Below are 72,089 nucleotides of genomic sequence, written 5' to 3' on the forward strand. Positions count from 1 at the left end.
AGATTTCTTGTGAGGAGGAGTCCAACAAAGAGAGAGGTTCTGTGTCTGTGGTTGAGATCTAAGCTCATGCTTAGATGGATAATTTTATACAGATTGAGTTCTATCATGTCATGTGTAACTCTTTTTTTTTAATATAAGGGTAAGTTGATTAGTTCTTATTATATATATAAAAAAAAAAGCATGAGTTGGTCTGAAAGTATAAGCTCTATATATCAATAAACAAGGGTTTTAAAATAAGTTTTTAAAAAAATTGAATAGTTATCAGAACCTACGCATTATATTTAATTTAATTTCAATGCTTCCTGAAATATATATATATATATATATATAGGGGGGGGGGCTTTGGCAAAACATTTTTCAAAACATGAGTTAGAGATCATCCTCACCAAAAATCAGCCCATTCCAAAACTTCTAGCACCAGTTTACAAGTTAAAAAATCGTGGACCGCCCATTTTTTGTAAACCATTTTTGATGGGGTTGGAAGTTTTGAAATGGGCTGATTTTTGGTGATGATGATCTCCTCACCATAGAGATCATCCTCACCAAAAATCAGCCCATTCCAAGACCTCTAACCCATGTTTTGCCAAAATGTTTGTTGCTGAACATTTCCTTATATATATATATATGGGTCCCGTTCAGCAACAAACATTTTTCAAAACATGGGTTAGAGGTCTTGGAATGGGCTGATTTTTGATGAGGATGATCACTACGGTGAGGAGATTATCCTCACCAAAAATCAGCCCATTCAAAAATTTCTAGCCCCAGTTTACAAGTTGAAAATTCGTGGACCGTCCATTTTTTGTAAACCATTTTTGATGGGGTTAGAAGTTTTGGAATGGGCTGATTTTTGGTGATATCTCCTCACCGTAGAGATCATTCTCACAAAAAATCAGCCCATTCCAAGACCTCTAACCCATGTTTTGCCAAAATGTTTGTTGCTGAACGGAACCCTATAAATATATATAGAGAGCGGTTCGGCAGCCTTAAAGTTTGCCAAGTTAGGTGCCAAACATTTTTTGTAAATCACTTTTGATGGGGTTAGAAGTTTTAGAATAGGCTGATTTTTTGTGAGGATGATCTCTACGGTGAAGAGATCATCCTCACAAAAAATCAGCTCATTTTGAAACTTCTAAGCCTAGTTTACAAGTTGAAGAATCGTGGACTGTCCAATTTTTGTAAATCACTTTTGATGGGGTTAAAAGTTTTGGAATAGGCTGATTTTTGGTGAGGATGATCTCCTCATCATAGAGATCATCCTCACAAAAAATCAGCTCATTCCAAGGCTTCTAACCCATATTTTGAAAAATGTTTGGCACCAAACTTGGCAAACTTTAGGGTTGCTGAACCGTCCCCATATATATATAGGTAGCGATCAATGGCAAACTTTTTAGCAAACTTTTTGACAAAACATTTTTCAAAACATGAGTTAGAGGTTTTGGAATGGGCTGATTTTTGGTGAGGATGATCTTTACGGTGAGTAAATCATCCTCACCAAAAATCAGAACATTCCAAAACTTCTAACCCATGTTTACAAACTGAAAAATTGTGGACCGTCCATTTTTTGTAAATTATTTTTGATGGGGTTAGAAGTTTTGGAATGGGCTAATTTTTGGTGATGATGATCTCCTCACCGTAGGAATGGGCTGATTTTTGATGATGATGATCTCCTCACCGTAGGAGATCATCATCACCAAAAATCAGCCCTTTTCAAAACTTCTAACTCATGTTTTGAAAAATGTTTTGCCAAAAAGTTGGCCCTTCACTACGTCATAATGCAGTTTTTGCGACACCACAATTGCGGTAAAAACGACTGCTATAGGCTGTCGTTAAAGGCGACGGTTTGTGACAGCCGTTTATTCGTCGTTTCACTTAACAGATGGTGATAAGTAAAAGTTGGGGTGCCAATAGCCACTCAATAAAAAAAAAAAAATCAGAACCTTCGTTTAGAATTCGTCTTCGCCAGGGTCGAACTTATTCTCTCCTCTCCTTCACACACTCTACTCGTCTCTCACTCTCACTCGACTGATCTTCCCTTTATATTCCGTGGCTCTTCTCGCTCTCTCTCGATTCCGTCGCTCTTCTCGCTCTAGCTCTCTTTGTTTTTTTCAGAAACAAATCGATCAGATTTTTTTTTTTTTAGAAACAAATGGATCGGATTTTTTTTTTAGAAACAAATCGATCGGAGTTTGATAAATCGATCGGAGTTTGATCTATAGATCTTCGTTCGATCTCTCACTCAAAGAATCTGTGATTTTGAAGACGCAATCAGATTCGATTTACAAGTTTTAGGGCAGAATCGATCGGCGTTTGATCGAAGGTTTTAGGGCTTTGTTCGATCTCCCTCCCTTTGCTTGGTTTGTGATCGAATCTTCAGGTATGTTAAAGTTTTTTATTGAATCTTAGATTTTCCCTAATTAATTTAGGGTTTCAAATGTTTTTTTCATTGGTAAAACAGATTTTAGGATTTTGTTTGATCCCTCCTTCCCTAATCATTTTGAATTACCTTCTATTGCAGAGGAAATCCATATAAGATTGCATTTCAGCAGCTAAGTTTCGATTTCTCTTAAGATATGTTAAGGTTTTTTATCCGAACTCAGATTGTTCTCAATTATTTTAGGGTTTCAGATTCTAATTTTAATGTTATTTATCAAAATGCTATATATTCTTGGATGTTAGTTGTTTAATTGATCTAATTATAAAATCTTCATCTAATTTAGTTTTGTGAAGAAATCTTAATCTGAAGCTTTTTTCTTTGTTAGGTGCCCAACTATGAATCTATTTTGTTTTTGTGTAGTTGTGACTCTTTGTTAGGGATTGTAATGAGTAGTTTCTCAGTCATTTTAGAACTCCACGTATTTAATTCCTAGTTCATATGAAGGAAATCATCGAGAGAAAATATTATTAAGAATCCTTATGATTTTGGAGATTCTCTATCTCGAGTCAGACTATCAAAACATTGCTTTATTCCTTCTAAACTCCTGCTTTTGTCCCTGAAGGATGGCCTAGTGTCCCAAAAGTTATAGAAATAACTACTTGAGTAATCAAAAGAAGAGAAACCAAACCACTTCTTTGTTTAAGGTGTTTTAAAAATGAGGAGCAACTCTCCTTAATAGAAAAAGAAGATACAATATGAGTACCCAAGATGAATTCTTTACAATTCCAACTTTTTCTGTTTTATTAGGTGATTTTAAATATTTAATAGGAGTCACAATGGAATTTTGATCAGACAAAATGGAATTGATCTGAATTATTGGTAGTTGTTTATACCTCTTTTAATTGCTGTATTTGTGTTGTGTTCAATCATTACTAATCAGGGATAGAAGAACAAAGAAATGATGGCAGCATTTGTTTTTTATTTGTATATATGATTATGTGCAGTAGTTTATACCTCTTTTAATTGCTGTATTTGTGTGTGTGTGTGTGTGTGTGTTTGTGTAGTGTTGGAGGGTTAATTGCTGTATTTGTGTGCAGTAGTTTATACCTCTTTTAATTGCTGTATTTGTGTGCTGTATATGTGGTCCATTGAATGTTCAATCCAAAGTCTACTTCATAGATAGGGCACATCCCGAAAATCAGACTGAGTGAAGGATCTTAATAGTTGCAGCTCATGCTATTTGAAACTAAATCGTAATGGAACAGGATTAAAGTATATATATGATGAATCCTGTTCCATTATAAGGCATCAATTCAAACCTGGTTGAGAATAAGCTACTCTATATATCTTGTGCCCAAATAACATTTCACATCCAAATAAAGTTGTCACTGCAACCAAACAATCTCCCTCTGATTAGTGCATATAGATTGTGTTTGGTTCCAATTCTTGCGCCCTTAATTCGATGTTACTTTTGGTTTGGGCTATAAACGTGACCCTCTTATTATAATTAGAACTAGAAATCAACTACAACAAGAATCTAGTAATGGCCTGTTTATTGCAATTTAATTTGAAAATTGTTTCTTGCATTTTTTTAACGCTAAATTGATATTCATCATAATTCTAGAAACATGATTTGCAAAATGAGATCTTCTTCTTTCTAAAATCAATTACTAACTAAAACAATGCAGCCAAACCAGATTTTGAAAATCAGTTACTGACGATAGAGATTTTCCACAAAGTAACCTTCAATCTACTAAAATTATTTTATTAACAGTTTTCTTTTGCAAAGCGTTACGTTATCACTTAAAAAAGTAGGATTGAAAATAGGCTTCTTGTCTAGTTCTCATTTGAGCTATTTGTCAAGTAAGATCAAAAGTAGGCTTCCTGTCTAGTTCTCATTTGAATTATTTGTCAAGGGACGATGATAAGAAGAGAAGTACCAAAAGTTGATCTACACAACTTTTTAATATATTACTCTGTTGGTCTCCCTGCAACATTTTATATATTTTTAGTTCAATTCCACTTAGCATTTACCGCTATTGAAGTTATACAATATTGCATCAAGATTGTTTTGTTTAGTCTTTAATGGTTTGGTGTGTGGGCAGGCCAATGTGGGCAAGGGACACTCTGAATTCTTGGGACTCCACAACTCCTCTGCTTTTCTTCCTGCCTCCAGAAAAGTCTCCAGACCTCAGCGGTGAGTTTACTAATTTTCAGAGTTTTCTAATTGGGTTCAGTTAATTATGTGAACTTGTATTCTTTGCATCACACGTGGTTATTGCATATGTTTTGCTTAATAATGAGTAATGGTAGGTTACATTTGACAAGTAACCGTGTACTGTTGAAATAATGGATAGAATGTATCTTGATTCGCTGCCCTTGCTCGGTGAGCAATTCAAATGAATGCCAATAAATTTGACAAAATTGTTCATGACAGGTTGTCACTTATTTAGTTTCTTATGAAGTTTTATTACTTTTGTTTCTGTTTATTTATTCACTTAATGATACAAAACTCTGTTGATGACAATTAAAATTTTGGTATACTATACTGGTGGAGAAATTTACTCGATAAACCTGAGGCCTTTTAGGTGCAAAATAAACAAGTAAAAGCTTAGTCTAGATGAGATTTATAGCTGAGGTAATTTAGTTTCTGATGTTCATCTCAGACAGCGTTTCTGAACTCTGAGGTACTTAATCTATTTGTTTATATGACTGAAGGGGATCTATGGGGGTTTTATGGATGCTTTAGATAACTTCTCTCATTTTTAGGGACATCAATTCTAGTCTTGAATATATCTAAACAGTAGCCATGATTACTTTGAACTTGCTTCTTTTCCTACATCCTTATGTTCATCTACGTACCCTTTTTTGGTTGTGTTTATTGACTAATGTATTCTTAAACAACTTTCCGTCATTTTTTAGTGTCATTGAAAGTTCAGTGGCGACCATTCTATGACACTTTGGTGAATACTCAGTTCATGCGGTGAGTTTTCTGTTCTACCCTTTCGTTCAGATGCTTTATGTTCTTAAATAATTCAATGGGGATTGGAATTTTAGGATATATGCAATACTTGTCTTGGTACACATGCATGTCAGTAATTGTATATTTGTGATCTGATTAGATTACCATATTCATTGAAAAATATTTATTTATGACATTAAAGATTGTGATATTTGTTTATACTCTTCTGCAAAAACATTGCAATCTTCAAATGGCTCGCCCTATTGACACCAATCATTTTCTTAGTAACTAGATTGCTAAATAAGCTACCATTTGATGACGCTTGGGTTGTCCCGATGAAGTAGTCTGCCCATTTTTTTTTAACCATACAGTTGAGTTTTCTGGATACACCTTAGACTACTTGTCATGGTTGGCATGCCTTTCTTTGTAAATCAACATAAATGGTATATATTATCAAAAGGAGGGTGGAGGAGACGTACCTCCGACAAGGAGAAGGAAATTGAAGAACAAGCAAACAATGGAAGATGTGTTGGCACCAAACTGCTTGCATCAAAGAACACATGCCAAGATGTGTTGGCAAAACTTGCCAACACATCTTGATTTTGGGGTGGCCAAAATTAGACATTATCCTAGCTTGTCTTGAGGAGCTAATATCTTTAGTTTATATTGTAAAGGAAAAAATTTGATACAATCCTTCCTTCCCAAACGGAAAATGGACATTAATTAATCGTTGATACCACTGTTGTAGGGATATTTTTTCTGAAATATGTGGCAGCGATGATTGTACCCAATACTGACTCTATCACTTTATTGTAATTGCAGGAAGATGTGAAGTTGCTGAAGCAAATGAGAGTGGATGTGTATAGATTCTCCATCTCTTGGAGCAGGTTACTGCCTAGTATGTTCTTCAACTAGTATCTTGTGTGATAAAATTCTTAAATTGTCCTTTTTCCCTTAATTAAAATTCTTAAATTGCAAGATACATCATCATGTAATATTCTAACATAATCACTTGGCAAGGCATTACAATCGAGCAAAAGATAAAAAATCTTTTTCAATAGCATCTTAGACATGACATTATTCTCCATTAATGAATTTCTTTGACTTTTTGGTGCTTGCAGAAGGAAGGGGGGAGATAAATCCAAAGGGCAAAGAATTCTACAACAATCTCATAAATGAATTACTTGCAAATGGTGAAATTAATTGTCCTTCTTATCAATAGTAATTTTAAGTGTACTCCATTTTCTTAAAATTAAATCCATCTTGATTGAAGTTCATATCATACCATGATTGTTTACTTAGCAATTGGTGTAGCCATTTTTAAATACATGGTATTCTGTCTACCTCCGATGAGCTAGTATGCATTTGTTTTCACTTCCGCATGCTGTTTGATATGATTTATAATCTCATATGCTTACTAAACGTGTGGAACTAATTGTCATTATTATCATTTGAGTATGGGATTTAAGAATTGTTTTGTCAAAGTTAGCTGATTGTTTTTTGAAGTACACAGCCTTTCGAAATGATTGGCCACAGGGTTGGAGACACATGGCGGAATCAAGCATTTGATGTCCTTTAAGGTCAATCTGGTTGTCTTTTTTTATTCTAATGAAACTGTATGTTAGAGATTCTGCTCAGTTATAAGCTTCGTTTGGTTGCTTATGATGTACTTTGGTAATATTCTTCTTTCATCTCTTCTATTTTCTTAAATTTTTTTTGTTAAATGTCTTGTTCTTTATCTTTCTTTATTTTGATTGCTTTAGATCCAGATGCTGAAGTGGCTTTATCACCAAAGGATTACTTCCCACAAGTAGATTTATTTGTGAGATACGCATCAAAGGTTTTCAAAGAGATCAGAACTTACAGCTTCCCAGGAGAGGCCCTAACCTTCCATGGGAGCTGAAGCAGTGTGACAAGTGCTCCAAGAGATATGCAGTTCAATAAGACTGCAAGGCTCATTTAAGAACAAGAGAATATAGATGTGATTGTGCTACCCTTTTTTCAAGGTAATTTCTTTAATTTTTTTTTTTAATGAAAATTTTCTCTGAGGTTTGTATGTCTGTTTTTTCTTTCTCAAAGTCCCAACTTAGTTTCTACACCCAGTCCCAACGATTGCTAGGCCTGTGCCCGTGCGTGTGTGCGTGTTAGTAGGAACACATTGTTGGCATGGTGTGGGTCAAGCTAAAACTGTTTATGCGGTCCTCTTTTATCTTTATCATAGGCCAATCATCTTCTGTTTTCAGCTGGTTTGTACAGGTGGGAGATGCATAGGTAGATAAATGCACTGCTTATAAAGCTTTTGAGTTTTTTTTATCTATATATATATATGTGTGTGTGTGTGTGTGTGTGTGTGTGTGTGTGTGTGTGTGTGTACTTGGTAGGGTCACATGGAAATGGCATAGCTTAAGTAGTTTTATGAGTAATAATGTACCAACAATAGTGGCTCTTTATAATACTTGTAGACCAATTGAAGGTACATTTATAGACATGTTGGGTCAAGAGGCATTGCAAGGAAACAAGAAGCATTGGTATGTTGGACCATTCAATCCAGTATTCATCGACATCGATGATGAAGGGTCATTCTTGTTTTGGTTTCAATTGTGATTTTATTTGAGAAAAAAGTGGAGATTGGCCTTTTTGAGAATTGTGATTTGATATCATTATAATCTGCTTTTAACAATATTTATTTTTCTAGATAGAATATATTTTTTTGCTTTGCATGTTTGTCACCATATCGTACATCATTTTCTCATTCAAGTGGATCTCTGATGTTGGAGGCATGTTGCTTACTTTTGAAGCAATTTCATTGCTTTGCAGGATCAGGTTGTCCCTTTTTGAAGCAATTTCCATTATTCAAGTGGATTGCTAGTTAGATTTATGAAAGTTGAAGATGAGGGGCATTTGGGTCTTTTCATGTTGTTAGTGAGGGTCTAGGTCATTAATTTCAAAATATAAGGGTATTTCTAATATTCAGTAACATGTGAGGGTGGCAGGTGTAAAATAATATTTTTTTTTAAAAAAAAATACCCTATAGCGACGGTCGGTGACCGTCGCTATATATTTATTTGACTGTCGTTTTGTCCGACTGTCTTGGACAGTCGTTTTTTTCCGACTGTCTTGGACAGTCGTTTTTAAAAAACCACTCCTTTTAAAACGACTCTTTTTGCGACTGTAGGGGCAGTCGTTTTTGGCGCATTATGATGTAGTGCTTGAACGCCCCTATACATATATATAAAGTTGGTCTGAAAGTATAAGCTCTATTTTTGTTCCACTAAAAAAAAAAGAAAAAGAAAATAGCAATCTCATCCTTTTTGGATAATATAACATTAAAAACAAGTTTAATATTGTGGGTGTGAGTGTGTGATGTAAGATTGATTTGAATAAAAAAATTATTTATTTTCAAGAAGAAAAAGATTAAAATATTCATAATGGTAGTTCATAGTTGCCTTTTGTTGTTTTATATTTTTGCTGACATTTTTTTACAAAGTTTTTTATTTTTTATTTTTTGAAAACTTTTTCTTGGTTTCCAATTTTTCCTGCTCACAGATGTCATCGTGTGAAAACTAAGCGCAGTGGGGTCTGTGGGTAGAGAGAGGGATTCTGTACTTCTATCCGTTGGTTAACTAGTCAACTCCGGGTCTCTTTTGCATGATAGATGACGTACTCTCTTTTGTCCGCATTATCGTTGATAGGGGTGTCAATGAGTGGGTTCCGATTTGGTTCGTAAGGACCTTAGAATCATAATTATTATATTAATTCAATTCTGAGTCTACTTCCAAAATAAATAGAACTGGAACCGTAAAAAATAACGAGTACTTATCGATTTTGATTCTCAAGAATTGAATGAGAAAAAAAACATTTCAAATTATTATAATAAAAAAAATTTCTTTCAAAAAATTAACATATTATCAATAAAATTATTAATTTTGTTATAATTTGTTACATTTAATATATAAATTAATTATTATTTTTAAAATAAAATTTTATCTTTGTTAAAAGTAATAATTTTTTTAGAAGAATAACTTATTTAAGTTTCAATCGATAATTTAAATGAAAAATTGAAAAAATTTATATAATTATTTGTGAAATAAAAAATACCTTAAATCATCTATAATATGGAAAGAAATGACAAAATAAATCGGTTTCGGATATCAATTAGATAGAACCTTACGGTTTCAGGTTTATCTAACTATTCTGGTTCTTATCAGTTCGATTTCATTTTAGATCCGACTCTAATCGATTCCAATAAAAAGGGATTCGGAATCGGGATATTCGATTTTGAATCCGATTTAATGGATACCCATTGACACCCCTATTCATTGATTACAAGCCACGGAAAATCTAAGACCCCAGATGATGGTGCAAACCTTTAATGGCAAACACACTCTAAAATTTAAATATAAATAATTGGTTTTCTAGAGAGGAAACAATGGAAAAATAGATCAATTGTAGGTAATCAATCCAAACAGAAAAAAATCCTTAACCACTGATTTGGGATTGTGTACGAAGATTCTTGCTCCTTGATTCAGTTTATCCAAAGCCAAGGCCTTTATTATGGAGAGAATTCAATTTGCTCGTGTTTAGCGTAGGAAAACGCTGCAGTAACATTAAATTTGACATCGATCCACACATTCCTGATGTGGATGTACGTACGGAACCATATATGTTTTTTTTTAAATGCTCGAATGACACAGGGTTTTTACTGTGATTCTCACAAATCTGATGTAGGGTGTGCACATAATCATAGACGTATTTTCTCGTGATACGAGTAAAAACCTCTATGGTTATGCATGCATGTCCACGTTAGAATTGTGAGAATCACAGTAAATCCTGTATCACCCCAGCACGACTCTTTTTTTTTTTTTTTTTTTCTTTTGAAAAATACTGAAATGACATAGTACTTATCGCAATTCTCACAAGTCTGAAGTGCGATGTGCACGTAATCATGGATGTGTTTCCTCGTGATACGAGTAAAAATCATCTACGGTTATGTATGCATGTCCACGTCAAAATTGTGAGGATCGATTTCAATTCTAATGTTTCTCCAGCACGACTCATTAGAGAATCATTATCTCGATCAAAGTTATTTTGAGACTTTCACTCACTCTTTTGTGATCTTCAACTTGAATATTTTTTTAATTGAAATTTAATTGATTTTTGTTGAACATGCCCAAATCATCTTTGTAAACTTTTTTTTAATTTATCGCGTATTAGAACTACTACGACATTTTCCCTAATGCCTTTGATTAAAAAAGTAGTGTCGAAGTGAAATTTGTATTAAAAAATACTTAAAACAAAATAATTATTTTTATATGAGGAATGACACTATCATGTAATATAATATTTTTATTTTAACATATTATATCTGCTAGGGTACAACTTGGTTTGGTTTGAGATCAAATTAGAACAGAACCGACATAGGTCTGCTCTACTAAATAAGAATCAGAACCGAATCAAATTCCATTAGAACCAAATTGAACTAAAGTCAGTTTGATTCGGTTTGTTTCTACCGATTGTTAATATCCTATAAATTATAAGTAATATTTTTTAATGAAATATAATAAACATAAAATGATCACTAATCTATCCATAAAAAGTCATTAATTTATCCATAGAAATCACTACCAGTATACATCCTAACTCCTAAAATAATTCATAATTATATATATATATTTATTACATAGCGATCCGGTTCTATACAAGTTTTATTCAAGAACCAAACCAAATTTGATCGGTTCTCCATTTTCATAATCTGGAACCGAACCCCCACTTGTTCTAAACTGAATCAAACAACCCCAAAGCTATTGATTTGATTCGATTTTCGATTTGAACCAGACCAAGTTGTACCCCTAATATTTGCTAGAGAAAAGGGTTACTATTCCCACACCAACTCTTACTAACGCCTCACCAACTGTGCACCATTTTTTTTGGGTGATTTACATGGGAATTTGTGCGGCATTAGTAAAAGTTGTCGTGGCAATAGCAGCTCTCAAAGAAAATTAAAAAATGCTTGCACATGAGCCAGCCCCAATGTGGGTTCTTCACCCTTTTAGAAGAATCATCGTCTGACATAGGACATTAGGTTTAACAATCAACTAAACCAAGATCCCAGTCAAGTTCAGGAAAAACAACTGACATGCCCAAAAACAATAAGCATTTATAACACTATATTAACCTTAGATGATGTCTAGCATAGACCATTAGAGTGCAAAGCAATAGATGTCAATATTATACAAGAAGCAAATGAATGAGAATTTAATTAGATCTCAATCTGATGCCAAGTTTGACATGATTTCTCGCTTGATCCCAAAAAGAAGTCTATATGTAGAAGTTGCGATCATCTCATAAAAAATACTACAGTGCGGTATGTGATGGCTGACGGGTGGAACCATTAAATGATACTTATAATGAATTTCCCACATTTGGAAACTAAATGTATCTTGCAAATAAATAATAAATTAGATTTCTATCACTGGACCCAAAACAAAAATTCTGAGTTGATGTCCATGGGAGAGCATCACGCCCGTAAATAGAGAAAAATAGTCGAGACTTGCAACGGCACATGGCTCAATACAAAGCACAGAAGATGATGATGGTGTGTGGGGATGGAGTAGGTTTAGACCTTTTGTTTTCCTTTTCTCATTGTTTCTAGCTCTTCTTCAGCCTCCTTTAATTGCATCCTTAGTGTGGATACTCTCTGCTCAAGCTCTTCTATTGTGCCTTTCGATGTGGAGGGCTCGTATGGTGTTACAAAATTATGTGAAAACTCTTCCAGAGCTGCAACTCCACAAACCTGCGAAAACTCAGTTCCCATCAGTGCAAGACAACGGAAATTTTGAATGACAGAAAATAATTTCTAGATGGGGATGTAATTATTATACCTCTTCTGGAAGTAATGGTAACTTAGTAATGTTGAAGTCATCATACAACATGTAGAACTGATCGAGATATTTTTTTTGCATCCGCATACGTGCTTTTAGCAACTTGGATTCAACAGCTACAAGAATAATAGACCAATTAGTTAAGTGAACGTAGTTTCTAGATGGGGGTGTCCAAGTATGAGTACACCCCCTATACAAGGGCTTGAATGAACATGGAAAATGCACCTTCGTTGTAAAGAACTTGGTTAATGATGATATTGTGAGTGTCGATCTCAAACTTTGAGAGTTCTTGCACGAGCCTCTCTGTTTCATAGAGAGAAAGGAATTCGGGGATGCAAACACAGACAAAAGTAGTCAAGTCCTGTTAAGAAAAATAAACGTAAGTTATCAAGAAGGCTATTGATGTTGCCATAAATTTATATGGTGATGCCATATACATTGAAATGCTAGCATTAGTTCTATATAAATTCATAGTAGCCCAATGGGAGAGATTGAAGTTGAGATCTTACTGGATCCTTGAATTGCTTATTAACTTGTTCAATTACATCTTTCATGCCCTCAAGCTTTCCTACGATTGCATCCTCCCCAAATTCATCACCAACGCCAAACATACGAGTCACCTGTCGTGGAAAGCCATCAATACTTGTCAGTTGCCTAATTAGATACATAATAGATAGAACCAATTGCAAATGATCTCATCATTGTTAACGGTAACAGATAAACTGGTAAATTCAATATTTGAATGAGCATGCAACCAACTAATGTCAATTACTGCTAGAAAATAAAAGATAATTGAAAGTATTTGAAGTAGGTGATGTGTGCAGACTGACATCACAGTTGTATCAAATGAAAAAGTAAAAAAATGACACTAAGCAATAGCTTGATGTTTTCTTCTGGTATTTGCTCTTGGACATGGCTAGATAGAAGCAATATAAAATTTCAATGTTAATTTCCCACTCCCTTCCCCAACATACATATACATTCATCATCATAAACAGTTTCGCAATAAAATTATTTCCTGTTCACCACCACCATCATTTCACAATGACTTATCCCAAGTATTTGGTCAGGGGCGGAGCCAGAATTTTGCCTATGTGAGGGCAACTAAAAGTAGAAATTTTTTGTGGGGGCAACTACGAGTGGAATTTTTTTTTGTGGGGACAATAGTGGCAGATTTCTTTATCCGCCGCTAATATCTGTCACGATAACTCCTTAATCTATGAACTTAGAAAATTCTTGTGGGGGCAAGTGCCTCCATTGCCCTCCCTTTAAATCCGCCCCTGATTTGGTGGATCCTGTTATGCCATTCAGTTCTATCCAGATCCATATGGTATGTGGCTTCAAATATTTTCTACCTGTCACAATCAACAATATTTCAGCCCTCCTCACACCCTTTAGAACCTTCAACATGCACCAAAACTATCCTTCTCAAAGGTTCTCTCCTTAATATTCCGGGCTATTCCTTCTATCATTTGTCAGACCCTTCATGTAAACAGTGCAGTTAAGGGCGAAAGGTGCACTTAAGGCGCAAAGGCCTCTTGGTACCCGAGGCGAAAGGTGAGACGCATGCCTAAGTGAAGCAAGGCACAATAAAATTATAATATAATTCTGAAATTATAAAATTCAAAAAAAAAGAAAGTAGTGAAAGATAGGTTTTAGATATTTTTCGATTACAACATTATAAATATGAGTTTTATAAACAAGGTAAAGTATTCATCCAATACTTCGAAAAGAAGAAGAATGATCAACAGTAGCTACGAAATTAGTGAGGATGAATAAGAAAAAGGAAAGAAGTCTAAGCAGGCAAACAACATGTGTCGTTGCTGCTACAACACAACAACAATTAAGGCTGTCAATGGGCAGGTTTCAGGTTTCGTCTGGGCTTGGTTGAGCCCTAACCCAACCCTAATGGGCTCGGGCCGAATATAGAAATGACAATGTAAAATTAAACATTTTTAATGGTAAAAAATGTACTTTCCAAATAAATCTTTCGTGTCCATAGTATTAAATTTCGACGTATTTCCACGAAATATACTGAAATATCTCCATTTCCACAAGTTCCAACATGAAATTTAACCGACAATTTCTTTTTGTATATATTTCGGTGGAAATCACTATTCATTTAGTGAAATATTTCAATGAATAGTGAATTTCGGGCAAATTTATCATTTTATAGGTATAAATTGCAATATTTAGGTGGAAATATTTCGATCAATAGTAAATTTCAACCGAAAATTTTCTCTTTTGAAAAAAACATATAATTGCTTTTAGGAAGAACTTGTAAATTATACATAGTATTAACTAATAAAAATTGCATACAACATTCATCAATTAGTATAAATGAATTATGATTAGTTAGTTATATATATCATCTTATTTTAATGTATTCTAAGCATATTAGTACGTTTATATAAGCATGCATACAATCAACCATGTTTCAATTAGTTGGATACATTAGCAATTTATTCATACTTATTCAAAAAATAAAAGAAATATAATTACACATGAATGCAATACTTAATAGTTTCTTCATTTTAATGTCTCACATATTAAGTTGTGTAGTTGATGCAACATTATTATTGTTATTTCCACTATCAGCTTCTCAATACATGTGCTTATGTGTAGCAAAATGTTGTTGATATTCAATTTCTCACTCCATATGGTAGTTTATTGTATTTTGATGACTTAATGAGTGTGTTTTAATGCCTATTTTATCATTTCCTACAGGGTTAATAAAAATTTCATCAATATTTTTGTCATTTCCATCATTCCAAAAATTGTATTCATTTCCATATTCATCGAAATATTTCCATTTCCAGACTAACCGAAATAGACACCGAAATCGAAATTTAATACCTTGCTTGTGTGTAAAGACTATATAAATAAAATACATTTATTTTATCCAATCTTGAGCGAGGTGTGCACTTTGAACCCTAACTGAGGTGTAGTCAAGGCATGTACCTTGGCATGCCTCACTTACACTGTGCCCCTCCTCACATTTATTAAGGCACCTTCAGTCTGCTCTGCCTTGAGGCATGCCTGAGCTGCACCAAGATGCTCACCTTGACTACACTGCATGTAAAGAGTGCTTAATTACGAGTAGAAGCGTGATAATTGACACCTGTACTCATTCCTGGATAACCAAGTGGCTAGAGGAAACGTGTACTAGTCATTCTTAAGCTCGGGCTCTGACATTGACAACCAGAGGAATTAAATCAGATGCTTAACGACACATTCATGAGAGAATGGATACCCTTCATCATATAGAACCTCGTTAGCAGGATACAAGAGATTTTCATTAAAGCAACTTGATCCATTTACACATATCAAGAAACTAGATGATGGTCTAGTCTTTCTTTGAAGACCACGTGTGCAGCTTTAGGTCAAGTTGAAGTAATTCTGCACTCACTGCCTGAGGCAATCAATCAGATAACTTGCTCAAAGGATGCAACAGTCCAGCAACATGCTGAAAGATTTTCTAAGCCATTCTACCAAGATTTGATCTCTTCTCTATCAATTACAAATTGAAGAGGATAAACTATATGGCCTACAAAATCCAGAGAAGTGATAGAGTGAAGTTGTAATAAGTAGTCGACTGTGAACAAAACCTAACAAAGAAGATTTGATCTCTTCTCTATCAATTACAAATTGAAGAGGATAAACTATATGGCCTACAAAATCCAGAGAAGTGATAGAGTGAAGTTGTAATAAGTAGTCGACTGTGAACAAAACCTAACAGAGAAGGCATATTATTTATAATGGCAGATATCTTTTTTCCTTTTCACAAAGTGAAGAAAAGGAAAAAAAAAAAAAACTTGAAAGAAACAGAAGTGAAAAAACTAGAAAAGAATGAACAAATAGTGTGTGACAGGTAAGGAAAACCAAGTCGAAGAGTATCTCAATATGTAGGTCATATGGATCTGAACATACATCAACATAAAGATTTTAATCTTAAAAATGGACCTTAATATATATTAGCATCTACATCTAGAGCTATGTATTGAGCTAGAATGTTCATAACAACAGGGAATTAGATTAAAAACAACTATAGGCTGGAATAAGGATACGTATAATAATGTTGATGTAAATAGGAATCCAAAATGACCAATCTGAAAATGGCAACAAACAACTACAAGGAGAAATCATAAGGAAACTGAGAGAAAAGAGAAGAAATGGATATATATATATATTTATATGTAAAAAATTTATTGATAGAGATGGATAGATTGATGATGGAGATAGTTATAATAGATTATGGAGGGAACTCTTTGTTGACTGTACAGTGCAGAAAACTTGGTTTCTGGTGGACTGGTGATCCAGGGGCATCTCCACACTAGGTGGGGCCAATTGGTTGGGTGGTCCATGAGGTAGAACCCATAAGGGGGAGGGCTTTGATTGCTTACACTGGGCTGAGATAGAGGAATTAATCTTACACTCCTCAGCAATTCGTGGCTTTTATGGAGTATTGGTTAATATCCTGCATCAAATGAGCCGAGGAGGTCTCGTGTTTGAGTCTCCTCGACGTGGGTTGATGATGCATGGGCATCTTGTTGGGTGGGGCTCGTTGGTGAGTTGGGACCCATTAAGGGGGAGGGCTTAACCGAGTACTTTGAGCTATGAGATAAAAGAATTAATGCGGCCTTTGTGAAGTATTAGTTAATGTCCTGCATCACCTGACACAAAATTAAGTGCAACACAGGTGGTGGTTGATTCCAAAACTCAAGCCTGAAAGTCTAATCGATCTATTGAGATAAATGCATTGTAGGGGCGCCTGATGTTTCTTTACTTACAAAAGTAATAAAAAATGGAGAATATAGAAAATTCAACCCCTAGGGTCAATCCCAGACATTGGGCTTCCCAAAAACTCTAAACCATCAACTTAAATAAATAAAAAAATAAAAACCATCTCTAAAAGAAAATATATAAAAACAACCTTTCATTCTGTTTTATAGGTAAAGGGTGAGTGATTAGCAAGTGAAGTTGGGTTTTTTTTATTATTTTTGACAAGTGTAAGCCTTATTAAGAAAAGAAGAAAGATACAAAGGGTCGGTTGAGGTGACCAACCAAAAGAAAGCTAACTACCATACAACAAGTCCCATCTAAATACAAAATCCTCGAAGAACAACCCTTTAAATTCGAGGTTTAACTTGCTCCAAAAAAACAGCAACCCAGATCACAAGCTCATAAATGAGAGACCTTGTTTGTGTATATCAAATGTGGTCCAAGAAATCTTACTAAAAGAAAAAAAAGGTAAGCTGTAGAAGAATGAATAAGATTAGGAAGAAGGTGAAGATTAACCAAAGAAACACCGGTAGAAAAGCAGAAACAAATATGGAAAAATGATGTTATGAGCTTAGAATTCAAAAGCCAAAACTCAGTGATCTGTCATCCCTTGAGGATCCAAAGAGAGAACTTTACATCAAAAGCTACTCCCATACCATGGAAACCTATCAAGCTACTCCGCCTTGTTTTCATGTACTTTTTCCCCTGATTTAATGAATTTTATATGTATCAAAAAAACCTATACCAGAAAAAATGAAATAAAAATTTCAAAGTGAGAAGGTGGGTCACTTGACCCATCGCTACTATCCATTGAGATATCAGAACAACAATAATTGGAACAAAAAAATCCCTATAAATTTGTATTCCTTGTGTAAAAACACTAATAACATCAAAGTTACATTTCAGAATCAGCTATTACTCAACTCCCAGTAATATTAACTTAATATAGCTATAACCTGAGGGGTCATTAAGAGTGGGAAATATCAAATATTGCTCTTTATAAGAACTTGACAAGTACCTGATTAATTAGGCCACCAAATTTATTTTTCAAGGTCATCATTTTCCCGAGCCCCTTCTCAAGTGTTGATGGGAACTGCAAAAGTCGCAGTGTATGGCCAGTTGGAGCTGTATCGAACACTATAACAGAGTAATCCATTGTCTGCACTAACCTGCAGGATGAAAATAATGTCATAAACCATACTTTCCTTATGATGACAAGGCAGAGGTAGATGTTACCATGAACATCATATAGGCAACTAGACCATAAGTATTTAAAACAAAAAGTTCACCTAAAAGCATTTTCTTTGACGGTCATTGATAGCACAAGGAAATGAGACAAGGTAGTTTTAGAAATCAGTTTCACCAGATATCAGCCAATTTTGACATTTCTAGCCATATCAAAAATATATAATAAAGAAATATGGACCGCCCATTTAACATTAAATTGTATTGAGCAGCCCAATATACATATTTTTATTTTATTTTCTTGATAAGTATAAATCTACTGAGATTGAAAATAAAAATAAATAAATGTTACAACAAATATATTGTTGTTAAAAAATCTACATGCATTAATATATGCAACCTCTACCATCCCCTTCAACCCCTCTCCCCAAAAATCTATGCCAAGTTGCCAATAATCAGCAACCCTAGATTTTTCCCTCCAGGCTTCAATAATGTTCTACGTTATAAACTTAATTTGAACAAGCATTAATAATGTTCTACGTTCAATATTGTTGTTAAAAAATCTACATGCATTAATATATGCAACCTCTACCATCCCCTTCAACCCCTCTCCCCAAAAATCTATGCCAAGTTGCCAATGATCAGCAACCCTAGATTTTTCCCTCCAGGCTTCAATAATGTTCTACGTTATAAACTTAATTTGAACAAGACCCCCCCCCCCCCCCAAACCCCCCAAACCACACACACAAAACCCACAGTACCAAAACAAAATCTACAACTTAAGCTAAGTATGTGTGGATAATGATACCATCAATTTTGTGGGCTACGGAAATTCTCAATCCCCACAAATAGTAGTCAATATTGCAGGCTAGAAAAAATCACAATTCCTCCAAAAGATATGCCTCTTTGATTTTTTTCCTTCGACGATGATTAATATTTTCCTCACTTAGTTGGGCTCATTTTCAATGGTTGGAGAGTTCCTAGAAGATCCTTAGCTAAACAAGACCACCATCACTGAAGTTATTCTAATTTTGAAGTGTTATTCTCTCATAGCCTGGGTATACATTTGGTAGTTAGTTTTTTTTTTAAATTTAAATAAAGAGATTTTACTAAAGAAAGGTGGTCGAGAAATGCACTTGTTGTGAAGCCTATCTCAAGACACCATGGAAAAAATGCACTTGCAACTTTCATCCCACCAATATTCATTACTTAAAGTCCCTAATTAATTTAACCAAATAACAATTAGAAGTTTGCCAGTCTTGGAAACATCTTTTAGGAGCAAACGATGAAATAAATAATCACCAACATTTCTCAATCCAATCAAAGAAGAAACACCATATATATTGGTTCTGTATATGATAGAGGAGAAAAGGAGGGCATACTTGAGCATCTCAGCAAAGCTCATGGCCTCATCAATGCCAGGTATTGCATTTGCTAACTCAGAAAGAAAGCTATCCATCCCTTCCACGTTGGGCAATTCATCATTTTCAACATTGGGATCCACCTCCTGAAAAAAAAAAAGGATTAAAATTCTAACCCTACTTAATTATTAACAATAGTGCAAAAAAACAATCAAAATATTACTCCCAAGTAACTCGACAAACAGATAACGAGTAGAGAAATTTTAACTAAAATTCAAGAATCGGTCAGCATTTATTATTGCAAGTTCGTAAACATGAAAACTAAAACCACAAAAAACACATAAAAAACCCAAATTCAGGAAATGCAAATTGAACAAATACTTCCAAAAACACACACAACTTTGCCAATCAAATACACAAAAGATCCCAAATTTGCAAATTCAACATAAACAAAATACTAAGAGACGTGTCCAGCCCGAACCCATTAAAAAAAATCCAAAATTACAATAAAATATAAGTTAAAAACAACAAATTGGAGAAAGTTGTACAATTCCAACACATAGAAGACCTAAATTGAGAAAAATTGAATCTTTTTAAGGAGAGGAGACGACAATACCATGGCAAAGAGATTGGAGAAACCATTGACCAAAGTGGGTGTTTTGGTGAACCTCTGCTGAAACGCATCACTGAGATTGTGAGCTGGGTCGGTTGAGATGATAAGAACAGAGGATCGAACCCTAGAGAGAAGGATCGAAATTATCGAACTGCACGTAGTCTTGCCCACACCACCTTTCCCTCCAACGAAAACCCATTTGAGACTTTCTTGGTCCAATATGTTCTGCACTGTCGCTTCTGGTATTTCTTGATCTGTCGCCATTATTAAACAGAGTTCGAAAAACCAAAAAAACAGAGAGAAGTATCCGATCTTCTCTTAAGTTTTAAATTTTAATAGAATCGAATCTGAATTCTGAAAAGAAGTAGAAGTTAAAAGTAATGGAAATAATTACAGAAATCGTATGCAGAGAGACTATAGAGATTAGAGATGACTCGCAAGTCGCAGCGGAGGGCTGGAGGAGGCTTTCGTATTGGGATCGACTGTTTGCACACCACTCATTACCAATTGCACCCCATCACTTAAAAATTCCCCATTTCACTCCATTCTTCTTCCCAACCATGCCACATAAATTATTGTGATTTAATCATTCTTGTATAGTCTAATTTACTGGCAAATATCACAAATCTCTTGTAACCACCATACATTCGGGTTGGTAAACCAAGGAGGGCAAACTCATTGGAATCCATGTTGACACTTCGGATTAATTAGTAATCATAGAATTCCAAGAGATAGGATCTAAGCATAGACTCTTATCAATTTATAATCAAAGCCTAAATAGAGACTGGAAGATCAATACCTTCAATTGGTGCACGAGAGAACATGAGCAAAATCAATAACATGAAAAATAACGCACGAACATATATAGAAGCCATGGGAAGATGAATAAGCCCCTAGATCATAAGATTATCATAATGAAGTAGAATTAGTAGGTTGAAATCGAGGTTTTAAAACAAGTATTTTTTTTAATGATAGAGTGCAACCAACAACAAGTGGTGTGCAACTAGTCAATCCCTTTCGTATTTGTTTGTGTCTGCTAATGTGCTCAATGGGTGTACAGACAGAAGGTACACTATTGATTGTGTAAGACAATCAAAATGGGTGTGAATGGCTACCTATTTAGCTGAAAGTGAATTGGAGACGGTTGGTTCTACTTGTGGGTATTCGGAATCGATTTATTTTTTCATTTTTTTTAATATTATAGATGATTTAAGATATTCTTTTATTTCAAAACTAATGCATGTTTTATAAAACTCTTTAATTTTTTTATTTAAATTATAGATGGAAGGTTAAAATGAGCTTTCTCTTCTAAAAATTTATTATCTTTAAAGAAGATAAATTTATTACTTTTTTTGGGTTCCTTCTACTCTCCTTCCTTTTTAGGGTTGTGCTTTGCAAGCGTTGCCTTTTCTTAAAGGCAAATACATATTTTTTCATTATAAATATATATTTGTTCTTGAGAATCAAAACCAATGGATACCTGTATTTTTTTGGTGGTTCCGTTTCCATTTATTTTGAAATTGGAATTGGAATCCAAAAATAAAATAAAATTTATGGTTCTAAGCGCATTACCGAAAAAACATAATGTTTATGATTCTATGTGCCTTAGGAACCGAACTGGAACCAATCTATTGACACCACTAACTTGGTGGTTTCCTCATCTCTTAATATCTTAGCATGACTCTGCCAACCAAACACATTGATTAATTTAATTATTGTGTCAATAGTATATTGTATTGACTCACACATATAACTGGAGGGGGGGGGGGGGCAGTTTTGTGCGGTAACTTAACAAGACATTTAGTAAACTTTTCTTTCTAATTGGTCCCTCGTACTGTCGAGTTCACAAATTTTACTATCAAACTTGATGCTTTTGTATGTAGTGTTGAGTTCAAAAAATTTACTGTCGAGTTCAACCACTTTATATTTATTGTTGAACTATACACTTTTTAATTATTGTTGAGTTCATCACTTTTTAAATAAAAAGTGGTGAACTCAACATTGGTAAAACCCACCCATTTTCAAATTTTGAGTTTTTACGACTAAAATACATAGAAAAATCAACTAAAAACTTGAGATAACAATTTATGTATATTATTTCAACCCAAAAGAACCATTCTTGATCAATTTTCATCCAAAATCTAATAAAAAAAGTGAAAAAAAATCCTAGTGTTTTTACATATATTTTCAAATTGTTTGAAAAAACCTTTGAAAATTACTTTTTTCTTAAATCCTTTTTGAAGGAATGGAGTCTTTGAAACTCGATTGAGATGTCAAAAATCAAATTTTTGAGTGATAACGATGAATTCAAACGGTTAAGACATTCCATCGTAAGAAATGTGGGAAATGAGGTCTACGGACCGTTTAAAAAGAAAGAGTTTACTAAATGTCCTGCCAAGCAACAATTGAAAACTTAGGGACTATTTAGAAAGAAACCCATCCATGAGGGTCCTTTAAGTAATAATAACTGGTATCCCAGTCCATAGACCAGTCTTGTCCAAGGAGTAGTCTCGGGGCACATGCAACTCTCGCCCATTACACGCACCAGGTAAGTGAGGGTGCACCCTCGTGGGTGGCCCCTGAGAAATTAATGCTCATGCTGGGTATCAAACTCACGACCTACAGGCGTTAACCTCTTATCTCTCGATCCGAAATTGCTCATACTTAGTACAACCCAACTCTTATATGCAGGGGCGGAGCCAGGATTTTCCTGTAGAGAGGGCAAACTATAGTTAGTTGTATGGTGAAAATGAATGGTTTTAGGGGAGAAATTAAGAGGTTTTTAATTAGAAATTGAAGAAAATGATATTTAGGTCATTTTCAATTAATATTTGAGAAGTCCCGGTCAAGAGGCAATGTCATCAACAAAAAATTGAAGAGGTGAGGGAGTGGGGACAAATGGGCATGTAATTAGTTGAAAATATAGGGGTGTTTCAAAGTTTTGTGAGAACAAATGGGGCATGTTATTCATATTTTCAAATAAAAGTTTAGCCTCATGTTGAGACTTTCCATTAAACAGACGGTTGAGATGATATAGGTTTTCAAAAAAAAATGTACCCCTAGAAAAAAAAATTGTATTGGTTCCTATGACGATCAGTATTGATTTTTAAGAAATATTCGTTATTCCCCTTCTCTCAATTGTTTGTTTGATGGAAGAGTTGGAATCTAGTGTTTTCAAAAATAATAAAATAATAAAATGAAAGTGATGTAATTGTCCATAGGCAGATTAGTGGTTTAAAATCCAAGGCATTGGATGCATTTTTGGATGTGTGGTTCAATTCGAATTATCCAACTAATTAAAAGAGTATTCTAGTAAGCTTATGAAACATTAATAAGATAGAGATAGGGGTGAAACGAGGCTTTTCCTGTAGTGGGGGCAAATTATGGTTAGTTGTATAGTGAAGATGAATGATTTTAAGGAGAAATTAAGAGGCTTTTAGTTAGAAGTTGAATAAAATGATATTTAAGTCATTTCCAATTAATATTTGAGAACTCCAGGTCAAAGGGCAATGTCATCAACAAAAAATTGAGAGGTGAGGGAGTGGGGACAAATGGGGCATGTAATTAATTGAAAATATAAGGGTGTATCAAAGTTCTGTGGGGACAAAAATTGGAGGGAGGTGAGGGTGTGGGGGCAAATGGGGAGAGAGGTGAGGGAATGGGAACAAATGGGACATTTAATTAGTTGAAAATATAGGGGTGTCTCAAAGTTTTATGGGGGCAAAAATTGGAGGGAGGTGAGGGTGTGGGGGCAAATAGGGAGAGAGGTGAGGGAGTAGGGATAAATGGAACATGTAATTAATTGAAAATATAGGGGTGTCTCAAGGTTCTGTGGGAGCAATTGGCCCCACCAGCTGCTTATATGACCCATTTAGGTCATGAAACATAGGAGATAATATCTCAGAGATCAACAACTAATTAATGGTGGAAATAGAATCTATTTTTTCATTAAGATTACAAGTTTATAAATAAGTCGAGGAGGAGAATGTTGTGACGGTTTAGTGTTCACGGGTTATGCATGCGGACCTGATTATGACACAGCCCAACCTTACTTAACCTACTTATAAGGTTCCATGGGTCCTACCATGTTACTTGTTTAATAAACAGTAAGGTTTTAACAAGATTATTAGATGGATAATCTTATTAGGTAGAAACCCTTATCTCATGTTCTTAACAAGGGACCAACATGACCCAACTGTACCTATTGCCATCCTCAGGTGATTATTTTGAAAATACATTGGACATATTTGTATTTTCAAACTGATGATGACCTCATTTGACATGAGATACTAAAATAAAATGACCTAAATTCCTTATCTTTAAACCCTGCCAAAGGACCCATTGTCTTCAAGCTCGTCAACTTTTACAAGATAATTTTTCTAACCTTTGTCTTCAACCTTGGTTCTTGAATGTTTTGGATGTGTTCTTGTCTCGAGGATATGTTTGGTAATCCTTCTGAAGTCTGAAATCTGGAAACTAGAAATCAAACTTCAAAAGTTTCATCCAGCTTACCCGCATCGCTGGTTAAAAACTTCTGAATTTTGGTTTTGAGGTCTGAAATTTGAAATGAAACAAATGGAAATAAGCCTTCTAAAGTCTGAATTTTAAAGGTGGACTACCTCTATTCAGACTTCAGAAGTGTTACCAAACACACACTCAAACTATAAGCTCAAAGGCACAACATAGAAAGAGCACAGGGATGCCTTATATTTCAGCTCCAGTGGAATCTGTTTTACAGTTAAGATTCAAATTGAAACAGGCAGAGTAAGAGCACGCGCAAAACAGTGCAAGCATAACTCAATAAAGACCATATCAATTAATCAATAAATTATTTTTCTTCCACCGTACATCATTGATGCAGGAAAAAAATCATAAATTGGAAATTATTGATACAGGGGAAATGAATCAGAATTGGGAGTTGTAGATGCGGATGATAGAAACAATGGAGACTACACATATGAAGACTAATGGAAGTAAAGAGTGACATTCAAGAGTTCATTATAGATACAGAGGAAATAAATCAGAATAAGGTGTTGTAGGTTCGGATGGTGGCAATAATGGAGGCTACACATATGACAAGTGATGGAAGTAGAGTGACATTCAAGAGCCTGCTTTCACCCAAGTATCCCGCCAACGTAATCGTTCCATCTGCAACCACCCGAGCAAGGGTTCCTGCTTCTGTTGATAGCAATCCGCCATTGTAGGTCCCACGGGCAAGCCTCGACGACATCACCCGAGATAGGAGTGATAGATTGACACCTGGATTCATCGAGAAAATGGGCGTGGAAAAGATCAAAGAAAAAAATCTCAGCCAATAGATTGAAATAATTAAAAAAAGAAAAAATTATAATTAATTTGAGTGGATGTGTTACATTGTGAATTAATTCTTCATACAAATAAAATGACCATAGATTACCTTCAAGAACTTCAGCAGAAACGAATGTGATAAATGCTGAGCAGACGTATTGTGGGACAGAGTACGAGCCAATTATGTGGAAGCTTAGGACTATACCTATGCAAACCATAATTTCTGATACCAATAATATTTGCCTGCAACCAGTTAACAGAAACACTCATCAACAGGTTATGGTAGAAAATTATTTCCATACCAGAAGTTCACTTTGCATGCCATTACATATTATTTTTGATTGTAAATTGAGTTCATATATATAGCAGAATTCTGTTGTTTTTATCTGTTAAAATAACCAAGAAAAAATGCAAATATTCCGACAGTGAGGCCCTGCTTGGTACCATGCAAATAATTGGCAAATGCAAAAACTTTGCACCGCAAATGATTTGCAGCATTTTTGGGCTGCAAACAATTTGCTGAAATTTGTGATGGGTTTAAGAGGTTCATGCAAATAATTTGCAATGCAAAAAAATAATAGAATGTAACCAAGCATCTGTAAATTAGAGTCCAACAAATCATTTGCATTTGCAAATGATTTGCTTCGTACCAAGCAGGGCCTGAAGCCCAATAAACTACATGTATTATGAACCATTAAGCTAAGACTATTCTAAAGAAGCAAGCATAGGAGCACCTTTAAATTTAAACTTTTGTTATGTTGGGTGTAAATACTGTTATCTTAGTAAGTATTACTTATTAACATTACTGATAATAAGGGGAGTTTTGTAAAATTAACTGAATTAGGATGAAGATACATCAACCCTGAGAGGGTTCATATAGAGAATTGCATTATTCAATAAAAAGAAAGAAATTCGCAAATAATTTTTCCCACTCTGTTAACTCTCCAATGATGATGAGATAAACTAATAATAAAAGAGTATCTCATGCACCTTTATGCAATGCATCTGGTTTCCTAACAAGTTGGGCATTAAATAACAACGTAATAATAAAATAGAATATGTATGTAAAATAAACATTTGATACAACAAAGGAATTCAAATGATTAGTTGCTACTTATTTCTCTTTTTTTTTATATTATATTTTCTTATTGACTATTGCACTTATTAATTTTAATAACCTCTTAATATAATTGCACTGGAATGTCCTTACTGCCAAAAGTATTGTGCAGGAGTATTGGGTACCTGTGGCTGATGAAACCAGCTTTTTGAACATTGACTATTACTATTCGTAGTCCCTAACAGATTAAGATATTAAAAGTGGTATCCCTAACAAATATATACCGACATGTTTCCTTATCCAGGAACTTTACCTGTCTTCAAACATGTTGCTGATGTAGCTTCCAACGATAATGTTTACTGGAAGAACTGTTAACCCAAGACAAGCAAGGAAAATTGCTACAGCACTAGTTGACCAACCAAAGTAGGATGTGGTAACAACGCTTGATTCTGAAAGTAAAATCTCCATTGCATATTTAAGCATGAAATAAATCAATAACTGGACCTGAAAATATTAGAAACGATAGTGAGAAATCATGCACAACTCTGGTACAATTTTGGCTCCTATAAGAACCACTTCAAAACATATTTGGTATTCATATAGCATTTGGTGAATTGATATCATTATTGTCTTTTTAGCAAGTATGAAACAAATGAAATGCAAAGAAACATATTTAAAAATTCCAATTTATATTTTAACACATACAGATGTGAATTGATCTGAAAAACATTCTTCATTGTTGTGAAATTTCCAAGCCAAAGACTGAAGCTAAAGACTCCAGATATGACCGTTCCACTAGCCTATTTTGATGGATATTTTGACCCAATCTGCAAAACAGATAGGGAACACATCCATGCAATACTAAAACCAATTGGAACCATGAGACATGGTTGAAATATGGTAGAATGCAAGTCATATGAGCTAGATCAAGCTTAGTACAGATAGGGGTGTCAATGGATAGTCAAAAATTTGAATTCGAAAAATCGGATATCATCCAAAAATTTCAAATATTGGATTCAAATTCGGATAGTTTTATATATTTGAATCCTTATTGGATACAGATTCGGATATTAACATTTCGAATCTGATAATATCCAATTCGAAATAATAGATAATATATATTATTTTATTTGATTTATTTATTATATACATAGTATAATATAATAGGTTTTTTTAATAATGAAAAATCAATTGGATAAGGAAATTTTTTGTTTTTTTAATAAAAAAATTATTCGAATTCTATTCGGATATTATCCGATATCTGATAGGATAATCGAATTCGAATTCAGATATCAGATAAAAATTTTGGATTCAGATTCGGATATTGCTGTATCCGAACCGATGAGCATCCGTTGACAACCCTAAGTACAGACATTTGACCAAGAGTTTATCCCTTGGAAAATCAAACCACAAACTCTTTTAATAGCAGCTAAACTATATGAAAAGGAGAATCCATGTGGATACACGCAGATATGTCACGCTTCTTTGATCTTCTCTCACTTTTTTTTGCTAAAATATGAATTTCTATATAACATGAACCGCACATGTGAGTTTCCAAATGCAAGGAATGAAAGATGAGAACTACAGACAAGTAAACAAATAAGAAAATATGGATTTCATCTAGAAAACTTCAAGTGATGTATTTTAAGTATCCGAAGGAAACACTAAATTTCATAAGTCTAATTCCCTTCTGAAAAAAACAATTACATAAAAAAAGTTGCATTTAAAAGTGATAAACAATGTTGAAGCACCACATATTCTTTGAGATTAGGCATTTAATAGTTGCAATTTGTGGTATTCTTTTATTTCCAAACATAACCATAGTCATCAACTTGAAATGTATATACCATGGCTGCAATATGCAATTAAAATTTCAACCGCGTTTCTTGACCAAGCACACACCACTGCAACCACTCTACTTAAGCATTTTACCATGAACATTCACAACTTTATCTGAAATCCTGAAAGTATGGTCTCTTCCTACTAGAAGGATCTGCCATCAATTGTACTGGAATTTTTACACCATAAAAGGGATGTTGATTCATAGATTGGGTCAAGATTCAAGGAGAGGAAACCATAGAAGAAAGGAGAATTACTGTATTTACATGCCTATAAATCAATGTGTGTGTGTATATATATATAGTTTTGCACTGATATGAATGCCAATCACTTGTGAAATGTACAATGTAATGTAAATTCATATGAAACCTAGAATAAACTACACACCTTTACAGATGGCGTCAGTAATCTATATGCTGATCCAATTGAAGTAGCAGTTCTGTTGGGTTCAGAAGAAGAAGTTTCTTCACTACCGTCATATTCTTCATCACCATCTTCATCTTCATCTTCATCTTCTTTCCTCTCTTCTAAACCTAAGAGCAATGGTTGTGCAAGACCTTTTTCAAGCGCATCATTTTCGGTCGGTCCTGTCATAAACAGGAAAAAAAAATCTGCTAATGAAACCTCATGTTAATCAACACATGAAAACATTGGAAGTATTAATATTGTGAAATGAAATAAAAATTTCCAATGGAAGTGAGAAGATAAGGGAAATTAGGGTTTAGTGGCTTGTAAGACAACAACTACTTGTGCCAAAGCTTGCAAGCCAGACAAGGCAGGTCCTAGGCCAAGGACTGTGTGGTACCAGTAGAGATCTAGACACATCTGTCCAATCCAGGTCCAGGCTGATTTAGGCTTGTAATTATATTCATTTTCTCTGGTGCCAAAACTGAAGTGTTTGAATTTTCAACTGGGCAAGCCTGTTACTTGTGATAAGTATCCCACATTTAATACTATTTATATATTAATAAATGGAGAAATAGCTAATAAGACTTTATACTATTGTAAATAAAAAACTATTAATTCTCAGATACTGCCAAAAACTATATATAAAAAGGGGGAAAAAACAAGAGAAAACCTTTTAACCACATGAAGAAAAAATATGAGCTTTTAAATAGGCCTCGCAAATTTCATCCATGGTCTATGATGCCCCAATATAGATATGGACACACACACACACTGGGATGGAAAATAGTGATAGCATTATTCATTTCCCAAAATCTAGGAAATGGAAATAAATTCAAGCATCCTATCCAATGTATCGATCCATGATTTAATATTTTTTTTGTTTTGTGAGATGAGCTTCATTTATAATTTTTATTCTTAACCATATCACTATCATTTTTCTAACAGACAGGTGGGTGAAGGCGGGTCTGTGGAATTACCACTCACAAGCTTTACTGATCTAGTAAGCTAACACCTTCGATCCATATCATTTTATAATGTTTTACACCATGCCAAATATATTGAAGTTTCTAATATTTCTAATTTTTATAGTAAGATTTTTTTACTCTTAATTATATATTTTCGTTGACGAGACAAATGAAAATTTTGTCTTGAGTTAAGAAAAAAAGATAATCACATGTACAGGAGCGGATTTAAAGTGGGGGGGCACTTGCCCCCACAAGAGTTTTCAAATTCTATGGATTAATGTGCTATTGCAACAGATTTTAGCAGTGGATAAAGAAATTTGCCACTATTGCCCCCACAATTTTTTTTTTCCACTTTTAGTTGTCCCCACGACTATTTTTTCACTCTGAATTGTCCCCACAAATTTTTTTCTACTCTTGGTTGCCCCCACATGAGCAAAATCCTGGCTCTGCCCCTGCACATGTATCATGCAATATCAGACACCAGTTTCGGTATCATATAGTGTGCATACAGGTACACTGGGCATGTTGAAATATCTGGTATCATTGTCTATGACTATGATAGCTACATCTGTGTGTGCTTAAGAAACACAACCCCTTGTATGCACTTCAACCACATTCCACGAATTCTACTAAAAATAGGTAAAAAATCAATGGTTAAAACCACTGCAAATCATTTTTTCAAACAATTACATCAGCGAAAAGAAAACTCTAAAGAAATATTTCAAAAAGCTAATAACTAAAGAGATAATGACACCTAATGCTTGAGATTGTCGAATGATCAAAACTATCTGAATATGCAGTTTTTGTAGATATGAAAGAAGATTGACTGTTTCTCGGACACAACTAGTTTAGAAGTATTGAATAAACAGATTTATATCCATGTTGGACTTACCAGCATTAGCTTCCTGTGGAACATGGCTAACTTCAGTTTCATCACGAGCAGGTTCTTCAAATGAAATCCACAACCAGACTAAGTAGATTAACCATGCCACAGCCATAACCCAGCCTGGTAAAGTGTTTGCATTAAATGTTAACATGTAAATCTTAAAATTAGTCTGAAGTAAGCCCGCAAGGGCAGGACCAGATGCCATCCCAAGAGCACTGGCACTAACAAAACCCGCAGAAGCCTGCATTCGTAACCTAACAGGTACACAATCACTGATATACCGCCGATTAACAGCTCTTGAAGAACCAAATCTGAAATGAAGACAGGTGTTATCATGTCAAATCATATCAAATGATACAGATACAATTTAAAAAATCTATCCTTATAGATAGATATGGTCTATATCAACATTCACACTAGTAATATGTGCATAATACAGCTGATAGAAATGCAGCTTTTTACATTAAAGTCAGCAGTGTAGTACAATTAAATATATAGAACCCAATCAGTAGGAGAATCTTTTAATAATGTGTTTTGGTATTGAGCCTTTCTTGGGAATCTTGAACAGAAGAAAGACAAACGAATTCAATGCCCAACATATGATATAATCACCAAAATAAGAAAAAGGTTAGCAAAGGTGGATTTCCCAAATGTAGTTGCTGAAAAAACACCAAATAGTCTCCATAAGAACACAACTTGCAATGATTTACGAAGTCCCAATATTGACAGGGGTCCTAGTAACCCAGTGCTCCATTGATAATTGATTTTAAAATTTTAATAGTTTGTGGGGAACAGACTAACACCTTTTGCAATGAACATGGACTCGATCACTTGGGATAATAGTACACAAAATGTGTTTTCTGCAGTCAGGTATAAACGTGCAAACAAGTTGCAATTACTAACATAACATGTTATTGTATTGATAACCAACCCAATTCAATGACAGTCGGAGTCCCACTACTTCATTCAGCTTCTCAGTACCAAGTAACAAACATATGCTGTAGGTTCAACTAGATAAGATTTCATGGAAAACAAATTGACCAAAGGGAATAACAGCTATTTGTGCAGACTGCAGACAAATGTTTGTCCCACTTATCAGAAAAAAACAAAAAAAAAAAAGACAATGTTTGTCCTGTAAGTATAGAAGTTTCATACAAGAGCATAAGAAATACAAACGTACATATATAGCCTCATCATCTTTGAAGTGCTAATATATAAGATTAATGAAAAAAGAAAAAGAAAAAGAAAAAGAAAAAAAAACAGGAAGGGTACACTCGTTGAGTTAGAGGAGAATCACTTACCCACAGAGTAGACGACCAATTAGCAGAACCGCAATTGAATTGAGATCGTATGCCAATGCATATAAAGTATTCCCCACAAAAAGAACAATACTGCTAAATACGAGAGGTCTGAAGTATGATTTATTTGACCACGCACTAAAATACACTGAAGAAAACACCTGTGCAACAGCCATTGCCCCAATCACAACACCACAAACTGTTGCCGCTGCTCCAAGGCTCATGGAGTAGTCGTCTGCTGTTGGTACAATAATGTATGTGTTGACCATATACAGGAACGTATTCGCTAAGTTCAAGAGAAGAGACATAAAATGATATCTCTGCTCATCAACTTGATCCTCAGTCGGAGTTGGTAACTCCTCTTGCATAATAAGTGCATGTTGTCCTAAAAATTGGAGGAAATTTGTTGAATGAGTTAACCTGTCTACAGCTGCTTGTATTGAATCAACGACAGGATCCTGCAAATGACATCATAACATACCTTAATGTGAATCAAATCCTCAACCAAATGAAAGACAAAGAAGAAGAAATATGATTAAATGAAAAAGAGGTTAGAAGAAACCTGTAATGGAGCAGATGGTTGGTCATAGATTGATAAGTAGCTTCCTCTACGATCCTGAAGATCTGCAAGATTGCGAGATATGGCTCCCACAACAGCCCCAATGCCCTGTATGTTCCATTATAAATCAATAATGCCTCCATTCATGTGAAGAGAGCAATTTTCAGAGGCTAGTTCGTGCTTGATAAAGCTTTTATATACCTTAACAACTAAAACTTGCATTTAAGACTAAAAGGTGATAAAAACAAAGGTGTGGTAGGGTTCTAATTTATCTGGATCTTCTCGACAATTTAAGGACAAAAATAATCTTCTCTGAATTGAATGTATTACCACATGCTTGAACACTTGTTGTAGCTGGGAGTAAGGATGATTTGCACGAGAATTCACATAGTAGTCAGTGAATCTGTAGCCAAAGCGTTTATCAAACTTCTTCAGTATCTTACGCAGACCAATAGCATTCATCTCAACAAAAAAGAGAAGCTTTAAAAGCTCTTGTCCCACTTCTCTATATGCTTCTCGTAATTCAGAGATTTGGGACATTTCCGGTTGCTGTACAAGTACTGCATGCTGTTCTCCAAGCTTGGCTATCTTGCTTGCAAGTAACCCTTGTTGTTCCAAAAGAAATAGGACAATCTTTTCAATCTGAAATTAAACGAAACCATCAAAGTAAACAGCCCTGACTATATTTAATTAAATAGTCCAACAATCATTAGATTCTCTGTTAAAAGCATGCATAACATATCAAGCCAGAAAGAAACAGGTGCTCTCATAAAATAAATGGTAGTTCATCTTCACAATGCAAAGAAATAACTGATCAAATATATTGTAATTTGTTTCAATTGTATCTCAATATGCTAAAGTATGCTCTCTACAATTTAACTCCAAATACACCTAGTCATTGGAGAATAAGAAATTAGATGATTAGATCTGTTCTTGGGACTGCACTGTAAATTTATAACAACTAGGAAACATATTCTACTTAGCAGACTGCACCCACAATCTTGTATAGAAAGATTCCCACTTTATGGAGCATAATTGGACATCTTAGGGGTTAAAAGAGAGAGAGAGAGAGAAAGTAAAACCCCAACAATTGTGCATTTATTTTGGCATACATAACCAACAACAGGAATTTCTCTATATGCACCACTTCATATGACACAACAACATATTCATAGCTCTTATTGCTTTACATGCATATGCTCCACAATAGAAGTCACAAGAAAAGTGATAACAGTCATAAACAACCCTTAAACTGTGTATCTTACATCACTAAAATGTCTATACATGGTTTCACATCAGAAAAATTATATAAATTTTTTTTCCATGCTAGAAAAGTTAACATCACCAAAAACAGTATTAAACTTAAAATGAAAGAACAGACACAAAGGAACACCCCCTTGAATATAAACTACTTTTTTATGAACAACTAATATTTTATTAGAAAGAAATCAAAAGGGTGCAGAAGTAAAAGTCTCTCCCTTGAGGATACTTCATCTATAATTAAAGCAGCTGTGGACTCAAGGCCCATCTCTAGTGTAAACCAACTAAAATTGGGTACTCATTTGTCTCATCACCATTTGTTCTCAGACTATTCACTAACCCTCATGAATGTCCTAAATTATGTCAATATACAGGATATATTTACATGGTTTTTACACAGATTTGCTGGGGCCATATACAGCACACCAAAAAAACTCCTACCCAAAAACGTTTAACCTATCAAAAGTGGTTTTCAAGTAGAACAGTATGGGTTGTTCATTTAACCATCAACTTTGAGTCCTTTTTTCATAGGGGTTCGAACATTCCAATAGGTTGATTTTTTGTGATTAAGTGATCCTTAAAAACTCAAAGGCCTCAATGAAGATTTTTAATCTGCACTTCATTTATTACGCTTGCATGTGTAACTGTTTACCAATTCCCTAATAAGTAAATAAATAGATCCTCATGCTTAGGTGTGACTTGATACATCTATAGTGTATATGTAACAGAAAAAATCTCAACATATTCAAATTCACCTAGTCACCAATGATTATTACTCATACCTGATTATCCAGCATCCTTGAGAATTCCTTGAGAACATGACGGCGCTCTTGTGCTCCAACCTCAATTTGTCGAGTATATTGCTTTACTTTCTTCTTCATTAACTTGTAGTTAATGTAGTAGCTTGAAGTAACAAAATTAAAAACATATAAATAGAATTTCCATGCTATGCAAAAGTCAAGGACTGGTCTGAACATTCAATTTGCACATGAATATATGAAAATTGAATTAGGTGTTCGAGGAATTGAATTATGTATAAACAATATAGTTGAATAACAGGATTACAACATCTAAAATCATCTGCACAACAGAATAAAGAGAAATAACCGAGTTCATCACATCATTACAGGATATTTTTACCAAAACATAAGAGATTAATATAATTCTAATGATACATAATAGAAATGTTCCATGAGAATATCAATTCAGAAATATTTTCATTGTATCAAACAGATTATCAGTATTTTCAAATGAGTAATGCTAACAAAACCCATCAGTTCCCCCATGATTAGGAACTCACCTTTGTTCCGGTGCCGTGTCAACTATGGGCTTGCCTAGATTTGACATAGCAGTAAACCCAGGTTGATTACAATGGTTGGAAACTGATTGATTTTGTTAACACTAATTTCCTTCACCTTCGAATTCATACTAGAGTTCCAGTTATTGAAAAGTTTTATTAGTATACCATACCTAAGTGGTCACTCATTGGAAACATAAATGGTGAATCTAAACAAACTAGAAAAAGTGATTAAAGATACCAGTAATTTTTATTAAACGTGATGCATGTTAAACCAGTCGTCGAACAAATTAGCCCCAATGTAATGATCATTTGAAGATCAAAGATGGGGGCTGAAGCAATCCTCATGAGAAAGTAGGACAAATAATGAAGATAGACCATCATCTACCATTCTTAAGAAAATTGTTTAACCTTTCTAGGACTTTTCTAGCATTTTGCACAAAGGGAAAACTTTAATACTTCTAAAAGGAAATTTGAATCTCTGGTATAGAAATTATTAGATCATTCAAATTCTTACTTATAAGCAAAAAAAGATATTGTTCTAAATTCAAACAAAACAATTTCATTTTGCATCACTCAACATTTTAAGGTTTCCAATAACCAGATGATCTTGTAATGTTAACAAGATACTACAAATGATTAAGATTTACCATTCTTCTTTTCCTGAAAGAAGCGCGTGCAAGTGGCATCAAAAGTACACTTGATATGATTTACTCTATGTTTTCATATGCACTATTTGTTACTACATCTTATTGGATGTATAATTAATTGAAAACTTATAAGAAAACATATTCTCAACACAATTCGAAGACACAAAAGATGATTGGTAATTTTCTTAAGTCACATAGACTACAGAATAAGATGAACAAATTACCAAACAGGGATGAATCCTTTATCGAGTGATGGACAGTGATATATTAATATCTATTCAACAAATAATGCCTAGGGATTTAAATAATTGACTTCAGCAGGATGAGATGTAAACATACCTTTGCCATTCTTCGATCTGTCTTTCCTTCAACTTTTTCCCAAATGCAACCATCTTTCAATAAAATGGGTGAAACTAAGAGCAAAATATAATGAATAATAAGAACAATTTTCTATCAAGTGATAGGAAAAAAGAACATTAAATAATATAACAGAAACAATACATTCAGAATAAAGCTACTCACATTTTTCCATTAAGTGATAGAAAAAGAAAAGCGTTAAATATCACAGCAAAAACACATCTAGAATGAGGGTTGTGAAATATTCTTTTAAAACCAAATGCTTCATAACAAGATCATAAGGTAGTATATGAACATGACTGCCATATGGTCAATGTGCTCTTTCCTAAGCTGACTGGGTTTGCTCCCCAAGTCATGCTTTCAAAACTCTATATGCCCTTCCACCAAAAGGTGGCTATTTAATGATGTACAGATGCTGGGTGGGATGGCACGTGCGGCCCACCAAAATAAATAAAAAAATGTGCTCTTTCCTAAGGTTGTAACAAATATGAAAATCAACTCCAATGTTTACTACTAATTGAATAAAGCAGACTAAATAATCATCAAAGCCTCACCCCAAAGAGTTGGGGTCGGTGTAAGTAAATAAAGATTGAAAAAAATGCTAGGTCAGCCACAGTTTTACCAAACAACCTCAATTGAATTTTCGTCCCTGCAGATACTCATTATGAGAATAGCGATGAAAACTTCAGTGAATAAGACACAAATCGGAAATAAAGATTACTGATTTTTGTTAAAATCACTAATAAATCAGCGATTAATTGTGAACTTTGGTAGTTTTGAAAAAACCGATTATACAATGTTTACTGCATTAATATGAAATATATGTTTTTTATATTTTCCATAATTAATAATATCTTGTTTTTTTAATTTTGAATGTTTCACTGATTTTTTTGACAGTTTAATGTGGGCACATAACTTTTTTTTAATACTATGAAAGTTATCGTGTATCACATAACTTTTTCTTTGTTTTCTTAAGTAAAGTTGAAATGACTCTTTCATAGAAGAAAAGAAAAGTGTGCCCCCTTCCCCCCAAATTAACAGTGAAGAAAAACAATTGGAAGAACTAAACTCTTTCGTAATCCCTTCAAATTGGGTATCAGTTACAATGTTTAAAAAAAAAAAAAAAAATTCAATTTTTATTGGGGATTACTTCCAATTTCGTTTTCTTCCCATTTCCTATCAACTGTTCCATCCCTTTCTGAGCAGAACACAAAACCAATTACCAAATTATATTCTTTTCATCTAAAATCATTCTAAGGTTAGAATCAGAAAGAATATATAAAAAAAGTAGAAACAAACAATTATATGTATTTAAGTAGAATCACTTATAAACTCAAACCAACGATACCCAAATGACCAAATCCGATTAACTAATATAGCTTTCTTATTGACTCCTTTACCTTGAATCAAGCTGAACTGTTCTATCAAGGGTTATTAACCAATAATTTGCACCGCAGTCTTTGTGTGCGACTCAGAAAAAATAAAAGATAGCCAACGAAATCAGCACTAACTCAGCTGAAACTGCTGCAACTCGGCCGAGTCGGTGCTAAACTCATATGAAGTTTTTACTGACTTATCCATGGCGCCTTAGCCACCACATTTTAACAACACACTTGAGATGACTCGGTCAAGCCGCCACCAGTTCAGGTAAGACGGTAAACCTTGTTATGGATTTCTACTTCTTTTTACAATTGCAAGTTAAAATCAATCATAAACTTCGAAAGATTTGAAAAAGCAAGCTAAATAAGATTGAATTAGTGAGAAATATAGATAGATGGAGAGAGAGAGAGAGAGAGAGGGAGAGAGAGAGAGTAAAACCTGTATCACAAACTCGCGTTCTTCTTCTCTCAGATTCTTCGAAGCAACTTAGATGACCATCAACAAACAGAAGCCACTGTTAATCTCTGTGCCACAAGAAATTAAAACTAATATTGAGATCAGATTAAACTGAGATATCGAATCTATGAAGAAATTCTTGGTTTGAATCTTAAATCGAACAGAAGAAATCAAGATTTCCAAGACGAATTTAAGAAGAAGAAGAAGAAGATGGTCACCAAATTGATTTGTATCGAATGGTGGTTTGGTTTAAATATGTGAGAAAAAAAAACATCTCTCATTAATTAGGGTTCGACAGATCACGGATTCAATGAACCACGATCGCACTAAAGTCTTTTATAAGAGGCTAAAAGAGCTGCAAAGAAGACGGAGAGGCGACGCGTACATGTGTTATTCTGAGTTGTGAGAATTTACTCGAGTGTCAAAGTTTAAATCGATAAAATTACGATTATATCCATGGATACAATGGTAAGTGAGAGCAAACCAATCATAATGGTTTTATTTTAGTCATGATATTAGCACACCATGGAAACATGCTTTAAATTGCTTAGAGATTTTGTTATAAATTCACACCAGTGAATCAGATCTGTGTTTGTAATATACATTCACTTATCATGTGATTTTATAATAAAACAAAGAAAAATGCTGAAATGACAAAAAGTATTTACTGCGATTCTCACAAGTTTGACGTGGGATGTGCACATAATCATAAATGTGTTTCCTTGCGATACGAGTAAAAATCATCTACGGTTATGTATGCATGTCCACATCAATCCTGTGTCACCCCAGCACGACTCTAAAATAAAAGGATGCTCACTGCACCAACATGCTCCTAAGAGGGGTTTAAGAAGATAAAAAAGGAAAGACAATAAAATTAGTAGAATATTATTGGAGAAAGGGTAATAGAGAAAAGATAATAGAAAATGAAAGGCATTAGAATTGGTAGGACATGCTTTGAAAAGAATAGCAAATAAAAGTCAATAAAATTGAGAGTACCGATAATTTGACAGACTTGACATGCTGACATAAAAGTACAATATTTATTAAAAAAATAAAAAGAGAATTCCTCTCTTTTGCCCACAATGAAAAAAAGAAAAAACTTTTAGATTTAATCACCTTGTGACATTCAAAATCATGATCCAATGAAATGGGGTTGTAGAAGATAAAATTATATGAACTTAAAAAAAAATAATTATTATTATTTTTCACCATTGAATTATATTTTTAAATGTAGGGCTCGAGTAGAACACTATGGATCAAGCTCAAAAAATAAATATTTTTAATTGTTTTTTTTTTTTTTTTGAATATTTTCATGTCTATGTTGTTGGATTGTCGATGTAATAATCAATGTGGGCCCAACGATCCTTTTTAAGATTTAAAATCTAAAATTTTAAATGTGTGAACAGATAACGGGCAAGACAAGAGAGAGAAATTTTCTCTTATATTTTTTAATAACTTATGTATTTTCACGTCAGCATGCGTTCACCAAAAGTCTGTCATATTATCAACACTCTAAAATTAAAGGGAGTGAGTGAATTATTGACGACCCCTCTAATACACACCCCTCGACGTGGCAAAGGTTTAGAAGTACCATAGATTTTTTCCCCCGGGATACACAATTGTACATCCCCATAAATATGTGTAATTTTGTATCCCCAAGAAAAGAATTTTTGATTGTAGCACGTGCCATGTCATGGAACGTATGGAGGCATGTGTTAGAGGGGGCATCAGAAAATCATTATTTTAAGTTAAATGATGTGCTCGAGATTTATTGTGAGATTAAATACAAATCCCCCTTCATGTAGAGATAAAGGGAGTGGGCAGGTTGGATTGGGTTTGAACCCTTTAAACCAAACCCAACCAAAGGTACTAACCATTTAATCTATGTCCAATTCAGATTTCACTCGGTTTAGAATTTAGATCAATTCAAGCTTTAATAATGAATGTGTTAGAACTCTCAATCAAATTCGATTAGCTCTATTCAGATAATTACATGTCCATATCAATGATTCAAGTTTCAATAAAGACATTCTCCAATAAGAATCTAATTTGATAATTTATGAATAAATTTTGATAAATAATTTTTTTTTTTCATAGAAATATTAATAACTAAATAAATTGATCAAGTTTTTTATTTGACTTTGTATATTTTTAGATCAAACACTTTATAAAGTTGTTAAAATGGTATTTAAGGTATTTTCATAAAAAAATCTTCATAAGGTCCTTCATAGATTAATATTTTGCTAGGGGATTATTCGGTACATATTCTCAATAAAGAGTACTTTTGAGTCATTCTCCCTTTTTCATTCCTCCGGATCTTCCATCCGTCATTTTGCAAAATCTTGAAACCACATAAATAAGTAAATAATAGAGAATAAGAAAAAGTTGGGGTGGCAATAAATGTTATATAATTTTTTTATTAATGTTGGAGTGACATTAATTAGGGATACACGGGAAACATCTTGATGTGGTGGCAAGTGCTTGCTTGTAGATGCATTTCTTCGAGATATGAGTAAAACGCATCTACTAACATGCGCGCTCCACCACGACAAGGTGTTCTCCGTGTGTCCTCCATTGAGGTCACTCATGCACGACTTTATTTTTTTTTTCTAGATCTATATTTTTTGGGTTTAAGATTTTATATGAATTTAATCATTTGTTTTTTTTATTTTTTGATAATCAAGTATCCTTGTTTCGAATTGAACTCATTTTGGGCTTTGCACACTCAATATCATCATGATTTTATCCAAGGACTAGTCTCGAGGAATGTACGTCTGCACATTACACACACTAGTTAAGTGAGGGTGCGCCCTCGCTGGTGGCCCCTGAGGAATTAATGCTCATACTAGGTATTAAATTCACAACCTACGAGCATTAATCGTTTATCAGTCCGAAATTACCATTGAGCCAACCCCTCATAATTATATGAGTCTAATAATAAATGCAAACAACTATGAAAATTGTCGAATGCATTGTGATGTTGAGATAATAATTTGAGCAAAATCTTTGTTATGTTTGAAGGGTGTGTTTTAACCTTTTATTAGAGTGATAAATAATTTAAAAAAAAAAAAAAATGGGGTGTAGTAAGTAAAAGTTCGGGTACCAATACCAGCTCTCTAAATTAATCAATAATCATCTTCACAATTTTCACGTTTATAGAACACAAAAAAGTTAAGTTAGAAGTCAAAAAAATAAAAAATAAAGTAATGATTGAGCTTTGGTTGGCTGATTGAACAAGCACGTGGTCTAAACCCAATTTTTGTTGGACTGAAAAAGTCGCAATAGGGCTGTCAATAGACCTACCTCCATCTTCGAAGATATGGATGTCGAGAGATTTACTTGGTATACCCAACGGTTGCATTTTTTTTTTAAAAACTCCCTTAGAGTTGTTAGAACTCTGAGGGAATCCTATTTTATGAAGTTTGTTACCCATCAAACCTCACTTTATCAAATTTGTTACCGAGCAAATTTTGCTGATCCACATCATAAACTTCAATTTTATGCGGTTATTTTATTACTTGACATACCTTGGAGTGTATACTTACAGGTTCAATTTATGGCATTCAAAAAACATGATTTGATGTCACAAGATTATAAGAGACAAAATTCTAAGAATTTTGAAGAAGAAAAAAATTAAAAAAAAAAAAGTTAATTTTCTCCATTTAATTTTAATTTTAAATTTGAGAGTTCAGTAGCCATCCATTTAAACACGTACGATCATGCTTAAAAAGTTTTTTAATTTTTTAATTTTTTTCATTTGAATTTGAGTTTTTTCATGAAATCAAGAAGTCTATGTTGTTGGATTGCTAATTGAATAATTTATGTGGGCCGAAAGACCCAAAGTAAGATTTACTTAAGTAACAAACTTGATCAAGTAAGGAAGTTTTTGTAATAAAATTACAACAAATAGACTTGTCGGATAAATCTCCCTTTCAATTATTTACATAATAACATATTATCTCATATTTTATATAACAGTCAAGGCAAAGGCAAATAATCATAAATTATTTTCATCGGGATACATAATAAAAAGATGTATGATTATATACCCTTGCCACATCAGCCATGTACCCAACAGACACAAAGACTGCGTGCATTCATCATTATTCTTTATACAACCAATCGTAAATTTTTAAATCAAGAGATGATTGATTCAAAACTGATCTAATAAAATTGGATTTTTTTATCTTTGATAGGATCCATATTGGAACCCAAATCCCCAAAGCAGATCCAAAGTTGGTCTGACCGATCCATTGACAACCTGAGTCTCAAATCTAAATCTTAAGCTACCTCAAATCCTATCCAAGGTCATATGAAGTTGATCTGACTCGGATTTCAACTCATTCAACTTGCACACATAATTTCAACTACATACATTTATCTTCAGCGTACGGACCACACTGTCTGAAAGCAACTGCCCAAGCATTTATGTACCATACCTCTCTGAAAAGGATAATCACTCAAAATGAATTTAAAAAAAAAAAAAATTTAGGGACACAAATGGAATTTAGTTTTGTGTGGCTTTAATCCACACATGACCCACAAATGATTAATCACCAATAAAGTTGTAGAAAACCAGTTGATGGGTTGATTTTCTTAGACTCATGATTTTAAAATTTGTTTTGACGTCTTATCTTGATCACGATTGAGACTGAGTCATCTCGATTGAATATTCGATTTATTTGCGTCAATTTGAGCGAGAGTTTAAAAAATACCTTACAATTAGAACTACTCATATCTTTGAGGCGATTTGTCAACTCATCTTATTGGTAGGTGATACCGAGACAATTCAGACAAGATTTAAAACCATGCTTAGATCATAAAAAATCTAAGAATCATAAGTTGAAAATTGTTGTTTCTTTAATATTTTGATGAAAAAGGTTTATGACAGCTTTTCTTTCTCAAATTGTTGTAGGTTGGGTTGATCTAACTAAGGTTAATTTGCTTAGAGAGAATCACATTTGCCTATTTTCTTTTTGAGAAGACGGAGGTTTGACAACAATATTTGCAAGACCAATCTAAGCACCAAGACCTTATAAAAAAAGTCCTTAACTATAATAATAAGAGAAGGCCGATTAAAGTGGTTTGATACCAACATTTGCCTCCATATTTGTATTTAACTCTATTATTATCAAAGTTCAATTTTAATGTCAAATCGATTAAATTTACAATCAGCCGTTCCTTACACACTCGAGTGCTACTTCCAGTCGTCGTTGTAGTAAGGCTCTATTTTAAAGTAGAACAAGCTCCTTATAATCCTACTACTTCGACGATTATTTTAGTTTTCTAAAATTGCAAAAGTAACTTTTTAAAATTTTTTTTCTACAAACCCTTCACCTAATGTTCTAAATTATAAAAAGCCTTCATCTAATGATAAAATATGATATACAATTAGATTATTTTTTAAAAAAATTTGAAACAAATTTTATTGTAATCATAATTATTATTATTTTTTTTTTTGATAATTGGGTATCTTTGTAGAGAGCAGACTAGGCCCATATATGGGCTTTGCCCAGTCTATAGACTATGATCTTATCCAAAGATCAGTCCCAAGGCACATGCAACACCCGCACATCACACACACCAGGTATATGAGAAATTATTGCTCATACTAGATATCAAACTCATGACATACAAGCATTAACCACTTATCGATTCGAAATTGTAATTGAGCCAACCCCTCTGGGTTTCTATAATCATAATTTTTTTAATCATGTATAAAACTTAATTTTTGTAATACATGTGAGTTTGCACATGCCACTTACTAGTAGCATTAATATGAGTTATTTGTAATATATATATATATATATATATATATATAAATTTAATAGGAAATTACCATATTCTAAAGATTTGATTTCCGTTCATGTATTTTACTTTATCTAAAACCAATTCTTATGTCAATGAGAGAAATGTTAGAAAGGAAAAGGTTGAATTGACTTCCTTTGATCATATTGCGCTGATCACAAGTAAAGTCAGAATTTTATTGTATTGCGGGTAATCTATAGTTGATGGTACACTTGATGAGCTTAAAGATGAATGGTTTTGGGGAGAAATTTAGAGGTTTTTATTTGGAAGTTAAAGAAAATGATATTTAGGTCTTTTTCAATTAGTCTATGAGAGACAATCACTCAAGAGATAATGCCATCTTCAAAAATCAAAAGGGTATGGGGGGCAAAAATTGGAGGTAGGTGAGGGAGTGGGAGCAAATAAGATATGTAGTTAGTTGAAAAATAAAGGGTTATCTCAAAGTTTTGTGCGGGCAATTGCCTTTGCAGGCTCCTTACTAGCTCCGCCCCTAGTGCTTATATGGCAATTTTGAGAACAATGTCAAAGGAAGTTAGTCTAGAACGACCCCATTGTAAAATATTTAAAATTATCAATGGTAAAAGTGTTAATTGTTAATTAAATTTTCTTTTCTCTATATATGTTTATAGGATGGAAAAAAATCTTCATGGTAATTTTCTCTTATATGAGAAGTGAGAGGTTGGTGGCTATGTCAATGGTTTAGACGTATTATGTGCCCATAACCGCCATAACCAAAAGCAATTAAATACATTGGATCTAAATATTATTGATTTTGATTTTGAACTAAACATTTGTTACGAAAAAGACATTTAGAAGAAAATTGATTCTTCAACTTAGCAATCATACAAACTTTACTTATCTCCTTTACGCAAAAGAATTAAAATAATATAACCTATAATAGGTTTCGACTAATGGAGGTTCAATAATGTTATTAGACAGCCTTAAGTAATTATATTACTAGCTTAAACATTTATTATATCATATGTGAAAAGCTCCATAATATCTAAGTAACAACTTAATAATACATATATTACTACTTAATTTTTTAATATAACGTAGGGAAGAGATGAAAAGTCTGCTTATCCATTATCTCAAATTAAAAAAATGAAAAAGAAAAGAAGAGTTTCTCTCTCCTGCCCATAGTGAAAAAAAAAGAAGAAACTTTTAAATCTGATTATCTTGTGACGTTAAAAATTATGATTCGATGAAATGGGGTTGTAAAGGATAAAATTATATGAACTTTAAAAAAAAATAAAAAATTATATGAGTAAAACACATTTATTGACATGCGCGTGGCACCACGTCAAGGTGTTCCCCGTGTGTCCCCCACTGAGTTCACTCCAACACGACTCTTTTTTTTTTCTAGATTTATATTTTTTAGGTTTAAGATTTTACATGAGTTTAATCAATTTTTTTTATAATCGGGTATCCCTGTAGATAGTGAATTGAGCTCATATTTAGGCTTTGCACACTCAATATATCATGATCTTGCCCAAGGACTAGTCTTGAGGCACGTACAAGATCTACACATTACATGCACTATGTAAGTGAGGGTGCATCCTCGTTGGTGGCCCTTGAAGAATTAATGCACATACTGGGTATTGAATTCATGATCTATAAACATTAATTATTTATTGGTCCGAAATTTCCATTGAGCCAACCCCTCAAGGTTATGAGTCTAATCATAATTGCAAACAATTTATGAGTCTAATCATAATTGCAAACAATATGAAAATTGTTGAATGCATGTTGTAATGTTGAGATAATAATTTGAGCGACACCTTTGTTATGTTTGAAGGGTGTGTTTTAACCTTTTATTGGAGTGTGATAAATAATTTTAAAAAAAATGGGGTGTAGTAAGTAAGAGTTTGGGTACCAATAGCAGCTCTCAAAATTAATCAATAATCATCTTCACAATTTTCAAGTTTTTATAAACACAAAAAATTAAGTTAGAAGCCAAAAAAAGAAAAAAGTAATGATTTAGTTATGGTTGGCCAATTGAACAAGCATGCGATCTAAACCCAATTTTTGCTGGACTGAAAGTGTCGCAATAGGGCTGTCAATAGACCTAACATCAATCTTAGAAGATAGTGAATTTCAAATAGAGAGAGATTTACCCGACAGACCCAATTATTGCATTTTTATAACAAAAACTCCCTTGAAATTGGCACAACTCCAAGGAACCTTATTTTATGAAATTTGTTATCAACGAAACCTCACCTTATCAAATTTGTTATGTGGCTAACCTTGGAGTGGCGATCCACGTCATAAACTTCAAACTTATGCGGTTATTTTGTTATTTAACATACCTTGGAGTGGATTTTTATTGATTCAATTTGTGGCATCCAAAAAGCATGATGTAACTTTACAAGGTTATAAAAGATAAAATTCTAAGAACTTTGAAGAAAAAAAATTTAAAAAAAGAGAGTTAAATTTTATTGTTGAATTTTAATTTTAAATTTGGGAGTTCAGTAACCATCCATTTGAGCACTTACAGTCATGCTTAATTTATTTTTTATTTTTTTTATTTATTTATTTTTAATTTAAAATTTTTCATTTGAATCTAAGGGTATGTTTGATTGCACATGGAAAATAGGGTGGAAAATCAATTTCCATGGAAAATGACATTTTTCAAGTGTTTGATTGCATATGGAAATGGAAATTCATTTTCCACCCCCTTCAAAAAGTCTACTAAAACATGGATTTCACTTTCCCACCCATATTGTTGGGAAAGTGAAATTCACTCATACTTTCCATCCCCAATTCTTCCCCACTCATATCTTCTTCTTCCTTACCACCACCAACACCATTAAACTAACTTCGTCGTTGTCATCATCATCGTCACCATCGCCATTGTCATCTCTGTCTCTGTTATCATCACATCTCCGGCCACCTTCTCTCTCTCTCGTCTCCTTCGCCACCACCACCACCACTTTCTCCCCCGATCTTCCTTTTCATCTTCTCCTTACTTACCTCTGTCGCTGCCACCGTCGCTACCATCATCACCACGTTCTCCCATCTTCTTCCTCACTTACCTCCATAGTCATTGCTGTCGCAGGCACCATAGCCATCGCCTCCACCGCCATCGTCTCCGTCGCAGCTACCCTCGCCGTCGCCATTGCCATCGCCGCCACATCCTCCCCCCTCCCTCTTCCTCCTCCTCTTCTTCTTTCTCTCCCCCTCCTCCTCTGCTTCTTTTTTCTATTATTTTCCATGATTTTGTCCAAGTAAAATCAAACAATGGAATTTGATTTTCCAACCCTACCTATTTTCCACAACTATTTTTCCATGGATTTCAAATTTCATGGAAAATCACTTTCCATGCAATCAAACATACCCTAAAATTCTTTCATGAAACCAAGAAGTTTATGTTGTTGGATTTCTAATTTGATAATTCATGTGAGTCAAAGTCCCAAAGTAAGGTTTGCTCAAGTAATAAACTTGACCAAACAAGAGAGTTTTTGTAATAAAATATCAACAAATAAGTTTGCTGGATAAATATTTCTTTCACATATTTATATAATAACATGCTTTCTCATATTTTATATAAGAGTCGTGATGAATACATATGGTCTTGGTGTGTGATTGGGTATGCGGTTGACGTGGCAAAGACACATAATCGTAGATTAATTTCATCAGGACATACAGGAAAAAGATATATGGTTCTACACCCTTGCCACATCAGCCACGTACTAAGTCTGCGTGTATTCATCATTATTCTTTATATAACCAATCGTAAATTTTTAAGCCAAGACATAATTGATCCAAAACTGATCTAATAGAATTGGATCTTTATATGATAGGATCCATATTGGACCCAAATCCCCAAAGCAGATCCAAAGTTGGTCTGACCGATCCATTGACAGCCTGAGTCTCAAACTAGATCTTAGGCAACTTCAAAGCCGATCCAAGGTCATCTTAAGTTGATCTGACTCGGATTTCAACTACATACATTTATCTTCCGTGTACGGATCACACTGTCTGAAAGCAACTACTGATGCATTTATGTACCTTAAGGGGGTGTTTGTTTAACGCTGATTTCAGCACTTAATGCTAAATGCAATTCAGCTTCAGCAATCAACACGTTTGTTTACTCAACATTTTCAGCACTTATTGCTGAAAAATAAGTGAAAAGCATTAAGTGAAGTTGGATCACTTAATTTTTTTGCTGAAGCGGTAAGCATCGGTCTTTTTCAACACGGACAAGTATGCCCTTATACTTGAAATGATATTATCTCTTATGTCCTATGGATAATGATATAAACACCTCACAAATTAATAAGGTAATCCACACTAATATTATCTCTCCTATTTTCTCTCTCATCTACGTATTTAAATAATATTAATTCAAATTAAAAAATAATATTAATTCAAATTAAAAAAATAATATTAATTTAAATTAAAAAATAATATTAATTCAAATTAAAGAAAGAGAAAGTTTCGACCCTTAAAGGGTCGAAATTTTCTCTCTCCTCTACGTATTTAAATAATATTAAATATTTCGAAAAAAATAAAAGAGGAGAGAGAAATTTTCTCTTTTTTTTTGAAATATTTAATATTTAATATTTAATGAAATATTTATATTTAATATTCTCTCTCTTTAATTTGAATTAATATTATTTTTTAATTTGAATTTAAAAAAATTTAAATTTACTTTTTAAATGATGTGGAGGAGAGAGAATTTGTTCGGTTAGGTTCCCAAAACGAATTTTATTAAATTTAGTATTTTTTTAATAAATAATTTTTATTTTTGAATTTTATTAATAATTTTCCCTTAAACATACAACTGTTGAAAAGGGTAATATAGTCAATTTACCAGTTTTCAGCATTAAGTAACAAACAGATTTATGTGATTACAACGCTTAATTTGAATCAATTCAGCACAATTCAGATCGGTAAACAGACAACAATTTCAGCACTTAAATTCAGCGCTTATACAGTTTCAGCAATTATAATCATTCAACACTTATTTATTCAGTTTAACAAACAATACCTAAATCTGAAAAGGAAAAAGTATTGTGATCGTGGTTCATGGACCTCATATTGTTGATGATGAGAGAATCACACAAAATGAATTTAAAAAAAAAACTAGAGATACATATGGAATTTAATTTTGTGTGGCTTTAATCCACACATGGCCCACAAATGATTAATCACCAATAAAGTTGTAGGACACCACTTGATGGGTTGATTTTCTTAGGCTCATGGTTTTAAACTTGTTTTGACTTCTTGTCTTATCTCGTCCACGAACAAGATCGAGTCATCTTGAACGAATATTCAATTTGTTTGAGTCGATTTGAATGAGATTTTAAAAAATGCCTTAAGATTAGAACTACCCATGTCTTTGAGATGACTTGTGTTGCATCTCGTTGGTAGACAATACCAAGACAACTTGGTCGAAATTCAAAACCATACTTAGACCATAGGAAGTCTAAGAATCATGAGTTGAAATTTTTTGTTTTTTTAATATTTTGATGAAAAAGGTTTATGACAGCTTTTCTTTCTCAAATTGTTGTAGGTTGGGTTGATCTAACTAAGGTTTGCTTAAAGAAAATCACACATTTGTCTATTTTCTTTTTAGAAGATAGTGGTTTAACAACAATATTTGAAAAACCAAATTAGCACCACATCTGTGTTTGACCTTATAAAAAAAAATCTTTAACTATTATATTAAAAGAAGGCCGATTAAAGTGGATTGACACTAACATTTGCCTCCACATTTGTATGTAACTCTATTATTATAAAGTTCATTTTTATCATCAAATCAATTAAATTTGCAATCAGTTGTTCCTTACACATTCAAGTGCTACTTCAAGTTGTCGTTGTAGTAAGACTCTATTTTAAAGTAGAACAAGCTCCTTATACATTCAAGTACTACTTTGATAATCATTTTAGTTTTCTAAAATTGCAAAAGTATCTTTTCAATACAAAAGGCCCCCATCTAATGATAAAACATGATATACAATTAGATTATTTATTTAAAAAATGTGAAATAAATTTTATTGTAATTATATATATATATATATATATATTTCCTTTTGAAAATTGGGTATCCATGTAGACAGTGGACCAGGTGCATATATGGGCTTTACTCAGTCCATAGACCATGGTTTTGTCCAAGGACCAGTCCCAAGGCACGTGCAACGCCCGCACATCACACAAACCAGGTAAGCGGCCCCTGAGGAATTATTGCTCATACTAGGTATTGAGCTCACGACATACGGGCATTAACTATTTATTGGTCCAAAATTACCATTCAACCAACCCCTCGGGTTTCTATATTCATAATTTTTTTTAATCATGTATCTAACCTAGTTTTTGTAATACATGTGAGTTTGCACATACCACCTACTAGTAGCATTAATATGAGTTATTTGTAAAAAGAAATATATATATATATACACAACATGTTTTGTCCTATATGGGTGGCTAAAAGTTTCGAATTGAACTGATTTTTAGTGTGGAGATCATCTTTACAAAAAATCAGCTCAATCCGAAACTTGTAACCTCATCAAAAGTGGTTTATAAAAAATGGACAATCCATGATTCTTCAACTCATAAATGTGGGGTTAGAAGTTTTAGAATTAACTGATTGTTGGCAAGGTGGATCTCCTCGTCATAGAGATCATCTTCACCAAAAATCAGCCCACATAGGACAAAACACATTATAAATATATGAGTAGATATATGTGTACACGGATCTTGACTCATATATATATATATATAAATATAAATTTAATAGAAAAGTACCATATCCTAAAGATTTGATTTCCGTTCATGTATTTTACTTTATCCAAAGCCAAATCTTATGTCAATGAGAGAAATATTATAAAGGAAAATGCTGAATTGACTTCCTTTGATATTGTGCTCATCAGGAGCAGAGTTAGGATTTTATTGTATTGCGGGTAAACTATAGTTAATGGTACACTTGAAGAGTTTGAAGATAATGGTTTTGGAGAGAAATTTTGAAGTTTTTGTTTGGAAGTTGAAGAAAATGATATTTGGGTTTTTTTCAATTAGTCTATGAGAGAAGGTAGTTAAGAGATAATACCATCTTCAAAAACTAAAAGGGTATGGGGGGCAAAAATTGGAGGGAGTGAAGGCAAATAAGATATGTAGTTAGTTGAAAAATAAAGGGTTATCTTAAAGTTCTGTGCGGGCAATTGCCTTTGCAGGCTCCTTACGAGCTCCATCCTGATGCTTATGTGGCAATTTTGAGACTAGTGTCGAAAGAAGTCAGTTTAGAACGACCCCATTGTTAAATATTTAAAATGATCAATGTTAAAAGTGTTAATTGTTAATTAAATTTTCTTTTCTCTATATGTTTGTAAGATGGAAAAGAATCTTGATGGTAATTTTCTCTAATATGAGAAGTGATGAGGTTGGTGGCTATGTCAATGGTTTAGACATATGTGTAGTTATGTGCACATAACCATCATAACCAAAAGCATTTAAATACATCGAAATTTTATTGATTTCGATTTTGAACTAAACATTTGTTACGAAAAAGACATTTAGAAGAAATTGATTCTTTGACTTAGCAATCATACAAACTTTACTTATCTCCTTTACGCAACAGAATTAAAATAACATAACCTATGATAGATGTTGACTAATGGAGCTTCAATAATGTTATTAGACAGCCTTAAGTAATTATATTACTGGCTTAAACATTTATTTTATCATATGTGAAAAGCTCCATAATATATAAGTAACAACTTAATAATACATACGTTACTACTTAATATTTTAACATAAAGGAGGGAAGAGATGAAAAACTTGCTTATCCATAATCTCTAATTAACATTTAATTATAGAGTGTTGATAATTTGACGGACTTTTGGGAGATGGACTTGATGCACGCTGATGTGGAAGCACATAACTTATTAAAAAAAATAAAAATGAGAAAATGAGAGTTTCTCCATCTTGCTCATAGTGAAAAAAAAAAAAAAAACTTTTAGATCTGATCACCTAGTGACATTCAAAATTATGATCCGATGAAATAGGGTTGTAAAGGATAAAATTATATGACTTATAAAAAAGAAAAAAAAAATAATTATTTTTCACTGTTGAATTTTATTTTTAAATGTGGGTGCTTGGTAGCCATCTGGATCAAGCTCGAAAAATAATTATTTTTAATTTAATTGTTTTTTAATATGAATATTTTCATAAAATCTAAATGTCTTTGTTGTTGGATGTCAATGTGGGCCTAACACTTCTTTTTAAGATTTGAAATTTTAAAAAATAAATATGTAGAAGAGAACAGGCAAGATAGAGATAGGGGTGTCAATGGGTACCCATTTACTCGAAACCGAATCGGAATCGAAATCGAAATCCAAAACCCCGATTCCGGTTCCTTTTTTATTGGAATCGATTAGAGTCGGGTCTAATATGGAATCGAACCAATAGGAATTGGAACCATTAGGTTTTATCCGATAGGTACCCACGGGTACCTGGAATCGATTTATTTTGTCATTTATTTTTACATTATACATGATTCGAGGTAATCATATATTTTAAAACTAATATATATGATATAAAATTCTTCAAATTTTATATAAACTAAATATTTGAATTTAAGATGAGTCATTTCTTTCTAAATTTATTACTTGTAAATGAAATACATTTTAATATTTGAAAATAAAAATCATTAAATCATTAAATCATTATTTTAGTGGAACAAGTTATTATTAAGTTGATACTTTACAAGTAAAATGTTATTTTTTATAATTTTTTATTTATTATAATGGTTTTGAAATAATTTTTCTCATTCGATTATTGAGAATTGAAATTGACGAGTACCTGTGATTTTTGATTGTTTCGATTCTGGTTCCACTTATTTTAAAATCGGAACTGGAATCAATAAGAGCCGGAGTTGATAAAATATAAAAGTTATGATTCCAAACATCCTAGGAATCGAACCGGAATTGACCCATTGACACCCCTAGAGAGAGAGAGAGAAACTTTTTTTCTTTCTCTTTAATAAATTATGTGTTTTTACGTTAGCATGCGTCAAGTCTGTCCACCAAAAGTCACATTATCAGCACTTTTAATTAAAATAGATTCACAAGTGTGGAGCTCGTTATCTATTATAAAATTAAGGTTTGTTTCTTTATTATTATTTTTAAATCAAGTAGGTGACAAGATCACCAAGTTGACGAGCTATGAGACAAAGTGTCACAGTGACATGTGCTTTTGAAGATTTCGTAATGTTGACATCTTATTGTAGCAATCAAAGTTTTGGGTTTATAGAAAAGAGGTGCGATATTTCTGACCCGAAAATTTTCACCCAATCTGTACTCAGTTGACGTGGCAAATGCACATAATCATATATATTTTTCTTCGGGATACACAATTATTAGTCTTTGGATCACTCAATGGAATTATCTAAAACTGTTAGAGAGAAAAACATTAACATGGGTCAGTTGGAATATACTACTCTCAAGCATTCTCTATAAAACAATCAGCAAAACAGATCCTTATTAAAATCTCAATTGATATGTGTCTTTTTTCTAATCTCAAATGTGTACGTTTATGGAAGATTTTTCTTTTCTGCTAGGAAAACAATGGTTAGTGTGGTTAGCATGAAGGTTTGTTCAATGAGTTTTGAACCCAATCATCAAATCTACTCTCCACGCACCTTACTAACTTAGTTGTTTGATGAAAGACCTCGAGCAACGTTTGAGATTAGAAGAGTCCGACCCAATTTAATAGGACAACAATTGTGACAACATCTATGACAATGGGAGGATTGAAACTCAATGTCTTTACTTCTTGAGACGTGATCTTGACCATCTCACCAACTCTTGAGGGTTAATAGGTTGAGTATTTTTCAACCATGAATTTATTCATTGAAATTTATTTTCAAATCATGAGAACACGCTACCAGATTTTGGACTCAATTTGGATGTCTGAGTACGAGAGGCTCTTTTGTAAATTAAGAGAGAGAGAGAGATGGATTTTTTTTTTCCATAATTTTTATGAAATAAATTAAGAGTTGTGTTGGGGTGACACAAACGGAGACACAAAGGTGACTAAATCTCGTGGTGTTGTGCACAGTACCATAGATGCTTTTCCGCGAGATACGAGTAAAAAGCATCTATGATTATGTGCGTGCCACCACATCATTTTTGTCACCTTTGTGTTTCCATTTGTGTCATTCCAGCATTTTTCATAAATTAAATAATATGATAAATTCAAGCATGACTTACTGAACTAGTTAATCACAAGCGTACTAATAAATAAATAAAAATCAAAAATCAAAAGTTAGAAATTATTTATTTATTTAATTAAATTTTTTTTTTTTTTGGTTCACCTTAATGAGCCGTTTCATGGGTCAGTGGATGCGGGAAATGGAGAGGGGCCCACCATGCGGACATGATCAATCAATCTCCCATGTTACCACTGATTCAGTCCTACCCTACCCCATTAATGTTGGGAGTTCAGAAACGGTACTATCACCGCACCAGTGTCTCTTTCCTTCTCAATTGAATTATCACCGCACCAGTGTCTCTTTCCTTCTCAATTGAATTAACGTTTGATTTATGATTTTATCTACCCAATTGCTTTAATTCTTTTAGGAATTTTCTAACCTCAAATCATATTTAATACATTGCATCAAAACTAATCATAGATGGATCTATTTTATTTGGGCATCCCTAGGGGACATCCTTTGTTTGATGGAGAGTCTCAACCACCTTTGAGGTAATTTCAATCTTTTTAATAGGAAAATATGAATAATGCTGAAGTGATCTCAAGATTGTACCTCATATCGCACATCCTAACGTAAAAGTGTATGGGAGCATAACGTAAGGATGTGTGATGTGAGGTACAATCTTGAAGTCACTCCAGCACCACTCAGAAAATATTAGGCTCAAAAATGTTCTTGGGGATTTTTTAGAAAAATGAAACTTGAGAAAATTTGTCCTCATTTGAGGGAGTGATCCAGAAGACAAATCCAGGGAAAGGGAAAACATCTTCTGGCTGGGTCATGAATATATGTGGGTTTTGCTTCAAAATAGAAAGGTCATCACACTTGTCGCTGGCCGACCGTGTGTCACCAACCATTTAGATTTCGTCACAAGTTCGATCAAAGAGATGGGTTCCTCATAGGCTCTCATATATGATTGAATTATCTTTGAATGTGGTTATCAAGATAAATGTTACATACCAAGCAAGTACACACCACCGAGTAGCTTCAACTTGTGCTTGTAGACTGAAGGTTTTAGGAAGAGAAAGTTGAAGAATTAAAAGCTTAGAAGGGAAGTTGTATGGGGGAGAGGTGGAAGGGGAGGTTTTGGCCAATGGTGGGGGTGCATGGGAGATTCAACGACTCAACGACACGTGACATTGGCTCGAAGTGTTATGTGCATCCTCTTCTTTTACCTCAAATTATCGGAAGGGCTTGCTCTTGTTTATCTTTACTATTATAATGAGCAAAGTAGAAGTGATTCAACACCAAAGCTTGGATTCCAAAAATGCTCCCATCTTAACATTTAAACTTAATATAATTATAGTCATTTTGGTCCAAATTCAAAATTATCGTAAAATCACATTTTTAGTTATCAAAATTATAAAAACCATCTCTTTTACATTACAAATAAACCCTTTAGAAACATGTTTATTTGCACATTTCACTTCATAGTGATTTATAATTTTCAATCACAGGAGCAAGCTTCTCACTTCAAGACCCAAATGATAAGCCACTGTGAAGACAAAAAGAATCTAAATACAGTGATGATTTCCTTCATGATATTTTAAAGTGATGACAACCTTGTCGTTTTAATGTCATCTACAAGTGATATCTCATCTAGTGGCTTTGCTCGTTTCATTAACAGACTCTTATACAAAAGTGAAGAGCTCTTCATAGGCCATAAAATGGGTTGGATTTTATCCAAAATCTAAGTAAACTGATTTTAACGGGTTTGGACACTTTTACTAGATCCAAATAATAATATAGGTCGAATACGGGTTGATGCCCAATGACCCGAGTCAGATACAAATCCGTCCTTATATCTACCTAGATCCGAATTGTATATTGCTTTGAATATTTTTATGTTTTTCAAAATATCTCTCTCCTACTATTACAGTGTAATATGAATAGAATAACAATTAGAAAAGATATACAAAAAGAAAAAAAAATGTTGAACCTTTAGTAATTTTCCAATCCAACCAATCCAAATAAAGTAATTTGGTTATATCAAATCCAAATCTGGATTTAATGAAAGCAAAATGACTCGGATATGATTTTAGCTAATAAGGTCCGAATCGGATTCAGATATGGATACAAAAATAAAATTTGGTTGGAATATGAATATGCACAGCTGGCCCGAATCCAACCCATGTTTTATCTTTAATTTGCAAATCATCAAAATACAGAACAACTTCCCAAAAAATTGAACTGTTTTTTTTTTAAATCTCAAGATCAAATAAGAAATCATTAAACCAATTTTCTACAACACATCTTAGAATTCTAACTCACAATCTATAGTTATTCCTCACCTATAATTACCCCAAAATCAAAAGAAGCAATAATATTAAAAGTAGGAATATCATGCCAAGGATTCTTAGGAGTGATTGAGAAGCTTGGTATGTCAATAAAGATTTTAATCAGTAAGGATTCATTCAAAGGCAAGATAATATTGCATTCATATTGGGACAATGGAACTTTGGACCTTGGGCTATGAGTGTATGACTAGTCTTGGTTTAATTTAATGAAATAGATTTGGGGCTTTGGAGCTTAATGGACTGGACTGGACTTTTTGCGGCAATTTTGATCAATGGGCTTAGGCTTTTATTATTGAACTTCACCCATTGCCCTAACTTTAAGCCCAAACTAATCATGGATTGCTTATACTCATTGTTTGTTTTGATATAAACATATGAAGACTTTACTTTCAACATATTATTGCCTTGGTGTTTTTGGTATATTGGTTAGGTGTCTATCAAATGTTATTAAAGTGAATATCTTTTCTCAGGCTAAAATCTTAACAGGAGCGACTGAACTACATGGTTTTAAAACTCGGTTACACGTCTTGTCTCGTCTCATCCATGCCAGATACTGAGTCGTCTCGGTTGAGTTTTCCGATACATTTGAGATGTTTAGTTCAAAATTTTGAAAAATGAACGTGGGATTTTAAATCTCAATCGAAAAATTGACTTGTCCGTTCGTCTTATCCGTGCTTGATAGTGAGATGACTCGGACAATACATCTCAGTCTTGGACGAGTTTTGAAACCATGCTGCACTATCGTACCTCGGGTCCAATCTGAACATCGCCATAGAAGGTGTGATCGAGTATGCCAATCCACCAGAAGGTAGTCTACCAGGTACATCAAGTAGAAGCGACAACATAGGGATCCAAAAGAATGGTACCAGAGTGAAAGCCACCGCAGAGTGGCACTACAAGAAAAGTGGGAAATAGGAACGACTGTTTAAAACGACAGTAAGGCTGCTGGTTTTTTGGTGCCTTCTGTTACATCTCTAGGCTCTGATGAACTTCATCCTTATTCATCTCCTTTAGATCTCAGAACCATTGTTGATGAGGATGCTAGTGTTTGTACTATAAATTATAATCTTTTTCTTATAATAAATTCTAGGCCCAATCTTACACTCTCTCCCTCGAACGGAAGAGAGGTTACTAGCACACATTGTCTCAGAAACCTGATCCATTAAAAACCTGGCTGCTCATTAGTAATGAATCTGTCATTGCAAGCCGAGTAAACCATAGATCGCTTGGTGGTGTGGTTTTCGAACAATGAAATCTATTAAGAATAGTGTGTAGGATTAAAGAGCTGACACTTAGGTACGGTTAAAAACGGTTCCTAATTACCTATTTTTGTGCGTATAGTTTTTCAAAATAATAGTTGACTAAAAACCGTTTTTTTATTTTTTATTTTCATTCAAAGGGGTCTGATTTATGTAGAAAAAAATGGGTAGGACCTTGTCTATCCAATTCTAACTTGATTGGATAGAAAAATCTCTCTTTTGATTTAGATTTTTTTTTTTTCTTTTCTAGGGAGCTCCATTTTTTCCCCAAAGGTTATAATTAGAGGACATTAATTATTGACTAAATAATAATTAATATTAAAAACCTATTTTTAAGACTAATGATAATATGACGCTATTTTTTTTTTGTCTAGACGACCGCTTCTACTCCCTGACATGGCAGTTACAGAACCATAAATCTTTTTCTTGCGTATCATCTCTATTGTTCTGTTATGGGGGCATCTTAAAAAAAGAGTGTCGGACCATCATGATTCTATTTTTAAACCAAATTTGAGTCAGGAGCCGTTAATTTCATCCTTGATAAATGGTTGACTTAGTAGCCACGAGTGGCTGCATTCTACTTTGTTCATAAAGAAAAAAAGAATGGAAAAACTAACATGAATTGATATATATATATATATATATATATATATATATATATATATATATATATATATATATGCGTTGCGTTCAATGGCAAACTTTTTAGCAAACTTTTTGGCAAAACATTTTTCAAAACATGAGTTAGAAGTTTTGGAATGGGCTGATTTTTGGTGAGGATGATCTCTACGGTGAGGAGATCATCCTCAGCAAAAATCAGCCCATTCCAAAACTTCTAACCCATGTTTACAAGTTGAAAAATCGTGGACCGTCCATTTTTTGTAAACTAGTTTTGATGGGGTTAGAAGTTTTGGAATGGGCTGATTTTTGGTGGGGATGATCTCCTCACCGTAGAGATCATCCCCACCAAAAATCAGCCCATTCCAAAACTTCTAACTCATGTTTTGAAAAATGTTTTGCCAAAAAGTTTGCTATTGAACGCTACCCTATATATATATATATATATATATATATATATATATATATAAAAGGAAATCAAATTTTGGTACTATTTTCCATCATTTTTCTTCTTGTTTGATATTACAGTAGAACATTAAAAATCTTGTAAAATATAATGTTCTTTATTTATTTCACAAAATAATTTATTAAAAAGATCTTTGTTTTAAGACATGTTTATGTATTAACAATTAAAATAATAAAAAATGAAAACCAAATTTTCAAGGGGTATTGGTAGGGTAGTGTTGCCTTCTCTCTCTCCTTATAATTTTGAGTTGAATCCCCAAATTTATCATGATATCAGAGCACGACTTTCTTTCTTCCATGGGTATATTGAGTTTAGTCCCATATCGGATACTCATTGCCTTATTTTCTCCTTATATGCTCTACTCATTGTCAATTGATTTTAAGTTGGACCTCAAATTTATCAGGTAGTTATATTATATGCTCCACTTATTGCCAATTGATTTTTAGTTGGACCACCAAATTTATCAGGTAGTTACATTAGTTGTATAGGAAAATTATGTATTTAATTTACTTAGAATTATCTCGAGACCCACGTGAGAGTGGGACTGGATCGTCTATAGTGCACTTTGACGATTAAGAGAGTGCCATGTCAACGATGAAGTTAAATTACACCGTTAAAAAGTGTTAGAAAATTAGAGGTTCAATGACCATCCATTTTCATTGTCATGGATCATGTTAAAAAAAATATATTTTTTAATTATTCTTTTTTCAAATTTGGTCCAAACCATAATAATAAGAGATCTGAATTGTTATTATTATTTTGTTAAAATAATATTTTGTGAGTTGTAGAAGAAGAATTACAGGATGCTATAGGAAAAGAGCGCTACAGAGGATCCATTCCCCGTGAGAAGAAATTCCAAGCGAAGGGATATGACTAGGACAAAAAATGTGATACCATAGGAAGAGAATGATCTCTGGTTCGGGAATTATCCCCTCCAACAAAAGGGATGGACGTGAAAAATGTGTGAAAGGGGGAAAAGATATGTGAATATGTCAACTTAGACTGCTGTGGTCCTTTAGGAATGAGTTGTGATAATATGACAAACCCCCTACCCCTATGTCAGAAAATCACTACGCTTTAGGAATATGGCTCACTACTGGATTATCTTTTATACAATCCCCCCCCCTCCCTCCCTCCTCAACTTTGAGACACCCCTATATTTTCAATTAATTACATGTCTCATTTGTCTCCACTCCTTCACCTCTCTTCCTATTTGCCTCCACACCCTCATCTCTCTTCAATTTTTGCCATCACACTCTTACCTCCCTCCAATCATATTTTCCAGTACAAATAATTTTTTCATCATTCAAGTTCTTCAACTATACAACTAACCATAATTTGCCCACATTATAAGAAACGCCTGGCTCCACCCCTGGAAACCATGAGTGTGATTAGTTTTAAATTTAAATGGTTTTGTGCCTTAAGATTGGTTAATGATTGGACGCTTTTACTTAACACTAACACTTCCTAACTATGATAGTGAGGAAAAAGGCCTTACTAAGCCTTGTCCACCATAAAAAAATCCTGAGATGCGTAAAATAGGAACCAGAGATTTGTTATGAATCTCAAGGCCTTTTTGACGATTTATGAGGCTTAGTAAGCCCTTTTTTTCTCACTATGTTAATAAGGCTAGTGGAACCCTTTACTTAGTGGAATGGTCTGTTTGTGACTATTTAGACTTTTATGGGCTTCACCCATTGACCTAAGTTATAACTAATAAAATAGAAAGCTTCGGGAAAAGATTATAAAATCAAGAAAACATCGGATAAATTTAAAAATAAAAATAACTTCCTTAAATATAAAAAGTATAAAAAAAATATGTATTTCACATACTAAAAGATATTAAAAATAAAAATAATTAATGATTTTTTGAGAAAATCAGGATTAATTGTGATTTATTGAAAACATTTAAATTTGTGATTTAATCATGACCTTTTCAAAAAATCAAAGATTTTTATCACTATAGAATTGATTAGAAGTTTCAGAACGGACTGATTTTTTGTGAGATGTGGAGATCATCCTAAAAAAAAATCACATCCTCAAAAAAAATCAGCCCAATCTAAAGCTTCTGATCCCATAAAAAGTGGCTTACTGGATGAAGAATTGTGAACCACTGATTTTTACTATTTATTTGTAAATTACTTTGATGAGTTCAAAATTTCAAATTGGATTGACATTTTGTGAGGATGATCTCCTCACCATAGAGATCATCCTCACAAAGAATCAGCTCATTCCGAAACTTCTAAGCCATGTAGGACAATGCGTCGGCTTTCTAACGTTGGTTGTCAAATGAGACCTATATATATATTAGGGGTTAGAACTTTCAAAATGAGCTGAATTTTAGTAAAATTATCTCCTCACCTTAGAGATAATTCTCACAAAAAATCAATTCATTTGGGAGATCCTTAGGGATAGTTTGGTCCTAAAACCTAGACTTCTCTTAATTCATAAGAAAACTTTATAGAATGACTCATTTTATCCCTCATCACCTAGGCTTTGATAGTCTTTAACACCTCTATGAGTCTAATCAATCTTGATGATCAAATGATAAATTAGCAAAAATTCATTAATTCTAGAAAATTCTATGGAATGGACAAATGTTCATAGGTCTTAAACTTTGAGTCAATTGGAATAGAATCGAGTCAAATGATATGTAAATTGATGTTTGAATTTTAGGTATTCTAAACTTTCTACTTATCTAGGCTTCTAAAAATTTAGAAATAATAGTGTATTTCCACACAAATTCTAGAGATTTCTTGAGGATGGGCAAAATTGTCTTAGCCTCTTGAACTTGGTAAATTTATATTGAATCTTCTTTGAGTGATGATCAAGGTTGGAAGCACTAAAGTAAAATTACTCTTAATAAGACTCAATAAATCAAGGTTAAGGGAGTAATTCTACATAAGTGGGAGATCAATGGTGACTTGGAGTCAATTGTAGAATAAATGAAAGTTTTACGAAAAAAAAACCTTGGTGGGGAAATTATAGATGAATTAATGCATAAGTATTGAAGTAATTAAAGAGGATTTCTTTGAAGAATAAGTCATTAAGAGAGGGGTTTAAGAAGTTATTTCCTTTAAGTAATCTTGTAAGCACATGGGTTTTAACAAACTCAATCGAATTGACTTGAGGTAAGCCTTGGCCTACACAAAATTACGTTTGGCTGAAGGTGATCTTCATTCTATGCAAATTTTAACCTGACCAAAGGTATTTGACTTAGCTAACAAGTTGACCTGGCCATGAAAAAGGTTCGGCCAAGCTTAGGATTTCATGAAAATATGGCCCTGGGCCTTGTGGCTACTCGATTGGTATGCCCTAAGGCCTCTTGAAAGATACCTTTGGTTGAACCCATTCTTGGAATGCTTCTGATGTCCTCGGGCTCAGCCTAGGGAAAAATGGGGTGTCTATAAAAATAAAATGGAGAAATATATTATTGAAAAATAAATGTGGTGGATAATGCTAACGTCCCCATGAAATATTGGATATATATATATAAGATTAGGATTAAGGGACATATGAAAAAACAATGCAACATTAATAAAATTTCAAAATATAGGTTAAAAGTTTCGGATTGAACTGATTTTTTGTGAGAATGATCTCTATGATGGGAAGATCATCCGAAAAAAAAATCAGTCCAATATGAAACTTCTAATCCCATTAAAAGTGATTTAGAATGTGGATCGTCGATTTTTTTACCAATTTTTGTTAATAATTTGTAAATCAGTTTTGATGGATTTAGAAATTTCAGATTGAGCTGATTTTTTGTGAGGATGATCTTCTCATCATAGTGACCATCATCGCAAAAAATCAGCTCAATCCAAAACCTCTAACCCATGTTTTTAAAAACCATTGTTTTTACATATGTCCCTTGAACCGCCCCATATATATATATATCACTAGCTCACTTATCTTAATATCCTCATCTCATTTGTGCCTAATTTGTAAAATTGTCTATTGAGTAAATGTTTGTGTGATTTCTATTTTGTGGACGTAGGCTAACTACCGAACTATGTAAATCCTTGTGTTTGTGTGATTTCTGTTATCTTTGTTATTTCGATTTTAATTTTTTCACAATGTTTTGGGATTGACTTTTGATATTGGTAATTGTTGAAAAGAAAACATTTCAATTTTTTTTTTTTATATTAAATATTGCATGCCACCAACTATTCTTCATGCTATCTCATGTTATCACACTTGTTACACCGCTCAATGCATTTGAAATGAAAAAAAAAAAATCAGTTAACAATATGAACTATTTTTGTATAGTTTTACCTTATAAATACTCATTTTCCCTTGTATAGATTGGGATAGAAAATTGAGGTCTTAATTTAACTTGTCTTTCCTCTTTTAATATAGATTTTAGTTTTTCTATTTTTTTTAACTGGTATATTTACATTAACTTGTCCTTACAAAAAGTTATTAATTTGAAAATCTTCTATTATTTTAGATAATTCGCTATTGGTAACATTTTGTTATTTTGATATTATAGAAATAATATCTTATTATTTGTATATGTTATCATTTAGTCAATTAAAATTCATAATTAATTTATGGTTTAGTTCTACAAGAAAATTAAAGTACCCTGAGATGTTGGAGTAAACTAAAATTTTAAAATCAAACATGAACAACTGATGCACTAGCTTCTGACCCGAGCAAATTCAATGATTGCGGCCTCTGTGCACCATTAGTTCAGCATCCATTTTATTTACCTTTTCACAAATACCGCAATGTCTATAGATATATATACTGTGGGCACGGTTGGTCGTCAATCTTGTGCCCGCCAATTGGTCATCAATCTTATCAATATACTCAAAACTAAAGAGATGATAGAATTTTCTCTTTTCTTTTCTTTTTGTTATGGCCCAATAGTTAAAGGAATGTACAGAGAAGTCCCCTGAACCAGCTCCCTTTCTACCAGCTGAAAACATTTCCAATGATCCGCTGAGGATGAAATGCCTAAACATAAGTTTCCAAACATAAGACGACACACCAAATCATTGAAGTTCCATCGATACGAAGACCACTAAATCTGCGCATGGATGGTGAGTGTTCTAAGTCATGCATGCTTCTTAAATTTCAAAAAAGAGATCCACCATAACCCCATTCAAATCTATATTTTAACATTTTGGAAACCTTTTCTTTGCAGTGATGTTACAGAAGTACATGGTGAAAGCTGATCAGTATAGAGGAGTCGCTTTGTCGCTTTAACAGAATGTTCAAATTTCACACACCGCACTGCATGTTTCTTTTTCCTTAAACAAATGTTGCAGAAATGCAACTGTGCTTGTATGAACAATTAAGTCAATTGAGATGATTTCAGCACTTACAATAATTACCATTAGTAAAATAGAAAAAAAACAAACAATAAAAAAAAACAGTACTGCTCTGAAATGTTGATGTATGTGGGGAGATCTATTAGAACAGAAGTGATTAGTGGACGTCCACCAACAAAAGACACAACCTCAAATATACCAGCCCATTGATTTTGGGAGTCTTGGATAAAAATATTTGAGAATTAATTAAATACAGAAACAGTTTCCAGCAATTAAATTAGAGAAGTTAAATCTATGATGTATTATTCGGGTTATCATTTGCCTATTTCTGTTTTACCATCACCCTCCAAAAACTGATACATATAGGAAAATGTGCAACATTAAGTACTTAACTTTTGAATTAGGAGAATCATCACAGTGCTTAACCCCCACTAAGCATGGTGTTATAGACCTACCACCATGATGATCCTCCTAAGTCATAAGTTAAGTACTTAATGTTGCTTATTATCTTATATTTGACAGTCCAAGGCTGTTGAATTTCATAAAATTTGACAGACCAAGGCATCAAAATTTTCATTGTCAAAATTTTTATTTGACAGACCGAAACCATTAAATTAATGGAGGACGGGAGAAATTTGATGACTCTAAGCTGTCAAATTGGAGATCATAAAAAATTTAAACGGCCCTAGGCCATCAAAATTCACTTTCTAAAATTTGTGGGCTTTGGCCCGTTGAATCGTCTTGTCAAAATTTTCAGTTTTCACATAGTGATATGGACAGATATGGTTCTCGGGTGATTCTTCCATGTCTCTTATGGCTTCGGACTTCTCTGGATGTAAGCCAAATCACATTTACTTCACAAATGATAGGATTGATCGGTATTTTTATAATTCACCATGCTTTGGGGCTGACGTTGGCGTATACAACTTAGAAGAAGGGAGTTTCGAACCACATTACTCAATGTGGTCCAAAATGGGGTCCCTGGCGATCATGCCACCACTCGTTTGGATTGAGCCTACACTACATGGGTGCTCCAAGTAATCCACTTTATATTTGTTAAGACTAACATTTTCACTCCAAGTAATCCTGGCCAACAGTCCTTGTTGGTCCTTCCATGAAACCGAATCCCTCATCTATTGGCATCACGCCAGTCGACTTCTCATGGAACCCGGGTTCCTCTGCACCATCTCAAACCATCTTGAACTCATGTTTGTCTACCAGCTGCAAAGTCCCTCACCTCAAGTCATTCTACGCACTAGTCCCTCGAAAGCAAGCATAACTACTGCCATGCCCACCTCCACGCACAAATGCCAAAACCATATCCCATCTTGATCCTTTGATCCAAGGTAGGACCGCACTCAAGTGATTCTTGAATTTGAGTACTCATAACTAAAATTATGTCGGTCCTTGAGCATGGCCAAATCAACTTTAATCTATCTAATCATTGGCCTAGACACCGCTTCTGTTGGTTCAGCATCCAAATATCCCTTTGGATGCAAGGATAAGAGGAGTACATATAATTATATATAGATAATCATTTTATCTTTCTATAGGCAGGAATAGAAAAAGAGTCGTGCTGGAGTAACATTAAAATTGACATCGATTCCCACATTGCTGATGTGGAGGTGCACACCCAGCCATAGATGCTTTTTAATTGTATCTCGATGAAAAGCATCTATGGTTCCGTCCATACATCCACATCATCATCAATGTGAGTACCGATGTCAATTTTGATCTTACTTCAGCAATTTTCATAGAAAAACTGTGGTACATATTGGGGTCTTCTATTCCCTCTTTTAGATAAAAATACTAGATTTTGACATAAGAATCTTTACATTACCTTGTCCTTCTTAGAAGTCATTAATTTGAAAATTCTTTGATAGGAAAATGATTGTCGAGGTTTCATCTAGAAGAAAGTGGTCGGTCTGTGGCATTAAATATCTATCGACCATAAAGCTTTTCCTCATCAGCCTTGTCATCCTAAATTTTACTCGACAAAATTCGGAAACAAAGTCTCAATGAAACTCTGGATTTACTATCTTGTATTTATGTTTACGAAAATACAAATAAAAATAAGAGAACTTCTATTGGCACCCCAATTTGACTTATTACACCCCATTAAAAAAACAAGTAAATAATTGAGAACAAGTAAAAGTTGGGGTGCCAATAGAAATTCTGTCTCAGTGGTTTTTTTTTTAATCGGCTGGGATAGATAGCTGCCACAGCAAGGGACGACCAACTGAATAGTTCCTCAATCAGTGATATCTTCATGTTATAAAATTTATGTATTCAAATCTTAAACATGACTTTTATTGTCCTAATAGAATCTAATCAATCACATATTTCAAACATATCATTCACGTTAAATTAAAACAAAGTTATAATTACTTACTTTGTGCCATCACAAAAAATCATTGACTCAATGCGTTGGAGGTGTGTCCTTCAATGCACACCCTTGTAAGTTTCGAAATCTCAATCAAGTTGATCTTTTATTGCTAGACTCACCTTTGCCCTTCTCTCTATATGGATCAACTGGATTAGTGATTGATGAATATCACTTCTTTTATTACTTACTTGTTTTGTGCGTTCTCCACAAATCGTTGTTTATTTAACGTTTTTAATATGGGGTAGCCGATTCCGTTTATAGATGAAGGTTAAAGGTCTAATAATATTGACATTCTAATTATATTATAGAATCCTTGTGTGATTTGAAAACCAAAACTGTGGAGGTCAATGAGACCACACGGTTATGTGGATTCTAACACTCCATACCAAGATGCCGCTTTTCTCGATTGATACAAAAATGAATGTCTTTTTTTTGCTAGATCTCTATTTTTTAGATGAGCTTAATCATAGTTGTAAACAACTATTGAAATAGTTAGAATGAGTGTTATAACATTGAGATAATAATTTGAGTCAAATTTTGTAATGTTTGAATGGTGTGTTTTAATATTTAATTAGAGTGATAAATAATTTAAGAATTTGGGATGTGATAAGAAAAGGTTGGGGGTGCTAATAGCAGCATTCAAAATTAATTAATGTGAAATACCTTTTCAAATAATAAGGAGTAGAAATCAGTTCCATAATAGTCGACTGACATTGTTTCTTTGATGCAAATCAAGTGATTTCTCAGATATGAATCCAAATGAATTATATTCGATCATTGACCTTAAGGTCTAGGGACATGAATTTTTAACCTATCCCTAAGTTGATTTTGCACATAAATATAATTTTGCGAGAAAAAGGAAGACCTTTCATTATTATTCATTTTTATTATTGATAAAATTAAAAAAAAAATTATTTCTCGCTTTCAATGTCTCTTTACCCCCACATAGATAGTGAACATAAGAGCGGGTGTTTTTTTTTTACCACTAAATGCCCTTCAAAAATAAGTAAATACAACCGAAACACATAAAATGTAGTTATAATCCTATCATGACTATTATTTTGAAAATAGGTGAATACAACCAACTATCATTAAGAATTTTGTCTTTTAACCAAAAAACAAGCAAGAGGTGGAATACCACAAAAAGAATCTTCCACTCTAATAGTGATAGATATATAGCTATTGTGATTAAAAATTATTTCATCGTGTGTTTTGAACAATTATTTATATATAAGACTATAAACTCATTTATGAATTACAAAATGGGTATTCCTGAAGTAACATTAAAATATATATCGTGGGGGTACATTTTTAACATGGATGTCGGTTAGAAGCATAAATGCTTTCTCAGATCTCGACGAAAAACATCTATGATTTTGACACACATCCACGTCTGAAACGTCTCCATCCAGCACGACCCTTATAAAATTTAAAATGGAATGATTAAATATTATCAATCAATTTTCGTCACGGACTTCAAATCCATTGCTTGAATCAACAAAAGACAGCTTTAGATAAAACCAAATGGAAGAGAGAGATATTAGTTGAACAAGTCTAGATATTTGAGATAAGACTAATGATAATATGATAATGACACTTTACCATCCATATATGTCCTTATTCATCAAGTATACATTAATTAAAAAAAGAATTTAAAAGGCTCAAATTCATTAAAAATTTCTTTGCTATTATAATGAGAAAAAGCTAAGTAGAAGTGGTTGGCCACCAAATTTTGTATCCCATAAATGCCCCCAATCACTACATTTAAACTTTAACAAAGTGAGTCATTTTTGTCAAAAAATCAAGAAAATTGTTATCTATTACCCAAGAATCACTGTTGTTAGTTTTCGCCATTACAAAAATATCATTTTTATTATGTAATATTAAAATATACAGTTAAGCCCTTTTGACACATGTGCTTTTGCACGCGCAACCTTTTAGAATCAATTAAACTGATTTTTGTTTGTCTAGATCCATTAATGAATTATAATAATGTTTTATTTACTAATAACAAGAGCCATGAAAAAAATCAAATGAGTCTACCTGGACTAAATGATTTGAGACATGACTTTAGTTGGTCAGCTTGGATGGTCAAGATACGTGTTTTCTCTCTAAGGATTGAATGTTTTTTTTTTTATGATTCTATTGATCCCAAACCATATGTAAATTAAGTGTACTGTGGTCCGATAACTCATGAAAACCCACAAAATCCTGACCATTAATAAGACCTAGGGATTTTTTTATTGACACTCCAAGAAACTCTAAGGCCTTCTTATTTCTTAGGGTACCTTATAAAGTATTTTACTATTTATAAACTATTCTATATGAAATATAGTTTATTTAACTACAAGGATCGTTATGATTTGGATTGACCAATGGTACCAGTTATCTCGATTAGATGAGCTACAATAGCTTGTTAACTGGATTCGTGTTTGATCAATCCATCTAAATAGTAAGAGTAATGATTTTCTGACTCCACCATGTGGCATACTTAAAATATTCTTCTGATGTGGCATGTGTTAGAATCATAGATATTTTTTCTTGGGATACACAATTACACATATTTATGGGAATGTACGGATGTGTATCATGAAGGATAAAATCTATGGTTCTAGGCATGCTACATCAAGAGAGTATTTTGAGTATGCCACATGGGGGAGCCAGATTATAGTGACTCAAATAGTAAATACCCATGTTGTTCCTAATTATTAAGAGTCATGATACTCTGACTCCACCACGTGGTATACTCTCCTAGTATGGTATGAGTTAGAATCATATGTTTTATGCCTTGGGATACACATGCACATCCCCATACATACGTGTAATTTAGTATCTCGAGATAAAAGATCTATGATTCTAACACATGCTGCATCAAGAGAGTGTTTTTTTAGTATGCCTGTGGGGGAGTCAGAAAATCACTGCTCTATTGTTAATTAAAGAGAGAAACATCAATAATATCCAAACTCATCAAATATTAATGAGTTGTGATAATATGACTCGTCAGGTGGCATACTCAATTAACTCCTAGACATGACAAGTTCAGGAATCGTAGATCTGTACATCTGTACATCTTAGGAAGTGCAATCGTGTATCCCAAGGTGCACAAATGTATGATTCCCGAACTTATCCACTTGAGAGAGTCGATAGAGTATGCCACATGGCGAGTCATAGTATCAGGCCAGTCATAGTATCAGGATTCAATATTAATACTCTAAATTAAATCTATCAGTCATGTTTTCTCCTTAATTCACAAATCATCAAAATACAAAACAACCCATTTTCTATAACACACAATTAAAATCCACTGTCCTGTTTACTTCAAAATTAAATCACAAATCATCAAAATAACATAAACCCATTTTCTAAAACACCCCAAATTTGAATTCCTCACCTGTTACCGCACCAAAATCAACATTATTATTCCAAGAACCCATGACTGACAGCAAGTCATCTCCTCTTCCGTACATGTAAACCGAAAAAAAAAAACTATCTTACAAACTTCATAGGCTTTGAGGGAGTGATTTTGATGACAAGTCCAGGGAAAACATCATCTGGATCATGAATATGTGGGTTGTGCTCCACAATAAAAGAGTCACCACACTTGTCCATGATGGTGTGGAGTGTCTCACCTTCACCAACCAAGTACATTTCATCACAAGTTCGATCAAAGAGATGGGTTCCTCTCATAGGCTCATCATATATTAGAGAAGTGTCTTTGAAGGTGTTTATCAAGATAAGAGCTACTATAACAACTGCACACCACCATGAAGTTTCATCAACTATGGCTATACTTGTGCTTATAGACTTGTTTGTTGGTTTAGGAGCCATGAGAGAGAGAGAGCGAGAGAGATACAGACAGAGACAGAGAGAGAGAATTTAAGACTTTGAAGGGAAGCTGCATGGGAAGAGGTAGAAGTAGAGGGGGACGTTTTGGTTGTTTTCGTAGGCCGTGGGGGGCTGCGGGGTTCAATTCAAATATAGAGCGACACGTGATATTGGCTCTATGTGCACCACCTTCTTTTACCGAAAATGACTTCATCTTGATTTTCATAATTTATAATTTTCAATCTAATTTAGTTTGATTGGGACTATATATGATGTATCTTATAACTCATGTGGCCCAACAGCCCTTAGTAAGATTTGAAATCTTAGTAAGTTAGTCATGATAGCATGATTCATAAAGTAAGGTTCGTTCACATAGCAAACTTGATAAAGTATGGGAGTTTTTGTAATAAAATTACAATAGATAGGTCTGCCCGATAAATCTCTCTAAATTATATCCCCCATTTGTCCCATACTTTCTTGAATTTGGCAATAATGATCTGTTAGCATGAGATTCAAGTATTGTATATGTCATTAGTCCAATCCTTTATTGGAACTATCCACGATAAAGTATTTGCAATGGATCCTTTTATCACAAAGAGATTATGTTGTTCTTGATCATGTTGTACTTTAATTGTATCCTATAAGCTCCAAGGATGATAGTTATTGTGATCCTATGTATTCGAATCAATCTTGATCCAATTCAATAGGCTTCTATGACCTAAAAAATAGTTCTTGGTTGAGTATATTTATTTTCACTCCTCAAATCATCAGTGTGATATCTATCAAAGAGCCTTCGTTACCTAAATTAAAAATTATAATTATAATAAAATGACTAACCCATGTGACATACTTAATCGACTCCTCTGACATGATATGTGCTAGAACGGTTGATCTGTATTCCTCAAGATACACAACTATACAGATTTATGAGAACGTGTAATTGTGTATCTTGAAGAGTATATATCTACGATTTTAACACATGTCACGTCAAGGGAGTTGGTGGAACATGCCATGTGGGGGTGTCATTTAATTATTACTCTAAAACTAAAAATTAAGAGTCATGTTGGAGTGACCTCAACGGAGGACACTTTGACATGGTGGCACGCGCAAGTACGTAGATACGTTTTACTCATATCGCGGAGAAGACACATGAATGGGCATGCATGTCACCACGTCAAGGTGTCCCTCAGAGAGGTCACTCCAGCATTAATAAAAAACTAATAAACAAAAAATAAAATCTGACGCAATCTAAAAGTCCTCTACACTTACAATCTTTGCTTTATTTATAGGGGATTCCCCATTGTCTCAATTGACAAGTTTTCTCATGTTTTGTTTCTTTCCTCTATCGTGGAAATCACAAGACACCACGGTCAAAAAGAGTATGCTGTTATTAAAGTAGAATAGAATGGCAATTGTAGAAGATTGGACTAAACGTGGACATGTCTTATGAGATGGATTAGATAGATGGATATAGGTGTGAACGATTGCGTAGGCAAATTGTGCCCGCGACCCTACTCACTACCTTGTGTTTGTCCCATAAGACAACCTATCCCACTCACGTGTAAGATACGCTAGCCTGAAAAATATTGTTTGTTATGTAAGTTATTAAATGTTAAAAAACTGTTTAACAGAAACCATAGATGATTAGTGGAACTATAATACCTGGAAAGAGGAATCCCATAAAGAATCGGGATTCCTGGGATTCCTCTTTCCACGTTACTTACTATTGCCATAGAAGAAAGAGTCCAACTAGCACTAAGAGCCGTTAAATTCATCTAGTGGCATCCAAAAACATGATTCGATGGTAGAAAGTTGTAGAGGACAAAAAATCTATGGACTTCGAAAAAATATAACTCAAATAAGGATTGTTTTTCACTATTGAATTTTAAATTAAATTTGAAAATTCCGTGGAAGTTCGATAGCCATCCATTTTCAAAACCTTGAATGACGCCTAAAATAAAATTTTGATTTTTTTTTTTTTTTTTTTTTATCTGAGTTTTTCCATGAAATCTAGAGGGTTGTGGTGTTGAATTGTTAATACAGTAATCCATTTAATAAAATGACCCTTAG

The 72,089-nt window shown here is 33.5% G+C and overlaps 2 protein-coding genes and 1 long non-coding RNA gene across 7 annotated transcripts; 1 reads left to right on the plus strand and 2 right to left on the minus strand.

Moving 5' to 3' along the window:
* The first annotated feature begins 1,718 nt into the window (after positions 1 to 1,718).
* LOC147389618 (uncharacterized) lies at positions 1,719 to 8,354 on the plus strand. 4 transcript variants are annotated; one of them, XR_015170846.1, is made up of 9 exons: positions 1,729 to 2,374; positions 2,516 to 2,578; positions 4,480 to 4,571; positions 5,297 to 5,357; positions 6,159 to 6,234; positions 6,458 to 6,529; positions 6,850 to 7,010; positions 7,100 to 7,342; positions 8,154 to 8,353. It is a non-coding gene; the product is annotated as an uncharacterized LOC147389618 (long non-coding RNA). The 4 variants fall into 4 exon arrangements; XR_015170845.1 differs by having other exon boundaries at positions 1,733 to 2,374; positions 6,873 to 7,010; XR_015170847.1 differs by having other exon boundaries at positions 1,719 to 2,374; positions 6,458 to 6,916; positions 8,154 to 8,354.
* Positions 8,355 to 11,540: 3,186 nt separating this feature from the next.
* LOC147389619 (ATPase GET3A-like) lies at positions 11,541 to 21,015 on the minus strand. 2 transcript variants are annotated; one of them, XM_086418524.1, is made up of 8 exons: positions 20,958 to 21,015; positions 20,162 to 20,412; positions 19,567 to 19,691; positions 18,018 to 18,168; positions 12,727 to 12,837; positions 12,443 to 12,578; positions 12,218 to 12,333; positions 11,541 to 12,129 (listed from the first exon to the last, which is right to left on the minus strand). In XM_086418524.1, the coding sequence occupies exons 1-8, from the start codon at positions 20,998 to 21,000 to the stop codon at positions 11,953 to 11,955; spliced, it is 1,110 nt and encodes a 369-aa protein (XP_086274650.1). In that variant the 5' UTR covers positions 21,001 to 21,015; the 3' UTR covers positions 11,541 to 11,952. The 2 variants fall into 2 exon arrangements, with proteins under 2 accessions (XP_086274650.1, XP_086274651.1); XM_086418525.1 differs by lacking the exon at positions 20,958 to 21,015 and having other exon boundaries at positions 20,162 to 20,930.
* A 3,928-nt stretch (positions 21,016 to 24,943) lies between these two features.
* Positions 24,944 to 38,241, minus strand: LOC147389620 (SPX domain-containing membrane protein At4g22990-like). Its single transcript, XM_086417759.1, has 11 exons — positions 37,860 to 38,241; positions 36,024 to 36,097; positions 34,520 to 34,640; positions 32,808 to 33,119; positions 32,481 to 32,585; positions 31,922 to 32,376; positions 30,627 to 30,931; positions 28,749 to 28,948; positions 26,836 to 27,026; positions 25,575 to 25,708; positions 24,944 to 25,417 (listed from the first exon to the last, which is right to left on the minus strand). The coding sequence occupies exons 2-11, from the start codon at positions 36,074 to 36,076 to the stop codon at positions 25,179 to 25,181; spliced, it is 2,115 nt and encodes a 704-aa protein (XP_086273885.1). The 5' UTR covers positions 36,077 to 36,097; positions 37,860 to 38,241; the 3' UTR covers positions 24,944 to 25,178.
* Between the last annotated feature and the right edge of the window lie 33,848 nt (positions 38,242 to 72,089).

The sequence above is a fragment of the Akebia trifoliata genome, chromosome 12, assembly GCF_017979445.1.
Source record: "Akebia trifoliata isolate Shusen 1 chromosome 12, ASM1797944v1, whole genome shotgun sequence".
Taxonomy (NCBI): domain Eukaryota; kingdom Viridiplantae; phylum Streptophyta; class Magnoliopsida; order Ranunculales; family Lardizabalaceae; genus Akebia; species Akebia trifoliata.

What these genes read in the sequence shown, in the direction of transcription:
- LOC147389619 (XM_086418524.1), bottom strand. Translation starts at nt 21,000, where the DNA reads ATGTTATTGATTTTGCTCATGTTCTCTCGTGCACCAATTGAAG. An exon ending in TTGGTGGCCTAATTAATCAG is followed by an intron (nt 12,838 to 18,017) that starts GTACTTGTCAAG and finishes TTTCCACGACAG; the next exon opens with GTGACTCGTATGTTTGGCGT. An exon ending in CCAAGTTCTTTACAACGAAG is followed by an intron (nt 12,334 to 12,442) that starts GTGCATTTTCCA and finishes TTATTCTTGTAG; the next exon opens with CTGTTGAATCCAAGTTGCTA.
- LOC147389620 (XM_086417759.1), bottom strand. Translation starts at nt 36,076, where the DNA reads ATGGTTGCATTTGGGAAAAAGTTGAAGGAAAGACAGATCGAAGAATGG. An exon ending in AACCATCTGCTCCATTACAG is followed by an intron (nt 32,377 to 32,480) that starts GTTTCTTCTAAC and finishes TGTCATTTGCAG; the next exon opens with GATCCTGTCGTTGATTCAAT. An exon ending in ATTGGTCGTCTACTCTGTGG is followed by an intron (nt 30,932 to 31,921) that starts GTAAGTGATTCT and finishes TCTTCATTTCAG; the next exon opens with ATTTGGTTCTTCAAGAGCTG.